General features: G+C 39.4%; 1 protein-coding gene across 4 annotated transcripts; it reads left to right on the plus strand.

Annotated features, from left to right (window-relative positions):
* The first annotated feature begins 13,950 nt into the window (after nt 1–13,950).
* CHST1 (carbohydrate sulfotransferase 1) lies at nt 13,951–49,139 on the plus strand. 4 transcript variants are annotated; one of them, XM_034417428.3, is made up of 4 exons: nt 13,951–14,855; nt 38,889–38,991; nt 43,897–45,098; nt 47,372–49,139. In XM_034417428.3, the coding sequence occupies exons 3-4, from the start codon at nt 43,941–43,943 to the stop codon at nt 47,414–47,416; spliced, it is 1,203 nt and encodes a 400-aa protein (XP_034273319.1). In that variant the 5' UTR covers nt 13,951–14,855; nt 38,889–38,991; nt 43,897–43,940; the 3' UTR covers nt 47,417–49,139. The 4 variants fall into 4 exon arrangements, with proteins under 4 accessions (XP_034273319.1, XP_034273318.1, XP_034273316.1 ...); XM_034417425.3 differs by having other exon boundaries at nt 13,952–14,855; nt 43,897–49,139; XM_087876787.1 differs by lacking the exon at nt 13,951–14,855 and adding an exon at nt 15,075–15,532 and having other exon boundaries at nt 43,897–49,139.
* The last annotated feature ends 22,950 nt before the right edge of the window (nt 49,140–72,089 follow it).

The raw sequence follows: 72,089 nt of genomic DNA on the forward strand, positions 1-72,089 counted from the left end.
AGCGGTGGAAGGCTCCGCCCACCCGCCTGGATGCCATCAAACACTCTGCGTGTGCGCTTGCAAAGCGAGCACGCGCACCCGGGTGCTCCCAATAGCAAACCTATAGCGAAGAAAATTGAAACCCATTACTGGATATACAGTATGAGTAGATGTTCTGTCTTCTGTCCAGCCCTTCCTCAAACCCAAGAAATAGAGCATATTGCATTATTGTTAGCCTGGGTTAGCTTAAGCACGCCTGTGATCTAATATTATTATTTGATCACCTTGGGTTACTTATTTATTTTGTAATTCTTGTTGATTCACTGGATTTATTTTTCTTGAAGTTTCAAAAAAGCAAACAGCAGAAAAAATATTCCTAACACTGTTGCCTTTTGTTGATCAATAGAAAAGGCCCAACAATAACCAAAATAACAACAAGACATGTATATGGACAAGATTGATCGTTGATCAATTCACTTTGGTCCAGTGGTGAAATCCAATTTTTTTTTACTACCGGTTCTGTAAGCGTGGCTTGGTGGGTGTGGCAGAGGAAGGATATTGCAAAATCCCCATTCCCTCCCTACTCCTGGGGGAAGGATATTGCAAAATCTCCATTCCCACCCCACTCTGGGACCAGCTAGAGGTGGTATTTTCCAGTTCTCCGAACTACTCAAAATTTCTGCTACTGGTTCTCCAGAACCTGTCAGAACCTGCTGGATTTTCCCCTGCTTTGGTCAACAATCAAATTAGGATGAATAATATATGAAAGTATCTCATGATAAAACAGAATGGAATCAAAGGGAAGAAAAGTGTTCTGCATTCATGCATTGGGATATAGTGGTATTACTTGCTTGGTTGTGCAATATGACACCCCATAAATCTGCCGTAAATAGTCACACCATAATGAGACAAAGTAGATCCTGAAAAATGGCTGTTCATGTACAGTAGTTGTTCCCAGTGAAGATATTCTTAAGAAGGCATTTTAGAAGGCACTTGGACATCACCATCTTAGAAATGAACTTTTGAAACCTAATTCTAGGCTTACCCAATTAACTGGCTGCAGCAACTAACCTTCAATCTTGAAAAGAAAATCAGTTTGGGACTGATTTGTATGGAAAACTACTAGGAAATTCCAGAACTACAAGTTAGACCAGGAAGGTTAAAAAAAAAAAAATCTGGAAGAAAGGAGTGGCATACAACTTCCATAATTTTAACTAAAAAACTACTGTCCTATCCATGAAGTCATCAGGAGTTGTGTTTGACATAGAGTTTAATTTTAGGCCTAAATATTACAGAACAAGGAACATCACTGCTGCTGTCAGAGTCAATGCTTATCTGCTATGTTAACAAGAGAGATATATCTGCTTGTCTCAGTGGTGGGTTTCAAAATTTTTTACTACCGGTTCTGTGGTGTGGCTTGGTGGGCATGGCTTGGTGGGCATGGCAGGAGAAGGATACTGCAAAATCTCTATTCCCACCCCAATCCAGGGGAAGATTACTGCAAAATCCCCATTTCCTCCCTATCAACTGGGACTTGGAAGGCAGAGAATAGATGGGGGTGGGGCCAGTCAGAATTTTTACTACCGGTTCTCCGAACCACTCAAAATATCCACTACTGGTTCTCCAGAACTGGTCAGGAGCTGCTGAAACCCACCTCTGGCTTGTCTGCTTCCTTAGTCAGAAGTTGTATAACCAACAGCACTGTTGTTTTTATTTAATATACTACAAGACACAGATAAAATTCCAGGATAGATATTACTTGCTGTGGGTTTTTATCATATATATCAACTTGGGATGGGATAAAAAAAAATCAGGAAAATCAAATGAATCCTTGCCTCTTTTCAAGATTAGCAAAAATGTATCCAAATTTAAGTCCACTCTGTTGGAAGTGTAACCAGGCACAGGGCACCTTCTTCCACATCTGATGGCTCTGCCCAAAAATTAGTAAATATTGGGAAAAAATAAGAATTTGGTTAATAGAAATAACATCGGAAAAAATAGAACTCAAACCAGAGATTTTCCTACTAGGGATGATTAAAGAAAACTATAGGAAAGAAATAAAGTACTTAATATTACATGTAGTCACTGCAGCCAGATTGGCGCTCACCCAATATTGGAAAACTGATCAACTGCCAACAGACCAACTGATAATCCAAAAGATCTATAATTGTGCGGAAATGGACAAACTAACATTTGAAATGAAGGACAAGGTAAACTCAAAAGGTTATATAGTGTGGAATAGGTGGTATAATTGGATAATTTGTAGAAATGAGAGTAAATGTAAAATTCTGTATGATAATAATAATTAACAAATATGCACCGTTAATAAGATAATGGACATAAGACCAAAGTCACTTTTTCTTTTTATGCATTGTTGTTTATATTAATATATGTGTCTTTTATATATATGGCACAACATTTTACTTTTTATATGTTTAATAAAGTTTTGTTTTTAAAATTAAAAAAAAAAAGAATCCTTGCCTCTTATGATGTCAATTTTCCACACTGGTATACCCACAATCCTTTTTCAAAAAATCGATTTCTACAAAATTTGAATGAGAAAACGGCGTTGTCTATTTCTTGAGGTCAGGCTTGAAAAATGATTTCTCTATCAAGATAAGATTAATTTATTAAAAAGTGGAACCATGTACATCAGATTTCTAGTCTAATTTAAGCTTTCAATTTTGGAGGAGAAGAGTGTTCCAAGACGAGTTTTCACTCAATTTGTAGTATGTGACTTCTATGTAGTACTTGTTGGAGCTATGAGCAATATTTTTCTTCTGCTGATCTTTCTTTTCTTTTTTGTTTTCAGGTTCTATGTATCATAGTACCTGAAATATCCTAGCCATCTTTAATTTGAGAAAATTATTATGGAAGCTTCATATCCATCAACACAAGTCTGCAAAGTTGAGGGGGAAAAAACCAGCATGGAGAGAGAATAAGATCAGGCAGATTTCTTGGATCCTACTGAGATCCATTAACTTGCTTACTAATTACTAGGTAGGTCAGAGAAGAAGCATGCTTTCCTTGCGCTTAAGCCTTCCCAGAACTTTAAAGATGAAATTTAAAATTACCTCTTTGGAAGAATCATTGTCTAGCTTCACTTGATACAGCAAGTAGTTAAGCAACAATTCTTCAAAATACCAGAATATGAAGAATGGCCAGCTGATATATGTTGTTGTTGTTGTTGTTGTTGTTGTTGTTGTTGTTGTTGTTGTTCTTCTTCTTCTTCTTCTTCTTCTTCTTCTTCTTCTTCTTCTTCTTCTTCTTCTTCTTCTTCTTCTTCTTCTTCTTCTTCTTCTTCTTCTTCTTCTTCTTCTCCTCCTCCTTCTCCTTCTCCTTCTCCTTCTCCTCCTTCTCCTTCTCCTTCTTCTTCTTCTTCTTTTCCTCCTTCTTCTTCTCCTTCTCCTTCTTCTTCTTCTTCTTTTCCTCCTTCTTCTTCTCCTTCTCCTTCTTTTTCTTCCATCTTTAAAATATTTGAATTTGTGTTGCCATGATTCTGTCTCTACATCGTAGAGCATTGTATGTTTGTTTATGTTATTGGCTTTGAATGATTTAATTCACCTGTAAATTATACTTGTTTATGTTTGAACCAATAAACCTACCAATTTGGAGCTACTTATTTTCAAAATATTAGTGACCTAATCCTTACAAATTGGCAATAGCTTTGTACAACTTCATACTCACTTTTCCTTTTTCTCCAAATATGCATGCATTTATTTCATTGGGATTAAATAGGTTAGAAAATTACAGCATGTTTTTACATGCTATGATTGTTAAAAAAAATTAAAATTCAATCTATTTGAAGCCAACTTCCAGAATTCTCAGTGCCTTGTAATATGGGAATTCTAAAAGTTCAGTTTAGCTGTTCTGGAAGATATATCTTGAGAGGATTTTGATTTACAGGATTAAAAACAATTTACTGGAAAGGGATGATCACATTTGACCATGGTTTGTGTATGTTCACTTGACTAAGAAATTTAAATCAAATAAGAATTTTGCTGAGGGGGAAGATTTGTTCTCCAAGCTTGTGGCTTGGTTTACGAACGTTTCGTTACCAGGCTAGGTAACATCTTCAGCGGAGTTTAGGGGATGTCAGTGTCAGTGTTCGTTAGGGGACACTGACATCCCCTAAACTCCACTGAAGATGTTACCTAGCCTGGTAAAGAAATGTTCGGAAACCAACCCACAAGCTCGGAGAACAAACCTTCACCCTCATCCTACACCCGAGCTACAGATATTCGCCACTGTTGCAAAGAATTTTGCTTTTATGAATTAAAAAAAACCTGAAGTGAATTGATAGGTAGTGTTCAACTTATGACTGGTCACTTAGAAACTGATCAAAATTCCAACATGCCCCGAATGGTTCTTACAACCTAGTTCCAGAATTCCAATGGCTGCCCCCTTTTGGTCACCTACCTGCATTTTGGGCACTCAGCAACCAGTTTACATTTATGGCTATTTGCAGTTCCCATGGTCACATGACCAAGATTTATTATTTATTTAAAATTAACGTGCTGTCCATCTCTCTGCAGAGTGATTTATGTTACTTTTGCTGAAAACTGATGTTTACTTCTGGGTTTTGGCAAAAATGCCCCATAGTGGACAATGGGTTCATTTAATGACCATAGCATTCACTTAATGGCCACAGATTCACTTAATGACAATGTTGATTTGCTTAATGATTGCCATATAAAAGGTTGTAAAATTGGATTGGTCACACGATGACACGCTATACAACCATCATGACTTACAACCATAATGGGCAGACTCGATTATAGTTGTAAGTCAAGGACTACCTGTAGGTAATGATGAGCATGTTATTGTTAAGATGTATAAACTATTATTGAAAATGAATATGGAAGATGAATATGACAAAGATTAAATGGGCAAAACATTCTGAATTTATTTATTAAATTTATATGTTGTTTATCTTGCAGTCCAAGGAGACTCTGGGAAGCTTACAATGTAGTAATGAATACAATGTGATGCTTGACCAATAGAAGACTATGTGGAATAAAAGGATTGAAGTTTAAATTGAATCGTAACTTGAAAGAGAACTTTCACAAGATGATGTATCATTGATATTGAATATCTGATAAATTGTCAATGATATACAATATAAAGATATGTCAAACATTCATTGGAAATGTGATCAGTCTGAGGGTACTTTTTATTATCTTTGGTGGACATACAAAAAAACTAAGAAATTTTGGGATCAAATGTGGATTTTAATTCATAGAATTCTCAAACTAAATGAACAACTGAAACCAGAGATTTTTGTTTAAGTTTGATGGATAAACAGATTGGAAAAAAACCCCAAGAATTTTGTTCTTATACATGATAACATCAGCAAAACTCACAAATTCCTATAATGGAAGAATGGATGGTGAAATTAGTTGAGTTGGCAGAGATTGCAAAAATGAGCTTTTGAATACACAAATAGCATCTGAAAAAACATCCCCATTGAAAAAATATTATCTAAGGCACTCCACCATCAAACATATACAGAGAAAGTAAGCATTTGAAATTAAAAAAAACCCCAACACATTGAAAATATAATATTTCCTTAGCTCAGTGCTAACTAGACTTTTTCCTGTAACAATTCCGTAGACCCAGAAATTCCTTCTGATTGAGTTTTACCTGTTTTGCTTTTTCTGGATATTCCAAGGTTTATCTCTGATTAAGAGGACAGTTATCCCAGTCTTCATCCACTAATTTCATCAAAGACCAAATGTTTTTATCTTCAAAAGGAAGGAAGGGGTTTGAGGATATGCTTGTAGCATACCTGCCAAAACTCTTATGTTTCTTTTTAGGAAGAAGTGTACTTGAATACGTTTGAGTTTGTGGGAGGAAGTGATCATGGAGATGAGTCTTCTCTGTCTGTTCACTACAGAGCCCTGAAGTCTATTGAAGAAAATATAATAAACAGTGTTTAAAATAAATAATAAATAAGCCAGGCTGCACTCACAAATCTGATCTTTTAAATCATGCACAACCATGTTATTCTGCCCCTCCTTGTACAAGGAACAAATCAGTTTTGGAAAAAAACCTGTCCCTATCTCAAAATCAACCAAAGTGGACTTGTTTCAGCATTTGTGTAAAGTTGTAGCAGAAGCAGTTTTCAAATTTCATATCATAAAAACAAACATCATTTCTGTGGTGGAAGGATGGTGGTGCAAAGTAATTTGATAATATCCTTAACCAGTGGTACTATTCAGCTGATTCTATCCAGTTTGGGCGAACTGGTAGCAGCGGCTGCAGGAGGCTCCGCCCACCTGCCCAGACATCATCACATCTAGTTTTTGACGCTCTGTGCATGAACGGAGGTGGCACGTGCACTCCGATTTGTGAACCAGTAGCGAAGGTAAGTGAATACCACCTCTTAACCATGGATTGGAGGAATTCTGGAATTCTGCACACTGGGACACATTATCCTGGGATGCTAAACCAGATTATATGTGAGCTACCAGACAAACGATTATCCAATCTCGTCTTAAAAACTTCAAGTATTGGAGCATTTACAACTTCTGGAGACAAATTGTTCCACAGATTAATTGTTCTAACTGTCAGGAAATTTCTCCTTAGTTCTAGGTTGCTTCCCTCCTTGATTGGTTTCCACCCATTGCTTCTTGTCCTATCCTCAGATGCTTTGGAGAATAGCTTCACTCCCTCTTGTTTGTGGCAGCCCCTGAGATATTGGAACTGCTAACATGTCACCCCAGTTCTTCTTTTCATAAGACTAGACATACACAGTTCCAGCAACCGTTCTTTGTATGTTTTAGCCTCCAGTCCCTAATCATCTTTCTAGACTCTAGAGTTTCAACATATTTTTTACATCGTGGTGACCAAAACTGGATGGAGTATTCCAAGTGTGGCCTTACCAAGGCAATATAAAGTGGTATTAACACTTCACGTGATCTTGATTTTATCCCTCTGTTTATGCAGCCTAGAACTGTGTTGGCTTTTTTGGCATCTGCAGCAAACTGCTGCTCATATTTAAGTGATTGTCCACTAGGACTCTCACTTTAAACACCCATTTACAAAAGCGGGTCCATAAAAATGTAGACATGTGCATTTGCAGAAATACAAATGGGTTACTGTGACCAAACCACAATAAGATGCAAAATGAACTTCCTAAACTCTTTTGTTCTTCCTAGATCTTCCTAAATCTAGAGTTAATTAAAATTTTGGGTGGTTGTAATCTGAAAGAACTGGTAAATTTCAAGCTGGGAAAACTACATTTGAGCACAGATTTTTGTATCCTGCCTTATCTGAAGTTATTGAAACATGCATTTTCAATATTTAAATAGCTTGGGTCATTTGAGATTCACTCCCAAATATATAAGTATATAATATTTAATTTTAAAAACAAATCATTTATTAAAAGTGTGAAATATAAAAGAAAAGAGTTTACATTAAGTAGTATTTATACAGTGAAGAAAAAAAGGGTGGGGGGGAAACCCCAAATATGTTACAGTAAATCAATGAAATGCTCTGCGACTTCAAAATTCAGACAAAAAAACACCTATGACATAACTTCTCAAGACTTAACAATTTTTTATAAGAAAGACAACCCCGCCCAAAACTGGATAGTGGACATTGCCGTTTCTGGACACAGCAGAACAGAAGAGAAAGAATTGGAGACAATCACAGGAGGCCTGCAAATAGAAAAAGAGTGATCATAGCAAAAGAAAGCAAAGATAATATCAATAGTAATAGGCACCACTAGAACATCATCGGCACTGACAAAATCACCATCAGCCAATTGCAATTATACTTTTAACACCAACAATCAACAGCCACTGCCCATCCCAGATCCTTGGGAAGGATACATGGATAAAAATGCCAGCCTAATATCTGGCTGACTGCAACTAACCAAAATAATGTCATTAATGTTTTGGATTAAGAATTAAAAGAAAAGTTTATTGAATTTATAGATTACACCAAATTGGTGGGATAATTAATACACTAAAGGACAAAAATAAAATTAAAAACAACATTGATGAGCAGCAAACTGGCCTCAACATAATTGGATGAAACTTAACAAAGAGAAAAGGAAAGGTATGCATTTAGAATTACTTGAGGTAAGATGGGCAGCCTATAAATGTTATAAATAATATATATATATATATATATATTCTGAGGTTTTCGTGGGTGTTTGTATGTAGGTGTTTGTATGTTCCTAGAAGCACGAAGGTGAAAACACCAGCCTGAAGATGAGGAATGAGACTTCGTCGAAACATCGTCAAGACTCTTCCAATTTTACACGGGAGAAACCCCGAATAACCAAAGACACACACACACACACACACACACACACACACACTTAGAATAGAGGAAGTAAATGCACAAGAATGGTCAGCTAACTTGAAAAAAGAATAGGATGGACATCTAGCTTGAAAAAAAGCTCTTGGAATAACAGTTGATTAGAAATGCATTGTTTTCAAATCATGGGAAATAATTTCACTTTATTAGTCATAATGCAGATCTTGCCTCAAGTATTGTAGCTTTTACCCTTTAAGAAGGACAGACTAGACTTGGTTCAGATGATCCAGGTTAGAAACAAAGTCCTATAGAAGCAGTGAGAAGATACTTCCAGGGAAGACATGGCAAACTAGCTGTCCTTGAAGGACTGGGTCTGACATTATAGTGAAGATTGGTGGCTGGATGGAGTATTCTGGCCAGAGAAAAGACAGATTATGAGATCGCTGATATGTATTCTGGACAGCTACTCCTCATGAGTAGACCACAGGAACCAAGGGTTTTTTTTGCAGTCAGATTGAGGATTGAATGTCTGGGAGTCGAGGCATTCCAACTAAGCTCACAGTTGTAATGCATATTTAGTAAAGGATAGTAGTCCAGATAGATTTGAAGTAAGACTTTAAAATTAATTACAAGAATTCTTCCTGTGGGAAACAGCTGTTGTTCTAATTTCTTTAAAAAAATATATATGATGGAACTTTGAAGGTTGGATACCAGAGGGAACCAGAAGGAACTAAAGAATACAATTAAAAGATAAGAACATATAATTCGACTTGTTAACATAGAATGGTGCAAAATACTTTAACTTAGATGTATTGAAAGATATTTGTGAACAATGAATTTACAAGTTATTTTTAAGAATATTTGCTATTATAGATTGTGCCTAAATGAAGTTCTATAAAAGGAGTAACTTCTGTCAGACAAGACTGAAATTGATTTAAATCTGGATCTAAAATGACAGGCTATACGACTTATATGGAAGAAGATATATACTGGATATACATATGAAACCAGTTAATATCTTAGTAATTAAAAGGTTTATACAAGTAAAAGATCAGAAGAATTACTTGGATAAATTGCTATACTGGATTTACAATACAATACAGTAAATTACTGGCTTGCTAAAATGTGGAAGAATTTTGTGAGAAGGAATGAAGGAAAAAAAGATAAATCAAGTTATTTGAAAATATTAAAGACTAAGATTGATAAAAATGAAGTGAAGGAATATAAGGTTTGTTTATTTGATCATGGTTAAAATAGATTTGTTTTTATTTCTTGTAATCTTTAATGGCCTTTGGCTGATCAGGATTCTGGCTTTTAAGCAGTGGTGAAATGTAAAATTTGTTCTGTGGGCGTGGCTTGGTGGTGGTGGGGTAATATGACTGAATGGGCGTGGCCAACTTTTTTTTTTAAACTTTTAAAAGCATTTTTTCTACAACCTCTTTGGCTGAAGAAGTTGTAAAAAAATGCTTTTAAAAGCCTCTGACGATCCCAGCTGAGTTGCCTGATCGGCAGAGGCTTTCTTTTTTTTTAAAGCCTCTGAGGATCCCAGATGACTTGCCTGATTGGCAGAGGCTTTTTTTCCTTTTAAAAGCATTTTTTTCTATAACCTCTTCCGTCAAAGAGGTTGTAGAAAAAATGCTTTAAAAAAAGCCTCTGATGATTGCGCAGCTCAGCTGGGCATGTGGGGGGCAGGGATATTTGCTACTGGTTCGCCAAACCACCCGCCTCCATCGCTACCAGATCGAGAGATGTGGTCTGAACTGGGAGCATTTCACCCCTGTTTTTAAGTCTGTTTTTAGATAAGAATCTATTTGGCCGCGCTGATGGATGATCTCTGGTGAGCCCGTGATGGGGGTCATTCCTCTATCGTGATGCTATTTGACCTCCCAGGAGCTTTTGACACCATCGACCATGGTATCCTACTAGGCCAACTAAGGGAGTTGGGAATGGGAGGCACCGTGTTACAGTGGTTCTCTTCTTATCTCTCTGGTTGGTCTCAGTCGGTGTTGATAGGAGGACAGAAGTCGACCCCTTGGCCCCTCGTTTGTGGAGTGCCTCAGGGCTGGGTTCTCTCTTCCCTTTTATTCAACATCTATATGAAACTGCTGGGGGAGATTATCTGACAATACGGGGTGGGATATCAGCAGTATGCTGATGATACCCAGCTGTATATCTCCACCCTGCATCATTTCAGTGAAGCAGTGGATGTGATATGCCAGTGCCTGGAGGCTATGAGAGTCTGGATGGGAGTCAATAGGCTCAGACTTAACCCAGACAAGACTGAGTGGCTGTGGGTATTGCCTCCTAAGGACCATGTCCATCCTTAGCCCTGGGAGGGGGGGAGAAGCTGTCCCCCTCAGAATGGGTTCGCAATTTGGGTGTCCTCCTTGACCCACAGCTGAGATTAGAGCAACACCTGGCAGCTGTGACTAAGAGAACCTTTGTACAGGTTCGCCTTGTATACCAATTGCGACCCTACCTGGATTGGGAGGCTCTTCTCACAGTCACTCATGCCCTTGTCACCACACAGTTGGATTATTTCAATGTGCTCTACATGGGGCTACCCCTGAAAAGTGTTCGGAGACTACAGTTGGTCCAGAATGCAGCCACTCGAGCGGCCGTGGGTGCACCTAGGTACTCCCACATTACACCAATCCTCCATGAGCTGCACTGGCTTCCTATTGGTCTTTGGTCACAATTCAAGGTGTTGGTTATTACCTTTAAAGCCCTATATGGTTTAGGGCCAGGCTATCTTCGAGACCATCTTCTACCGCATAGTTCCCAGCAACTGGTAAGATCCCACAGGGTTGGCCTCCTCCGGGTCCTGTCAGCTAAACAATGTCGGCTGGCGGGTCCGCGGGGGAGGGCCTTCTCTGTGGCTGCCCCGGCTCTCTGGAATCAGCTACCTCCTGAGGTCCAGACCACTCCCACCCTACTGGCCTTCCGGAAAATGGTGAAAACTTGGCTTTTCTGGCAGGCTTGGGGCCATTGATCTCGCCGCTGCGATCTTGCAAGATCCGGCCATGAGTGGTGTGTATGGGTTTTTTAACGTCTTTTATTGTATATTGTTCATATTGTCTTTGTTGTAAGCCGCCCAGAGTCCTCAGAGAGTTGGGCGGCATAGAAATACGAATAATAAAAATAAATAAATAAAAATAAAAGACATGAGATTTGGAAGAAGAGATCATTTGTTGTATAGTATTTTTAGAGATGATAAGTTACTAAAATTGTTTAGGCTTGTGATGAAGGGAGGAGGCCTAAAATAATCTTTTTTTTTTCTTATCAAATTGCTTTAAATTTTCAGTGCAACCCCAAATGGGAAATTCTACCTCAAACAAACATAGCACAAATCAGACAGCCAATTTAGTGATCACATGAGTGAAAAACCAAAGGCAAATTCCAGTTAGGACAATTTTTATTATTTATTGATTAGAAGGTCACAAATTTCATAAATTGTCAAATTCTTTGGATCTCTCCACTAAGCAAGTTGTTCCAAAAAGCAAATCTGAATGTAAGGGTAAGGTGGCAGATCTGTAGTCATAAACAGATATAGTTATAAGTTAGAACTATAAGGTATATAAAGACTATAAAACACCCAGTGTCGCTTTGGATACTGAGATGGGCAGCATATAAATTAAATAATTAAATAGAATATCTTTCAAAAATGAGCATGGACACACACACTAGACTATGTCTATTATTGCAGTGATTAAGTTGCATCCAGGTCTGGGTAGAAGAAGCATTCAAATAATGATTGTGTATTTCATGACAGAGTAGAGTAAGTGGGGATATTATACAGGCACTTGCGTAATTCAACAAGAGAAGCAGTGGTGTGATAGAAAGAAAACAGGGGAATGAGGATAAAATTTGCATTGCAAGAGTGAGGAAATCCAGGCATACATAATATATCAATTTTTTTTTCAGTTGGAATAAATAATGCCTTCTTTGAAAAGCAATTTGCATTCTAGAAACTTTGGAGCTAGAAATTTCCAAATATCTCAGCTAGAAATAGGATGATGAAAAGATGCTGACCTGCAGTTATAACTGAGTTCTCCAAATCTCTTAGGGATATGGTTCACTTGACGTGAGGAGGAAGGAGTATTATATTCACCGTCTTGAGTTACTTATAAAGTAATAAAGACTGAATATATTTTTTTAAAAAATAAAAATAAAGAGCAAGCTCTTTCCTCCTCTCTTTCTTTGTTGTTGTGCACACTCAAGTCTGCCTCTTTCTCCCCCTTCAAGCAACATATATCAAATATATTTATGACTAAGAAGGCTAGACACTTTTTCTGGAACAAGTGCTTTTAACTGTCTGCAGCTGTGTCAGAAGTGTACACAAATATAATTGCAGAGGGGAGCACTTATTTGTAAACCATGGAACCTTTCTCCTAAAGTCAATTTCAGTCAATATTATAGTCAAGGCAACCTAGATGGTCTGGCATTACAAACTAAGGAGGAATGAAGGATGGAATATATAAACTTAGAACTTCAGTTGACCGCATAGAAGAGGAATATGATATTGCCAAACATGAGAGCATCATCTAGTCTTCACAAATAACCTTGTCCTTTTTATATGAATGCAGCTAAAAACCTGTAATACATTTATTTGGGAATAAATAAATAAATGGTCAGGAATTCTGAAACCGGAAGGGAGTTGATCTTCAAGGTCCCTACCATTCCATGATTCATTAGTTAAGAGGTAGCCATGAAAATCTTTGAAGAGTTTTGCTTTTCTTTTACTATGTGGGATACAGAAGAATGTTTTCAGCCCTAGACCTAGTTTTCTTTGCCTGAAATGGAATAAAATGGGGGGGGGGTTTACTAAGACTAGCAATACTGCAGGTTTTATGAAGATGTTGAGGAAAAATAAATCTGTTTCCAACATTGGCTGCAGAACACAGAAGGGTTCAGTTAAGGTCATAGAAAAAGGGATCTTCACATATTTGTTAAATTGTAGGAAGAAGGAAATGGGTTCTCTTCAATTTCAAAGTAAAAAAATTCTAAAGCTACATGGACCCGGAGATGAGAAACTGTCTGTTCAATAAGTATCAATTTAAAAAATAAATAATTTCTTAGATCCATAAAGAGGCATGGCTAGTATGCTAACATGTTTTTTGTGATTTTATTAATCCAAGCGTGGGGGGGGGGAGTGTTTTGAGTGCGACTCAGGACTCTTTCTATAGCTCATAGAGGCCTGTGGAAGAGTATATGCAGGAATTTCCATCTGGGAACTGGAAAATTACAGACTTTCGAAGCATCCGCGGGAACAGTAGCCGGCACACAAACCGGACCCCAATGCCGTCTCTCTTTTTTTAAAAAAAAAAATCTGGGAAATTGTTCAACGAGTAGGAGAGCGACCCCTGGCGGCCAGTCGCAACTCTCCGCGTACAGTACAGTAACCGAGCGGGCTTGTGACAGCCACTAAACCGCAAATCTTCCAGCGGCGTTTATAGCCCGTCGGCGCCTTTAAGTGGGAGAGAATCCCGTCACTTTGGCCATCTGGAAATAACAAAGTTACCCGCTGGTTGGATAGCGAGCGGCGATCGCAGCATCAACTCACCTTCGCTACCGAATGACCTGGGGTCGAAGCGATCCGCTGCGCGCCAAATTCCTTGTGCAGAAGAGAGAGAGAGAAGGGAAAAAAAAAAAAAGCTGCAGAGGAGAGGCCCGAAGGGAGTCCCCCCTTCCCCCACCTCCCGTTTTATCCAATTAAGGCAGAGCAAAAATGGGCTGTGCGCTGACCCTGGAGAAGGGGCGCGGGAGGGGCCGGCAACCGCTCCTGCTGCAGATCCGGCTCCCCTAAGAGGAGCTCCCTTCAGCTTCTGCCGCCTCAACCGCTTCTTTGCTGCCCGGCCGTTTGAGGGGAGCCCGAGCAGGCAGGGAAACAAAAAGCCAGACTTGTGCTCTGGTCAAAGCAAACCAAAGAGGCCAAAAACCGCCGGAGGGAGAGGAGGGGAGGAGATGTGTGTGTGTGTGTGGGGGGGGGGAAATGGTGGTGTTGGAAAACACGAAGGACTTCTCTAGGTAGCCACTTCTGCAGACAGACTCGGCTCTGCCAGAGAGGAGAAAAGTGAGGTCTTTTCTCCTCGCTCGCTTCTCTCCAGCCTTTCGGGACCGACGCGGCAACTGCGAAGCGCGCTTCCTTCTCTTCCGCCCCTCATCTCCACCCCCTCCCTCTCCATCCTTCCATCCTCCACATCCCCCCACCCGCCGCCGCACCATCTAAGCGGTTGGGGGGGGGGGAAAGCGGGGGCAGCCGGGACCGGCGCTGCAGAGAGAGAAGCCGAAAGCGCGCGGCCGGGGCAGGTCGAGCGAGAAGCACCGCTCGCCCTTCTCGCTCTGGCCGCGCGCGCGCGCGCGCGGGGAGAAAGAAAGAGAGAGAAAAAGAAGACTGGCGGGCGCGAGAGCTCAGACCCGCGCAGAGAGAGAGAGAGGAGGGGAGGGGGAGAGGATGGTTCGCTCGCCGCTGCCGCTCTCTGGGACAGAGGGAGCTTGAGGGGCGGACGGAAGGGAGATGCAGCCACGGTCTCCGGCTGGGAATCTCTGGAGATGAGGCGGGCACCCGCCGCCGCCGCTGCGTCTGAAGCAGCCCCGCGTTTTTGAAGGTAGTTTATGTGAATGGGAAAAGCAAGGCGTGACGGGGCGCAGCCTAAGTCCCCCTTGCCTAGGACGCCGGAGGGTGGGAGGCGGGGGGGGTGGAGGTTGGCGGGGGTGGTGGTAAAGAAGGAAAGCACCGGATCCCCTCTTCTTGGCTACCTGGAGTGTGTGCTGGGGTGGCTTTCTCCCCCCCACCCCCCCCACCCCAAGCCGGCTTTGAAACTGAATTGCTAGAGAAGCAAGAGGAGGGAGCGCTGTGATTTCCACACGTGCATTCCCACACCTTGGATCGGTGACTGGACAATAAGTAGCACCGCGGGAATGTACTTTTCCGCTGTGAAAACGCCGTTTCGGGATAGCCCAAAACGGGGGGGGGGCGAGTCTTAACAGTCATTTCTGTGGCTTCAGCTTTTCTAGTTCAGAGCCCCCCCTCCTCATCGGGATCCCGATTACCGAAGGTACAAAGGTATCGTGTGTTAACCTGAAGGGATGAAGTCCGATCTAACGGGCTAATATTGCAAAATCTTTGCAACTGAACACTGAACAGACTATTCGTCCCTGGAAAAATCTGAAACTGCTCCTTTGCGCCGGCATTCTACTAAAGAATAGAAAAGAAGAGAATCTCTTCCCATCCTTCCTTGAACCATGCTTTCGGCATGATGGTGGGGCATGCAGCGAACTATAGGTAACTGTGATTGTGGCTCAGGGAAACGTGGTGATCTGTGTGTTGTGCTGGAAGGATTCATTTACGGGTTTCAGAGTTGTAAGAAGTGGCTATAAGTATATCAGTGAACCGGGGGAGTCATAAGAGTTATTGTCTGTCATAGAACTCTGCCTTTGTTCACCCAGTGCTGTGGATTGGCTCTGATCCCCAGTAGAAGTTTTTGGTTGGCCTTGTAATATAGAAGAACAGAGTAGCACAGTGTTGGGTGGGAGAATATTGAAATATATGGATTTCTTCTCCAGCTTGCCAGGGTGATAAAAGTTCTAGTTTTGTTCTGAACTAGAAATGGGGTTGGCTGGAATGGAGGGTCTTGTGGATCCTGCTTTCTTTCACTGACATTCTATAATACTAATTCTGATTTCCAAAGATGATTAGAGCAACAACTGGAGTCCAGAATTCCAAACTCTAATTTCTTATTCTCTATTTAAAGTTCTTTCTCTGCTGACTTGGGATTTCCCCCATGTTAATTTCCAAATTGTGCTAACAGTTTCTCAGTTCAATTTGGAAGAATCAGAAGGAAGAAAAATCTATGCCTTTCAACAATCCATTGTTAGAAACAAGCTTTTGTATGGATGAGATAAACCTTTATTTTTTTTGGATTTGGGAAAACATTAAAGATTTCACTGATTGAATAGCATCTCTGGGCTCCTAAGTGATACGAGGCACTCAAAGGAATGAGAATAGTATTTAATCCAGATGATTTAATTTATATGGTGCAACAAGTAAAGCTGTTGTTTCAGTTGAAATGAATAATAATAATTACTTTTTTTTAAAGAACCAGCATTGGATTAACCTAAACAATATTCTGCTATTTAGAGGAAAGCCTAACCCTTCCCCAGAGAGTGAGGCCATGTCACTGATTAAGATTGTGCCACCTGTAATCTCTCCCCATCTAAAAGCTGGGTTTCGGCTTGCAAAGAGAGGATTTAGAGAAGACCTGAAACTGAGCAGGCTTCAAGTGAATGAAAATGTTCTTATTCATTCCCTCCCACTCTAACACAGCATGTTTTCAGACTTTGCAGGATAGTTCTAGCTTTCAGATAGAAAAAAAAAATCTTTTGTAGGTGGGATATTTTCCTGGAAATGTCCATTCATGATAGCAGTTCTCTTGTAGTAGCAAAACTACTTTAATTTATTAGGTGCAGATCAGCTGTTCATGCTGGTCTTGTAAAGTAATTCTATAAAGTAAGGACCAAAATGTAATATAGACATATGTTGATTGTTGACAATGACTCCTAAAAAGATTTTTAGGGCAAAGATTGATTTTAAAAACTCTAGGGTTTTTAATGGACTGGGGTTTTTTAATAAACTTTGGAGTAGTGTAAGTATATCTTATTCACAGTTGAAGTAAAACAAATTCCACAGTTCTGTTTATTTTTCAAGATTTTGTTCCATCAACACAAATGCCAAGATGTCCCGTGGAGGAGGTTAAATAAATATGACTTCTTATTGATATTTTATTTTGGATTTTAAAGGTTGCTAGATTAACAAAGCTCTTAAGCAAGAAATGAAAAGTAAAATCCAGAAGTATTGCTTTAGAAGTAGCAGATAGTAAAATCACTTTAAAGGTGAAAGAGCAAAAACATTGGAAAAATAGAGGCTTTTACTTGAAATCATACTAACCCAGATAGATGCCAAGTACATATTTCTGGGAAGAACATTCCACAACCTGAAGAGGAGCTTTTCTTCTCAAGAACTGCTGTACTATGTTCAGCAGGGACATTCAGAAAAATGTCTCCTCTGAATATCTCAAAATCCAGGTAGGAAGGTATGATAACGCACAGTCTGTTCATCTTTCCAAGCTAGGACCAAATTAAAAGAGCTCCTTGAACTGAGCTCCCAAATATGATGGAGCCATTGATAAGTACTGATGTGATAAATTCGTTTCTCCCCGTCCAGTTGGTAAATCTGCCATCATGTTTTGAAATTTCTGCCTGTTTTGGTTTTCCCCTGTATAAGAAGCCCCATGTTCAGTGTGTTGCTGTAGTTTATGTGTAAATGAAAGCATATTTGTTAGGTAGGAAACTACATCTGACAGCTAAAAAGATTAGAAAGTGTATTCATCTTTAATACTCGCTAGGCTATGAAACAATCTTTTTCTCAATACTTTAGAAAGAAGATTCTTAATTCAAAGCAGTGTATTGACAACAATTGAAAATAATTGTGGGACCTTTTGAATAAGCACTTAACTGAATATTCTGTTGTGTTGTCAAGGGTAAATTGAGGAAAAATCAGAAGCTGTATAAGACAGACTGAGAATGAGAGACAGGTTGATGGTTAAATTAATAGATTATTTATATTCTTAAGGCCTGTAGAACTGTGAGTAAAATTCTATCCCATGGAGCAATTGCTAGCTTTTAGTACAGTAGTGATTTCATTACTATAAATCAAAGATGGTCCCTATGGCCCTTAGGATGTTGCTGAAATGCAGTTTCAAGCAGCCTCAAATAGCATGGCCAATGATGAGGGATGCTTGGGGCTATAAATGCTTGTTTCAAATGCAGACTGCCTGTTACACAAGATTTAGTATTGGATACATTCCGAGTGTTGCACATCTTGAACAAAATTTCCTATGTTAGTGGTCTACTAATCTTAATAACAGAATAACAGAGTTGGAAGAACCTTAGAGTTCTTTTAGTCCAACCCTTGCTCAAGCAGGAAGTCCTACACCATTTCAGACAAATGGCTATCCAATCTCTTCTTAAAAACTTCCGGTGTTAGAGCACCCAAACTTCTGAAGGCAAGCTGTTCCACTGATTAATTGTTCTAACTGTCAGAAAATTTCTCCTTAGTTCTAGATTGATTTCTCTCCTTGATTAGTTTCCCTCCGTTGCTTCTTGTCCTGCCTTCAGGTGTGTTGGAGAATAGGTTGAGCCCATCTTTTTTGTGGCAGCCCCTTAGATATTGGAACACTGCTATCATGTCACTCCTAGTCCTTCTTTTCATTAAACCAGACATGCTAGATGTTACAAAGAATACAAAAGTTCTCCCTCATAATAAAATGAGTTATTCTTACAGAAGGTAGTTGGGGAAGTGAGAGTTAATATGTTCCTCACCTGTAATATTCTGTATATATACCTTAACTTTTTCTCCCAGCCAATCTGGCTTCTGTCTCTAGAACTCAGCTCAGGAAGAAAAAAAAAAAAAACAGGCAAGGAAAGATTGGGATGAATAAAAGGGGAGAAGCTGCTGCCCTTGCAGATTTGTCTGTAACTTCTGTACATTTACTTATGTAGGATGCACACTTACCAACAATGATTTTTTTAAACAAATTATTTTAGTTTGGGACATAATTTTTGAAGAAAATCAGCAACTAAATTAAGAGAATCATCTGTACTAATTAGTAAAATGCAAAACTGAGATCTAACTTGGTAAAATATTGAAGAATATTTATTCTATTCACTGACTGCAAACTTGCATGGCCATCTGATGAAATTTGAAATGACACTTTTCAAAGATGTACACTTTGGTTATCTTTCACTTCTGTATGTTTGTTTTTAGAATCTAAATTTTAGACAATGAAGATGCATGTGTTTTAAATTGAGCTAGCTCATTTGTTTCATATTTCAAACTAAGATAGTTCCTTTCTTTGATTCACCATCCCTAACTTTCTTCTACTAGAAATTTCCATGAAATATAATAATTAAATTATTCTGAGCTTGGAACAGTACCAACCATTTAGAATAGAATAGAATAGAATAGAAATTGGAAGGGACCTTGGAGGTCTTCTAATCCAACCCCCTGCTTAGGCAGGAAACCCTACACCCCTTCAGACAAATGGTTATCCAATGTCTTCTTAAAAACTTCTAGTGTTGGAGCATTCACAACCTCTGGAGGCAAGTTGTTCCACTGATTAATTGTTTTAATTGTCAGGAAATTTCTCCTTAGTACAATGTTGGTTCTTTCCTTGATTAATTTCCATCACGAGTTCAACAAATAAAAATGCACAATTGCTTTTAGTCTTCAAATTGTACTTAGTTGGCTCTTTCCCATATCCTATGTATCCTGAACTCAATTAGCTCCAGCCAATGCCAGAAGAATTGGAATCCATACATGCTGTGTTACTAGATACTGATCATAGATGATTGGAACTCTTAAAAAATTGTCCCTAAGATCAGGGATGAGAATGAATTGTGTGGTTTCAAGTTTAAGACAGAACTTTGAAATACATGTGCATTGTTTCATGCTGAGAATATTCACAACAGTTCCTTGGTCATGACTACCAAGGGTCAGATCGAAAAAGTGGAATTGTTTATAATCATATGCATATTGATGCAAGGGTTAAGTCATATGAAATAGCTTGGCTCATAAGCTGAAATATTTTGAAACAATTCCAATAATAGTAATAATGATATACTAACTGTTGCGGATTGTACAGAATGTTAATGTGAATTATATTGTGATATTTCATAACAATTACCCCCTCTCTGATCCTACCAACTTTAAAGTATAAAAGATCAAAAGGGGGTTTTCATAATAGATTCTGAGGATACAAGTGTACTTATAGTACTTTCCTATAAGAAAGTACGAAGTATAAATATTCAACTGTTGGGAATATTCTCAGCATGGAACAATGCACATATATTTCAAAATTTTGTCTTGAACCGAAATCAGACACTCTATGTTCATATCTGAATCTATGTGGTATGAATAGCGATAGAAATTTAAATCATCTTCATCATCTACCAGGCAGATAGAAATGTTATTTTAAGGAGACATGTTGGGAATAAGAAAGTTAATGAATTACCTTAAAATAGACTTTTTATAAGCTGGATTTTGACTTGAAAAATAATATGTAATGCAATTGACCTTTATGTTGCTTGTTCTATGAGTGAGGGCTTAAGTGATTCTGCTGAGAGTTGAACATTTTACTAAAGACGATTTAAGTGATCTGTATGATATATCAAAAAATTATTAGGAGGATTGAAATTGGCTTTACTATTTTTATGACATGTTTTATCTGAGCTTTAAGTATGTATACTCTGAATATTTATTCTCAGACTCTTTCTCTTTTTAGGACACACTCTGTTGTACTGAAAAAGTTTGCTAATTCTTGGATTTGTTTTCAGCTGCTCAGAAAAGCGATTTTGATATCGCTGATGTACAAATCTTTCATTTTGGATGCAATCTGGTAAACCCAGAGATGTTTGAGTTATCTTTAACCAAAGGATTTCTCCATAATCTCCAGTCTTTATTCTCTTGTATGGCAATAGTGCTTCCAGCCATTCAGTATTATTCTGTCCTCCCATTCTTATAGATATGAGAAAAATAAAACCATGTCAGAGCCTAACTCCTGCCATTATGGCTTGCTCTATTCCATGCCTGCAGGGCAGCAGCATTTCATTTCAAGAAACAAAGTTATTCAGTCAAATAGTTAAGGCAGCCAGCAAAGCTATAGTTTGTTCACTTCTAGCTGAATTTGTGTTTTACAAACCAACAGTCTCATGTCTGTGGCTGTAAAAGAAGCACTTATTAAGAAGGAAATGTTTTTCTATGAAGTAATTCATAAAGAAGCATAACTTTTTGTCTCACTATACCCAGTAGCGTTACCATTCAACACTCCTCTAATTTTAAGGCCACTTACATAGATGCACAAAATCATGCTATCATGCCTTCCTCAGGCTATGTGCATGCATATGAAAACCAAGTGAGTGTAGAATGAATGCAGAGGTGGGCTGCTGCCAGTTCGGACCGGTTCACGCGAACCAGTAGTTCCGACCAGTGGCTGGTCCCGCCCACCCACCGTAGCGCTATTCCGTCCTATATAATTGCCGTTTTTCTATGAAGTAATTCATAAAGAAGCATAACTTTTTGTCTCACTATACCCAGTAGCGTTACCATTCAACACTCCTCTAATTTTAAGGCCACTTACATAGATGCACAAAATCATGCTATCATGCCTTCCTCAGGCTATGTGCATGCATATGAAAACCAAGTGAGTGTAGAATGAATGCAGAGGTGGGCTGCTGCCAGTTCGGACCGGTTCACGCGAACCGGTAGTTCCGACCAGTGGCTGGTCCCGCCCACCCACCGTAGCGCTATTCCGTCCTATATAATTGCCGTTTTTTTGATGCCGCATACATGCACTCACATTTTCAGTTCTGAGCAAATTGGTTGTTACAGTATGTGACACCCACCTCTGGATGAATAAGATCAAATAGAACTCTCTTAAAACTAGTTAACTATTCTAGCCAATGCATGTTAGTACAAAGAATAAATGTCGGAGGCCAGGTCTTGCCATTATGGCTTGCTATACTCTATGCCTGTAAGGCAGCAGGATTTCAAATAAAAAAACAAACAAACAAAGTTATTCAATCAGGTAAGTAGTAAAAGCAGTTTGTTCACTACTAGCAGGATTTGTGTTTTGACAATCAACAGTCTTATGTTTGTAGGTATAATAAAACCATCCATTAGGAGGGGGAAAGCTTTGGGGTGGGGGGGAAAGTAAGAGAAATTAAAGAGGGAGGCCATTTCTTTGTTAGACAGAACATTTTTTCAGTGCCTCTGTCCTTACGACTTCTGGGGTGAGGTTCAAACATATCTGGAAACCATGGAGCCTAGCTTTGAAGGCAACAGCTTCTTAGCAATGAGAGAAAGATTATTTGAGTACGATTTTGGGGTAATCTTATTTATCATCAGTTAACAGTATCTCATAAATGCAGAGAGGAACAGTTTCAATCAACAGTTTATATAGATATGACTTAGGTTGCCACTACTTTCTGTTGCCATTCTGATAAGAGAAAATTTGGTACATCTTATTAATGAATAATGTAGGGCGGCATGATTTAGGTAAACCTTTTTGGGATTCTGGTGATATAATAATCTATGGCAGCACTAGCATCTAGTACATATTTTCTGTTTAATAGTTTGCCATCTAAGGCTATGCAAACCTTTAGCAGATCACAGTACAACAAGAATTATACATTCTAGTTACATATGGTCAGGAGGTGGGCAACATCAGTAAGAGATGACTGGGCTCTTAGTTCAAATTCTAGCACTAGACAACTGCTTATGGAATTGATTCAGAATTGTCAAAACAAAGCCTCGACTGAAATACTGAAGTTGATTCCTCTGATTTAAGTTGAGCTGTGTCCAGTTGACATATGTTTCTCAAACAATAAAATCATTATTTATTTATTTATTTAATTTATTAGTTCGATTTATATGCCGTCCTTCTCCGGAGACTCAGGGCGGCTTACAATGCATTAAGCAATAGCCTTCATACTTTTGTATATACCTGCTTAGTAGGGCTTTCGGCCCCCCCAAGCGGTGTTCTTTTTAATACAAAGTCAGCTTATTGCCCCCACAATCCGGGTCCTCATTTTACCTACCTCGGAAGGATGGAAGGCTGAGTGAACCTTGAGCCTGTTGAGATTTGAACTTGCAGTAATTGCAGGCAGCTGGCAACTAAATGCTACTTTAACAGCACTTAGTCCACTGCGCCACCAGGCTCATCCTATTTAGATTCATGTATCTTTGCAGAGTAATCCCCATCCTCCCCCCTCCATCATTTATATTGCTTTGAAAAGATGCTCCTAAAGTTATCTTTCATAAAGTTTTATATGATTTCATTTTAAGCTCAACCCAACACAAATAATAGAACTAGACATATTTAAATATATTCAAGTATGATGGCTCATTATCTACATATTCTCTTTCAAGAGGAACTTGCTTCTGTCCAGATATTGGACAAGGGCTGTATTGGTCACTCCAATTTCATGACTTTTAGATAAATTGAGGCTGGGAACTCTGGCAAGTGCAATCCCAGTATCTCTTGGGGATGGCTGAAGTTCAACTCATGTGATTTTGCTATCTTAATAAATGCTAGAGCAAACATAATGAGATCTTACATATTATAGATGTGTATGAATGGGGATTGTTTGAAACTAGGTGTTGCATTATAATCTAAATGTTCTGAGACTGATTGTTATTTCATCTTAAGATCTGTCAGTCGCTCAGTGCTACAAACAGGCAATATTGTAGGTAACAGCAGGGAATAGTATTAATAGTAGGGAAAATGCTGGATGTTGGTAATTCTGAAAACCAGAGCCTCATATATGTAAATTATTAGAGTTATTTTGGAAATCATTGGCTAAAAGAATATAATAATTGACTGGCTTCTCCAATATGTGGCAAAGTTGAATTAGATAAAAAAAGAGAGACATACTTATTTATCAGGCTTAGCTAGCTAGTAAATTTAAAATAGTAGACTGTACCCTTGTGAAAGAGTAATGGTTCTCATTGAGAAACTGCTGAGATTTAGTAAATTGTTCTTTTTTGGTGACTTGGTACTGGAATAAGACTTCGTACAATGTAGAAGTATGCTAAAATCTTTTCCTCCATTACAAATACTCTGATTTAAATTCACAACTAAAAGGATGTGACATAAGTCTGAAAACATATGCTATACTCCAGCGATCTTGTAACTGAAAATGCAGTATACAGAGAGATAATGGTACGGCTACATTATATCTGTGTGAAGTGTAAAGTTAACTTTTAAGTATGCTTATATTCGGATATGTTGAGTGTATCAAAGAATGACTGGCAGCTTGGCTGAATGAAGCTCATCTCTCAGCCTGGTAGGGAATTATTTGGTACGCTGCCATGTAATTCCCAAATGTTGCAGTAGCTCCAATGTCATCTGAAGGAATTTGAATTGGACTGTGGGGAAAAAGTTGAGCCATGTGCCTTTATTTTACTCTCTGTATTAGATATGTATCCCATATCATATGGGATATCCATGTCTGCTTGAGGAGAGAGAGAGAGAGACAGACACACACACACACACACACACACACACACACACACACACAGAGAGAGAGAGAGAGAGAGAGAGAGAGAGAGAGAGAGATCCATAAACACAAACCATAAACGTAAACCATAAACACAAAGCTTTCGCTGTGTCCCAGAATAACAGATACAGTGTCCTTGCTGATAGGGACACTAAAGTGACAGGTCAAGGTAGTTGTGATAATGTTAACTCAAATAAGCAGGAGATCGTGGTCCAAGATGAAGAACTTACTTTGGAAATGGGAAGATGTGAATCAGGTATTACACGTCAGTCACACAAGAAGAGCAAGGTATCCAAAAAGAGAAGCCACCTTCTGGTTGGTGATTCAATTTTAAGGGTTGCAAATTTAGGAAAAGATATGGAGGTTATGAAAGAGGTCAGGCATCTGCCAGGTGCTACTGCCAGCAGAGACAAGAAGCGTATTTTTAAGATAGTCAAGAATGCCAGTAAGGACTGTGATGTTGATACTATTATACATCTTGGCACAAATGATCTGTCCCCAAAAGATGTACTTTCTGTGCAGAATGATTTCCAGAGTTTGGGGTATGAACTTATTAGTATAGGTTGTAGGCTTATCTTTTCAGAGGTTTTACCGGTATATAAGGAACAAAAAGGGAAAGGCCAGCACGTAGTGGAGTTTAATGTGTGGCTAGGAGTGGTGTAAAAGGGAAGGCTTTGGTTTTATTAGTCATGATGTCTGCAGCTGGTCCAGTGAAAAACTGTACAAAAGAGATGGTTTGCATCCATCAAAGAAAGGGACTGAGTTACTTGGCATTAAATTCACAGATTTTCTGGATAAACATTTAAACTGAACAACAGGGACAGAGAATTAATTGAAATAGAACATTTCTGTCCCCAGCAATCTAAAATAAATACGGTTATCAGTGCATTTAACATAGATGTTTGTGTGGGTAAGATTATCAACCTTGCTGTCAAGCAAAACCAAGCATTTAATAGTAAGTGCCATACCATGTGCACTAATCAAACAGGTGTCAAGAAAGTAGGGACAGTCAGGCACAACACAGGTTATGTAGACAGTAAACACAGGATCAATCAAAATGGACTCAAATGTCTATACACCAATCCACAGAGTATGAGGAATAAACAGGGTGAATTAGAAATTCAAGTAAATGAGGGCAGATATGATATTGTTGCCATTACGGAAACTTGGTGGGATGAAACCCACAAATGGAACATACAGCTAGAGGGATTTAGATTATTTTTTAAAAATAGACCAAATAAAAGAGGAGGTGGAGTTGCACTATATATAAGAAATAATTACATCTCTACAAAAATGGAGCACAACAATGATGAAAACTATCTTGAATGCAGTTGGGTCAATATTAAAGGGGAAAAAATGACATTACCATAGGTGTATACTATAGACACCCAACCAAACAGAGGAAATAGATGAACTTTTGCTAGTCAGCTAACTAAGGTATGTAGGAAGCACATCACAATAGTAATGGGGGATTTTAACTACCCTGACATCAACTGGGAGACAAACTCTACACCAAGTGGAAGATCCAACAGGTTCCTAACAAACCTAGCAGACAACTTTGTTTCCCAGAAAGTAGAGAAGGGAACAAGGGGATCAGCCATATTGGACTTAATTCTCACTAACAGAGATGAAATGATAGAAGGTGTTGAAGCTACAGGAACCTTGGAGGCAAGTGATCATGCAATATTGGAATTCAACATTATGTAAGCACAGGTAGTAGAACAAAGTCAAACTAGAGTCTTGGATTTCAAGAGAGCTAATTTCAATAAATTTAGAGCTTGGGAAGGATTCCATGGATGAGAATCCTCAAGGAGAAAACAACTCAAGAAGCTTGGGAAATTTTGAAAAGTGAAATTATAAAAGCCCAGTCTAGCACAATACCAATGAAGAAGAAAAATAACAGTTCTCAAAAGAAACCAGCATGGCTGCATAAAGAACTCTCTGACAAATTGAAAGACAAAAAGGGCAAGTATAAAAAGTGGAAGGAGGGCCACATAACTAAGGCCCCTCTAACTTAGCCCCTCTAATTAAGGTTTGGGCTATCAGCAAATAGCCCGGAACTGCATAGATGAAGTGAGGCTAAGGCTCACAATGAACAAAGTCTTGGGACAAAAGTAAAAAAAATAACAAAAAAAGCTTCTTCCAACATGTTAAAAACAAGAAAAAAGTCAAGGAAACAATTGGTCCATTGCTGGGAGAAAGTGGCAAGAAGGTGACCAGCAACAGGGAGAAAGCAGAACTACTTAACTCATTTTTTGCATCTGTCTTTACACAAAGGGAAAAAAAGTCCAATTTATCAAAAACAGCACCACAAAAAATAGATTAGGAATACAAATTAAAATAGGGAAGAAAATGGTAAGTGAGCACCTGTCTATCCTAGACAAATTCAAATCACCAGGACCAGATGGACTATACCCCAAGGTTATGAAGGAACTGGCAGACGAGATCTCAGAACCACTTAACTATATCTTTCAAAGATCCTGGAACACCGGGGAACTGCCAGCATGGGTTTGTCAAAAACAGATCATGTCAGACAAATCTTACTGCATTCTTTGACAAAATGACAAAATTAGTGGACCAGAGGAATACTATCGATATAATTTATTTGGACTTCAGTAAGGCACTTGATAAAGTAGACCATAACCTACTACTTGATAAAGTAGAAAAATGTGGGTTAGACAGCATCACCACCAGATGGATTCGTAACTGGCTGACCAACTGTACTCAATGTGTAGTCCTCAATGGAACTGCATCTACATGGAGGGAAGTAAGAAGTGGGGTACCCCAAGGCTCTGTTTTAGGCCCAGTACTCTTCAACATCTTAATCAATGATTTGGACGAGAGGATAGATGGGGAACTTATCAAATATGCAGATGACACCAAGCTAGCAGGAATACCAACACTCCGGAAAATAGGCTTAAGGTACAGAAGGATCTTGACAGGCTTGAACATTGGGCGCTATTTAACAAAATAAAATTCAATAGTGAAAAAAATAAGGTTGTACATTTAGGCAAGAAAAACAAAATGCACAGGTACAGTATATGTGGTACCTCGCTCAATAGTAGTAATTGTGGGAGGGATCTTGGAGCCTAGTGGACAACCATTTAAATATGAGCCAGCAGTGTGCAGCAGCTGCCAAAAAAGCCAACACATTTCTAGGCTGCATAAACAGAGGGACAGAATCAAGATCATGTGAAGTGTTAATACCACTTTATAATGCCTTGGTAAGGCATATTTGGAATACTGCATCAAGATTTGGTCGCCATGATGTAAAAAAAAGATGTTGAGACTCTATAAAGAAGAGAAGAGCAATGAAGATGATTAGGGGACTGGAGGCTAAAACATGAAGAACGGTTGCAGGAACTGGGTATATCTATTTTAATGAAAAGAAGGACCACGGGTGACATGATAGCAGTATTCTGATATCTATTGCTACAAAGAAGAGGGAGTCAAGCTATTCTCCAAAGCACCTGAGGGCAGGACAAGAAGCAATGGGTGGAAACTAATAAATGAGAGAAGCAACCTAGAACTAAGGAGAAATTTCCTGACAGTTAGAACAATTAATCAGTAGAACAACTTGCCTCCAGAAGTTGTGAATGCTCCAACACTGGAAGTTTTTAAGAAGATATTGGATAACCAATTGTCTGAAGTGGTGTAGAGTTTCCTGCCTAAGCAGGGGGTTGGACCTCCAAGGTCCCTTCCAACTCTGTTATTCTGTTATTCTTTCAGTCTCATTTCTTGAGTATCCTAAATCTCCTAGAGCATTTGCTGTTGACAATCATGTTTAGAGCCGGCCCCCAAATCCTGAGTCACAGTATTGTTTCCATGGAAACAGACTTGTTCGTTATAATGCATTTTAGGGATAGTGAAAATATAGTACAGATGCTGCTAGGGATTGGACCTCTGCCAGAATCATATTGGCAAGAGAGATGCAAGATTTCATAATGCTGGGCGAGGGGCTCATACTTCATCCTCTACCACTGTATAAAGCAGTCTTGTGTAAAAACATGCCTGTTGATTTTAAGGGTAATATACCTGTATTTGTATGACAGCTAAACCATGAAATTTACAGGCACATTTCCTAATCATACAACATTCTTACCTGTTGCTGTGATAGCTGAACTTTCTATTCTTAAGCATTGTTGCCAGTAAACCAAAAACCAAACAAAACGTTGAGATATACCATTGCATATTCAAGACTGAAATGGACAAGAAGAATAGTGAAGCTACTGACTTGGCATTATGAATATCAGCTTATTATCTGGGTTATTACTATATTAAATCCATCAAGCTAATCTCATGGTCATAAATGAAATCTAAACTCTGAATACCAAAACTTAGGTCACTGAGTAACAGTGTTCAAATGAATAAACATAAAGGGAAATTGAAGAGAAGAGAGAGCCAAAATCAAAAGCCAGGAATTTCTTCATAGCTAGCAGCCCAATTTAAAGAGCTGAACCTAGATAGCAATACACAGCATCAGCGGTCTTTGTTTCTTTGTTTCTGCTTGGTGTAACAATCTATTTACACAGCTGAGCAATCTTTCAGTTCTCCATCTCTGTTCTAGGACTTTAGGTAACAATATTTCCAAATATGGTGTGGTGGTGTGGAGGGAACATTCTGTTGGGTACAGACAATATGGTGGGGATATTGTTGCTGACTCATCATAACTGCTCAGCTTTTGGGTCTCCTCCTCCTGTTTTCCCTTCTCCCCTGAGACAAAAGTGTGATTGCGAGTCAGCAGATGTCAAATCTTTGCTAACGTAATCCCAAGGAGGGACCCTCTGTGGGCATCAAGAAATAAAATTGGAAGTCAATACTAAACTTCAAGTGAAAAGCCATGTGTTAATAATTATGCTCACATCTATTTTCTGATTCTTTCCCACTGTGTTCCATACATAGAAACTTGAAATATCTTTCCCAGTAGGGATGCAGCCAGCATAGGCAGGAAAAAAGAAATCAATTCAGATCTATCCAGAAAGCAAGGTTAAGTCAAAAAATAAAGATGGAAAATGATGAAGTTAATCTGAAATAGGGACGGGGTGGATTAAACCTGCAGATTAAAATAAATAGGTAAAACCGTCAGAAACATGTTGCTTTCATGTGGGTTGCATCTCAGGCCTTTGTGTGAAAAAGCTTGTGTTGTTTCCTGATGTTAAGTGAATAGTTATGAAAGTTTGAGGGCAGAACACTTCACTGCCCACCCTTGAATTTAGCCACTCATGTCATTCTCTCAGGAAGCTTGCTGGGATATTTTCCTTCCCTTTTCCATTCAGTTAGAGTGGAGAGAGTCCAGCTTTCAAGGTGGCAGAGAATATTATAACAGCCTTGTTTCATCTTTACCAAATGGGAAACCCTGCTGGTGTTTCCCATGTTTTTCACTTTGTTGCTTTTCCACACCTTGAAAACGTCTCTGTGGTACACGCAAAGTGCACGATGGAAGCAATGGAGACATAGGTATTGCTTTTACCTGCTTACTTTTTACTGCTTACTTTTTTCCCTCCAAGCTAGCAAAAGATTCTAGAAGTGTATTTCACTTATTTATTAAATGTATACACTGCCCATCTCACTGTCAAGTGACTGGGTGGGTTTATGTGAAGTTCTAGGAATAACTTTCCCTAGTTTTGATAATTTTTCTTCTATTAATCCTGATCAGAGATAAAAGAAATAATAGCATTGTATCATAGGTCCCAGGAAGAGTTTTATTCTCCGACAACTCCTGTTTTGTATGCCTTTGAGTCATTATTAATTACTGGTGACTGCCTAGACAAGTCCCTGCAGGGTTTTTTTGGCAAAGTTTTCCAGAGTGGCACAAGATCACCCAGTTGGCTTTGTGCCTAAGGCAGCACAAGAATTCACAATTTCCCAGTTTCTAGCTCAGTGTCTTAACTATTACACCGAACCTTTCAGTTTGGTACACATGATTACTTACAATATGAAATGTTACTTTCATGCACCAACTTTGAAACATGAGATATATTGTGGTTTACAGATAATTCAGGAAGTCTGTGGTGATTATTTACACCAGCGTTATCCAAACTGTGAAACATAGCTCCCTTGGGAAGGTGCAGACAAAATCCAGGAGAGATATGAAGAACCTTTTACTTCAACCTTTTATGTTTTTATTAAAATATACTGGTAGTTTCATTGTATTGTTTTTAATGGTTCATTGGTGTTCATTTTGCTGTTTGGATCTTTAGGGGAGATGTGTTTAAGATTACACTGAAGGAAGTGTGATGGCAAAAATGATTAACAACCCCTAATTTAGGCTAAGTGTGAGGTAAATTAGGTTCAACCTGGTATCCTTTGTATGAGCTGGAATTGCAATTTTCAGAGGACATATTGGTTAGAAATTTTGGAACTGCACTCACAACACTTTGGGATGGTGCTAGATTGGGAAAGTTGATATAGATGCATAAAGATGAAGAATATGTTTGGTTAGGCTACCCTGGCAATCTTCTCTTGCTCTTCATATAGAAGTTTAGTGTTGGGCTCTGATTGCCAAGGGCAGTGCAGCTGCTTGCAGAAATGTTGGCACAAAAAGACAGGAGGGCTTAACACAGAAAACAAGGGTAAAGGAGTACACTGCCATGCTCTGGAATGTGGTAATTTTCTTTGCTATGTTGTCTGGAAGAATATGTTATTAGGAGGTCATGACCCATAAATACTGAGTCTCATAATGGTGTGGAAAAAGGGCAAAACATTTGGCTGCAGCTGTGTTTTTTTTTTTTAAATATATTGTTTCTTAATATCCTGACAATCACTTACTTCGTGGAACCATTGTATGCTACCATTGTTAGCCTAAGCAAGACTAGTTTGAATTTCCTTGGCATTTCCAAACAGTTTCTTGTGCCAAGCAGTCTTCAAAAGCATGGCTATCCTTGGCCTAGCATGGGTGGAAGATAAGCCAAGTGCTTTTGCTGTTTATCTGAACAATTTCAGAAGTAAAAGTGCTTGCATTTTCCTCTGAGAAGCACAGTTGGTGAAGCAAACAAAAGTGATACTGAAGTGAATATACGGATAAAGGGGTGGGGAGAAGAGATGTGTAAGTCTTCCCTATTTTTATGCTGTCAAAGTGTGGGGGACTGTACAGTAGAGCCCATCTTTGCCTTGACAAAAATAGAAGTGATGGAGGCTGTAGTCTAGCACCTTCACAAAGCATCAAGTGGGAGAAGGTTGTGATAGAAGAAAACTGACATGTTAAGATGCTTTGTAAAGGATTTTTAAAAAATATATAATTTTGTATTGTAGGAAGAAATATCCTTCTGGGTTCTGCTCCAAGTGGGGAAAAAGACACTGGAAACATGGAGACTGCTTGGAAAGATGGTTTAATGGTGGACAGGATCACATGGCTTGAGTTCCTGAACAGAAAAGGGGCGAGACCGAGCAAGTCCCCGGGTTTTATGCTCTCTCTGGCTTTGAACTTCCTGGGGCCCAGAAAGAGTATCCTGATTGGTTGTCAGACTTCCAGGGGGTGGGGGTCTTAGCTAGCCTTGCTGGCTGATGTAATCTTCCCAGGTGCTATGTGGTGAGTTTCGTCCTAGATGGGTCCCATTGTCTTGCAGATGAGGTCCATTGACAAAGATTAAGTTTCTGCCTCTGGCCCATTAACAAAAGGATGGGGGCAGGAAGGTGGGAGCTGCTTTGTCTTTAAAACATGTTTCTCCATTTCTCAACCAGGGAAACATAATATTCTGCCTTTTTAATATTTCCTAAAATATTTCATTCTTCTAGGAAAGGGGTGGGTGCTAACTTCCTACAGTATATTAGCCATGAATACATTTGTATAACTAAAATAAAAATAGAGTCTTGGAAGTTGGGGGGGGGCAGAGTTTTTTTTCCTCTGCTCATTCCCCTCATATCATTTCCCCTAATTAAAACAGCCTGCCCTAAGGCTATTTGCTTCACACAACAAAACCTCCTGATACCATTATAAGCAGGATACTTTAGAGCAGTTCGGTGAGGCAATAAATTCAGGCTTCTTTCAATATGCTTGATCATAATCCCACTCCTCCCTGTGAGATATTATCACCCTTCCCCCAGAAAAAAGGAACAAAACAGCCAAATTAGCCATATCCTTTTCTCTCTTTCTCTTGTATTTTGCTCTGATTGAAATGTTGCAAATGTTGTCTATTTCAGTAATTAGTATGAGTCTTGATCACTAAACTGTTAAGAGACAGAAAATTACTTTCTAGAAAATTGCTTACTTTTTTCCTGATTTTCTATTGAATTCAGGTCATCCATGCTAGTGAGCCGAAAAGAAAAGAAAGGAATAGAACGGTAGTTTTATAAAATTGTAATTTGAAACATGCGAATGCCCTAATTTCCAATGGGGATACAGCACTATTTTCACTGATAGCGGCCGGGAATTTTCTGTAGGCATTAGATTTGCCTATATTTTTCATGGGAATCCTTTAGAGTCAGATAGGGCAAATAGTAAGCATTAGACAGTTTCTGACTTTATTCAAATGAAAGTGGGTTCCTTAATCATTTTGTACAAATATGGTCAAACTCTATGCATTGAAATAGGAGATTTCAAGAATTATAGACATCACAGACATTAGAAAATGCAGGGTGGAGAAGCGGAAATAAGAAGTGTGAAATAAAACTGGGTTGTAAACTGACAGTGAAGCTTGTTGGTAAAAGAAGGATTTAGAAAACATACTTGACATCTGTCTTGACTTCTAGAGGACGAGGATTCATTTTTCATTGCCATTACATTCTTGCCACTATCAATCCAGAGGAAAATTCCAAATATTTTAGAAGACAGGGAAAACAAGTACCACAAGGGGGCAAAAGAGAGTGCTCTGTTGAAAAGCTGGAGTACACATGAAAAACTAGATTGTCCACAAATTATTCATTTTTGGCCAGCCTTTATTCTTCTCACTTCAATTTCCACATGGCCAAGAGTAAGGCTATTATAGTTAGAATTTCCCAGCTATTCTTTTGTTTAGCATCTGTATATTATTAGTATTGTAAAACTGAAAGAGATTTTAGCTAGTTAATGAGATATTATGGTGGACATAGCAGATCGCTTATACCTTTTATTCAGTGGCTGCCTGTTGCAAATGAACTTTGCCTGTTCATTCTCCAAAATGGGGACTACTTATTTCCCAATTAGAAACTAGTTGATTGTGTGTGTTTTTGTAATACGGCTACAAGAACCTGCTCCTGAGAGCATCAGGGTGCCACATCCTGTCAAAAACTAAGAGTGCTTCACTTCAACCAAAACTTGTTACCCTCATGTTTCAGTGATACAGAGAGATTTTTAAATCTGTTGCTGTGACCCTTCTTTAGAAGGAGATACTTGTTGCCTTGATTTGTAGGTTCTTTGCAGTGTTGCAGAATGATCTTTAAATCTCCAAAGTGTGGATATCTGATTTACCTCCTTGTCTCTTACTGATATGAACTGTGGAGACCTTCAGATCTGTTCCAAGACAATGTTAGTTGACAGAAGAGGACAGCTGTCTCTGCTGCTGCAGTTAGATTTGGTACTTTTTCCCCAAACAGATTCACTTTGATGTTCTGCTGCAACGTTAAGGCTTTCCTACTTAGGAAGACATTTGGATTTTACAGGCTGATTTTGCTGAAGTAATATGTCAGAGCTTTCTACATTTTAAGCTTCTGGGTTTACGTATTCTGTTCCTGCTGTTCAAGTTGTTTATTGTTGTGGGACTGCTGAATTTAAATATGTTGCAGTAGACCACAATGAACCCAATAGCAAAGGCTAAGTATAAATTTAAATAGTTATGAATACAGGAATCGGGGAATCTGGCTCATTGACAGATCATGTGTTTACATGCAAAAAGTTGTAGGTCCAATTCTTGGCATCTCTTAAGAAATAATGATGAAAAAGTCCTTTCTGCATATGATTCTGGAAATATACTACCTGTCTGGTGCTTTTCAGATGCTTTAGAGTGAATATGGATTATTACATTATTAGAATTGATATCTGATGCATCTAAAACAAAGGTGTCAAACTCATTGCGTCATGGGCCAGATTGTGATGTTTTTTGCCTTTGCGGAGCCGGAGTGGATGTGGCCTGCACATGTCGTATCGGGTCCACGGGCCACCAGATTGACAGGCCTGATCTAAAGGACATCTAAGTCCAGAAGACTAGGTTACATAGATAATGTGATGATGTATTTGGCAGCTTCCCAGACTGATACAGGGGCTCTTTCAGGGATTCCAATTTTGTGAAGGAAGAACTGGTGGAATTTGGTCTGGTTTGATGAAGACTGTTAAAAAAAAATGGAGTTAAAACATTTATGATCATTCCTGATAAATGAAAACATTGCTGTTTTGAATCAGCCTCTGATTCAGTCCTGCTTTGCCTTCTATAACTGACATGGAGATGACCTAGCCTTTCCCCCCCACTTCTTGCTTCCTCTCTAGGCAAGGAATCAGTCTACAACACAGTCTCCTCTTGGGAGAAATCATCAAGAACTTTGGCCTTTCCTAAATTAGGCATTTTAATATGCTAAAGCCACAAGAAGCTTTGAGATGGAATAGTTGAACACTATTTGTAGCTACCGTATTCCTGAAACTGCATTGTATGTGTAGTTATGTTGTTGGCTGCAGAAATCTCTTCATTTTGTTGCCTGCCAGCTGCTGCTCTTGTTCTCCCATTGAGCTTTAATGGGCAATAAGGAGACATGAGATTTGTGTGTGCGTCAATACACCAATGAAGCAAACTGTTTTGGGTGTTTAAGCAATGCTCAGAGCAACTATTAAAGATGAAAGGTTGTGCATGTGCCTTTTAAGGGTGGAGGGAGGAAAACTTCACAATAAATGGGAGAGAAAATAGCAATCTACTGGTCAAGCAGAATATCTTCAGATTCTTGTTTGCAACAGGGGCAGATTAAAAAAATATTTGGGTAAATTAATCTGGGATTTACACGGCATTTGTTGTCAGCTTTTTATGCTCGGTCTCTAAAACTGAACATCCCATCTCTCTAAGCTTTACCTGCTGCTACATAAATAGCCTTTTCTCATTGTAACTGCAAAAACAGAACATCCTCTGTTTTAAAAGTAATGTGTCTCATTCCTTACCACATATTAAAAAATGTCTATTAAGACCATTTCATGTGTTTATGTGATTGATAATCTGTGGCTATCAGTCATTAAGTGAGTGGGAATACTCCATCTAATCCCAAATACCAGGCCTGGATATTTGGTACGATATCTGAGTTTGCAAACATGTATTTTATTGTGTCTGTTTATTTTCAGAAGTTTTTTTAAAAAATATCCTGCGGTCCCAGGGCTAAGGAAGAGAGTTGCTAGATCAATGAATGAAAACATAGTTTCACATTGTGGGCTGCTGCTGGAATTTCTCACTTTGTTTACGGTGTGAAGAAGAATTTTGTCAGGAGAAAGGAGGAAGTTTATATTCCTTGTGATGCAGAGAAATTGTATGATTATGTTTATGTGTAAAGTGGGAAATATGGAAATTGTTTTACTAATCTAAAGAGCAAAGGCAAACCCAGATTCATTATATGCAAGAAGAAAAAAGGTAAAAAAATTCCTTTCTGGATTTTAACTCTAGTCTATTGTTTTCCTTCCCCAAGTGTAAATAAATAGCAAGTAGCAGCTTTGGATTTGTTTTCACTCATATATAGTTTGGTCCTGAGGGAATACAAGGCAGAGAGTCCTGATAAAATATCTGATACTGTTTCATATTAGGGCCAGATTTCATTTCTGATTGAAAGATCCATCAGTATGATGTCATGAACTGAATATAGGACTTGATCAAACTGACTGTAAAGTCAGTCATTTCACTCTTAGCTTTACCTATCTTGCATATATTGCTAAATATGGGGTATATCGAAGAGGTTACCCTAATATTTTTGGTAAACTAATAGGATAAAATTATGATAACGAAGAATGTCAGGTTGCCTCATATGTGTTGTAAGAGTATATGTCCAGTTATGTACTTCTTCAATATAGTTTACCCTGGAACTTTACAAAACATGTCTAAAATATTATAAGTGTTTATATCAGCTGGAAGAGATTCTGGGTTTATATAGTATTTTCCTTGTGCCAAGAAGATACTTCTCCCTGAGTGCAGCTTATATGGCTCATTCTGGGACAGAGTAAAAGTGCCAGCATAGTCTGTTCAGCCAAATCCCATAGCCAAAATGCAGCAACATCTGTTTTCAGCTTCTGTCTTTCATTTGCATGTACAGTCCAAAGGTATTGAATGAGACTATTATCAAAATGCTCTGTACTCCTGTTGATATCACCTTGGTCTGAGGTGGAAGGAACTTCTTGTAGGAATTAATTTAAACATATTTTCTTACTTTACTTACTTACAAGTATGTTTTTGGCCACAACCTCCAGTGTAGAAAATATTTATGAGTGCTGTGTTGATTTATAGAATCATGGAGAAGATACCTTGGGGATTATCTAGTCCAACCCCCTGCCAAGTTCAAGAATCCTCACACCATTTCCAAGAAAGGGCAATCCAATCTTTGCTTGAAAACCTCCAGTGATCCATAACACCAGGAGACAGGTTGTTCCATTGCTTCATAGAGTCAGGGTTCCGAGTAACACATCCATCAAAGCAGAACTCCAAGGCAGGTAGATTCCTCAAAGAACATGTTTATTGGATACATCATATCAGCACAGCTAGTGAAAACCAACTCTAAAAGTTCCTGTGGTTTTCCCCCTAATTAAAAGAGCAGATATTTCCCTCCCCAGATGTCACTGGTCACATTGTCCAATAGAAAGTAGCTGGGAAGCTGCTTGGTCACTTCTCTTCTCCTTCCCTTGACACTTGTTGGGATAAGCTTGGTTCCCACAAGAAAACTTTTTTGTTGTAGCCAGTCTATCAACTTACCCCCTCCCTTCCCCCTTTCAAAGTTTGTGGCAAGTATGAGGCAGGGAAAGATGGCTTCAGCCAGGTTCGCTACAGAGTTGACACATAGCTCTCACTATCAGGAATTACTCCTCATTCAAGTACTGGTACTTAACTTAAAAAGACCCTCACCAACACAAACAGTGAAGTTCACTTTACTAACCAAATGCTGATTAACAACCTAGCAAATATATATGCAAAGATCTTACACTGCATGCAGGATGATCTTTTCACTCCCTCATTTCCAGCAGTTAAAAATCAAAAGACATAGCAATAAGGTACAATTGGGAAGAAAGTCACAGCCATCAGATTAAAACAGACAAACCCTGACTGTGTTTATACACCCAATGATAGTCTATTCCAACAGCCTTTATCCTAAAAACATGAACTGAGAGGAGAATAGTTGTGTTTCAGCCCCTTCTTTTCTATTGCAGACGATCAGGGCTTGGCAGTGTTCAGCATAAATGTAAGCATAATAATAGAAATGATTAAGCTTAAAAACAGAAAAAATGATTCATCTTTCTGATTAATAGAACGGTTGACCAAAGAGGATACTTGAAAATTCTGTTTTCCATTAAGGGAATTGGTAATATTGTGCAAGAGGAAATACTGAAGCACAAGTATATAATAAAGGTGAACGTGGATATAAAGAGTTTTATAGATAATTCAACAGATATTAAATGAAAGCAAAGTATTATCTTTGGCTGGATAGAATGTAGCCCAAGATGAACATTTGATAACATCCATGTAGGACTAAAAAACTGAAAATTGACAGTCTATTTATTTATTTTATTCAATTTGGATGCCACCCACCTCCAACCAACCAACGAAAGAAGATCAGAAGGAATGCTATATCAAAGTTGGTTCCCAGACACAACCAAGATATACTCTGGATATGAATTTTCACTGCAAGAACATATGATCCTTGAACATGAAGCCTCTCATACTTTACTTGTCAGGCTTGTGGATACATAGCATCCAACTCACAGAGATATCTAAATATAAACGTTTGCAGACGAAGCTGCATTAATCTGACTTGCAATAGGTTCACCCGGAAATTAGGCCAATGTAGTTTCATAAAGAGATCAAAATTAAGGTGGTCAGATGTAGTTATGCTCATCAGGGAGTAATAATAAATTGAGCTCTTAAAGCCATGGAATGCTGTGATTATCTAAATGTTGCTGCATTACAAATCCCAGCATCTTTAGTCATTAACTGTGCCACCTAAATTGCAATTGAATATCAACAACATTAGTTAAGTATAAGTTCCTCTCCCTGTGGATAAGTGATCAGTTAGTTAAATATAGTTGACATGATCTTAAGTATGCAAAAGGGAGTAAAGATCAGAATATACTGATTCAAGCAATGACCTCAGGGAGGCTTGGTACATAGCTTCAAACATTGAGCACCAAATACATCTGCTGACAGGATTTTGCTATTCAAGAGTCCATAGGGAACTCTTGGATGCAGAGTTCCTCTGCAGGTAGCTATTCAAGGAAACACTGATATTATTCATTTGTGCTATGAGACAAAATCTGTGGAAATATCCATTGCACATTTATGAGGACAGGAAATCTTGACCAGTCAATTTTTTTCGATATTCTGTGCTGTTTAAAGAACATGTATTTGCTGCAGAGAACATTAATATAATATTTCTGTTTCCTGTAGAAATCTTCCTCTGTAGCCAGGAAGCTCACAATAGTGATGTAGAGGACAGCAGGACATGCTATTATCCTACAAACAGCTGCACAACATGTTACCCATTGAAACAGTTAAGTATTGCATGATTAACTCCTTGTTCTTACATGCCCAGGCAGCACATTCTGGATGGTATCGTGCTGCTTGAATTGTTGATTTATCCCACAAGCTTGATGTGAAGGTGATTGCAATTCTTTTTGGTTAGGATTACAAAAATCTAAATATTTGAGATAAAACTTCTGATTCAATCTGAACAATAATATACTTGAATGACTTGCTATTTCTTTTTGCCCTGCTGGGTGCGGCACCTAGACAGCCTTGGTTTCCTTGAAAAGCTAAGAAGGATCCGTCAGAATTTGTACTTATATGGGAAACCATCCAGAAATTCTGTAGGCATTTGTAGGCAGAAATGTAGGCCCATAGACATTGGCATTAATAGGGGTAGGGGATAGTCAAACCAATCAGTCTGGTAAGAGTAACCAGAGCCTGCAAATGCCTGTGGGTAGAGTGAGAAGTGGGGCAGGAAATTTTAGGATAAGGCAGTGGTAAACATTTCTCACATGGTTGCCAAGAAAACTACATGAACATATTGATTAGTCTGCCAGAATGAAGAGCAGATTGAAGGTTGTTACTTTCATTTCCCTCGAAGTACAAAATATTTGGGAGGGGAATGTCTAAGGTCAATATTTAAAAGGGGAATAAACTGCCCCTTTTAAATATTGGCCTTAGACATAATTCCTTGACTTTAAACAACTGCTTATGTGGATATAAGGGTTAATGTATTGGACTAGGATTGGAGAGATCTGAGTTTTAGGTCTGGTTCAACCATGAACCTCATTGGTTGGTGCTAAGCCAGTTGCTTATATGTTCACATAACAAGCTCAGCCCAAATGTTCTGTCAATCTGCACATTCCACCATTTTTTCTACCTGTTGTGTGTGATTCATTAAGCAAGCTTTGTGAGTTGCTTCACCAAAATCAGAAAAAAGTTGCACTGGGCTTTTGGAAACCAGAATTTCTAGTTTGATTGGGTAAGCTACAAATTTTGAACAGCTAAATGAACTGTTGGAGGGCAATTTTCAAAGATAGTGCACATAATAACTTACAATTTTATTTAGTGTCATGTGAAACAGGCCATTATCACTCAGCCCGATCCACTTTGTAAGGTTGTTAGGATACAGTAGACTATGGAAAGGCTGACTTACGCTGACCTGAGATTCTAGTAAATAATAAGGGTCTCCTCCCTTAATTGTTGCCATCTGAGATACGCTTTTTACCTCTTGAAAGTTCATGAAGCTCTGACTGTTCCCCCAAGGGCCAAGATGAGGATTGAATCAAGAGGTATTTGGTTTGGCACCTGGTGGGAAGAATGCTTTCACTGATAAAAGTTTTTCAAATAATAACTAAGTTTCATTTTGAAAGCAGATTCTAGCAGAATGCCCTATTTTATAGCATCCTCCTGTGTTCCATCATGAGAAGCATTAGTTCTTTACTACCTTCTTAGCCATGTCTCCCATTTGTTAGAAGGTCTGTGCTTGCATGAACAAACAATTAACATGTTTCTCCTTTCTTTGAGTCACATTTTACAAGCTCCCCTCCCCCCCCTTTTTTACATTTGCAAATCATGCATTTCAATGATTAATTTTTTTGGTATAATACTTGAAGGTTAGTTCAATAGACAGAGAGCTTATCTGCATCACTTAGTTGACTCAACATTAGAATGGTACAGTGACTATTTTTTTTGGACAATAGAAATAGATAATTTCATCCTCTAATCATCTCCTTCCCATTGTTAATTCAACCCCCAGTGCATTTTCTGGCTGCAGTTTCAAAGTACAGGTAGTTCTTAGCTTATGGCAATGATCTTTTAAAATAACAAGGACCAATAACAAGGACCAAGAATAAGTGCTTTATGGCATGTAAAGCACTTCTGGCTGTTGTAAAATGTTGTACCGTTCCTTCTCATTTTACTTGCTCACAGCATCAACATCACATGGTCACATGACTGGGATTTGCCAGCTTTCTTGCTAGCTTCCAGCAAAAAAAAAAAAAAAAAAAGCCCATTAAAAAAAAGGCTTTGCATTTCTGACCATGAGATTCGCTTAACAAATGTAGATTCACTTAATTACCACCACAAAAATGCAGCAAAATCAGATCTGGTCATGTGGGTGCCTTGACTTAGAACCATACTGATTCACAACTGGAAACCCTGTCTCAATTCCATTCATAAGTTGACAACTATCTATACTCTTGTTATATTCCTACATGCTCTTGTGCATTTTTGTCTGGAACATTTTCATTTTTTCAAGGCTAAGTCTGGCGCTTCCTTGGTGACTTCATAGAGGAAGGAATCATCCCTCAAGGGAGATGATAGTTGCCGTAATCTTTAGGAATTTCTAAGACCCCTTCAATTTTGATATTAAAATAATGTAATGGCTGACGGCCTTTTCTGGTATGTAAGAGATCTTCCCTTTCTTATCACTGCCCATATAACTAAGCACTGTGGTGATTGAAAAACTAAAATAGTTATTTTAATTACTTTTGTTAAGCTAGCTAGCTTTCTCTAACTTACTAGCTAGCTAAAGAAAAAAGAAAGAAAATAGTAACTTGGTTGCATTATTTCTTGTCAAAACAATTGTTGAATCACAAATCTTGTAGTGACTACAATATATATATGTGTGTGTGTGTGTGTGTGTGTGTGTATGTAGGTCTTTGATTATATATATATAACCAAATTTGGTTATATATATATATTTGAATTAAGCTTTTTCCACAGGAAAGAAAGCAATTGGAAGCTCTCCCCCCCCCCCGAACAGATTTTGTGGTCTTCAGTCTGGATGAAATATTTTGCAAACTGTTGACAAATGCCTCAGTCTGGTCATATTTGTCATAAACCAGATTAAATGTAAATTGCCAGAAGTGCAGGGACAAAAGCATCTTAAACAATAATTGTATGGATATGTCCAGAGATAGCAGTTGCATTATCCAAAATGATTTTTATTGCAAGAAATCTGCAATATTTCAAGAAATCTGTTAGGCATATTTCCAGAGGCTGTCAGCCTTCCATTAGTGGAATCTCAAAAAAGGATTATGATCTATTCATCTTTGCTTCAAATCCTAAACTATAAACAATTGTTTCAAGTTCTTTCCTGTGAAATGGAAATAGCTCCACAACATCTGGAGATGTTGGATCACAGCAAGGGTTCATCCAGTGAATTAAATTTTCAATATTGAGAATAAAGGAGTGGTACAGCCAGGGCCGGATTTAGATGAAAAGAGGCCCTAGGCTATTCCACTTATGAGGCCCTTTCACCTATAGTGAAAGTGTAATTTTAATTTTGCTAACAATTTGAATGTAGGCCCCTCTTGATCTTGAGGCCCCCTCTTAATCTTGAGGCCCTAGGCTGAAGCCTAGTTAGCCTATAGGAAAATCCGGCCCTGGGTACAGCACTGGATAAGATAACCCTTAGAGTCAGGTAATGCCTCTAAGCAAATGATGGAAGAAAACAGGTGTTACTCTTTGATTCCTTCTATATATTCTTCCAAAGTGTTTTGAACGGTCAACCAATCTTCTGAAATTTATTTTTAGGAATATTCTTGAGGGGGAAAGGGGAATTGAGAAAAAGTATACAGTTTCATCCTCCATTAATAAAAGTATCCATAGACCTAAATATTCTGAACAACACTGTTGAACTCTTCCCAGTAGCATCATCTTAATTTTACAGATTGTTGCTGTGAAGATCAGCATTTGACTTCATAAAAAAGTTTGTCCATCCGTTCGCATTGCACAGGAAGAAATTGGTTATTTTTTAACACTTTGCAAGAGATGTCTTCATAATTAGGCACCACAAGGCTGACATTTTGTCTTTTGGTATTTTTATGTTGATAATTTAGAAAATAAAAAAAATACATTTTTGGATTGATTTTACTCAATTACTTTTTCCTCTTCAATAATTTTCTGAATCATATGTAGAAAACAGTTGCCTTTGGCAATCAGTTAATCAATAAGTCTGCAGAAGAGTCTGTCCCACCCACCTCTATTTGATTTGGCTTATATAGTCAGTTTGTTTAATAAGAAATGAGTATTCTGTGCAAGTAAATAAGCAGAATACCAGTGAGAACATAACCCTAGTGAAATGAGGAACTGGGTGAAACAACCTATAAAAGGTCAGGAAGCAGATGAGATGACAGAGTTAATTTTTCAGTAATCACACTTTGTATATCCATGGTTGTGTTCCCCCTTGTGTGGGTATGTGCTTAATCCATGAAACAAATGAAATCAGGATTGTATATAAGGGAAAGGAAAGGCTAATTTACTGTCATTCTTCTGCAGGCGATTAGGCTGTGGGATGGTAAATTACACTTCTCAGTATGCTTTATAGGTAAAGATTTGAATTTGGCACTCCAACCTCTGAATCCTCTGGCAAGGCAGGCTGTACATTGTTTGTGAAAGCCATTTTCCCCTTCCATTAACCATCCCAGGTATTGCTTTTAAAAAAAAAAAAGAGGAGGGAGAAAATGTGTCTTTTGAATTTTACCTTTTGTAATTGAAGTTCATATTTTCAATTTGTGCCTGAATTATATACATTATTCCCAGCATTAACAAACCTGGGGTCATACATTTCCTACACTCCTCAGCTATTAATACAGGCTGCCACAGCTGATCAGACTGCAGGGAACTGCCTTTCATTGGCAATGAAAATGTACAATTTTCACCTTTTTTTACTAGGAGAGAAAGGGAAGCCCTTAGGCGTCTTTTTTCTTCTCAGCAGGGGCTGAAAATGTAGATGTGTACATAAACCATTGTACTTATAAAGTCTTGAGATTACAGAACACAATGTTTGCACATACACAGACACACATATCTTTTGTAATGACTTCTTGAGATTCCTGAAAGGAGGCTATTGTGCAGTGTGAGTGTGATTTCTGGGGGAGTATAAATATTCACATTCAATCAGATTGATTCTATTGTGTTGCAGATACTAAAGTGAACTGTGACGAATCTCCATGAAGGTGATCAGCCATGCAATGTTCTTGGAAGGCTGTCCTCTTACTTGCTTTGGCCTCCATTGCTATCCAGTACACAGCCATCCGCACTTTCACAACCAAATCCTTCCAAAGTTGTCCTGTACCCAATCCCATGAATTGTAGCCTGAATCAGGAGGCTGAATCTGCTGACAGACTGTGTGATGAAAGCCCAACCTTTTCTTACAACCTTTCTAAGAAGACTCATGTCCTGATCTTGGCCACCACCAGAAGTGGTTCTTCTTTTGTTGGTCAGCTCTTTAATCAGCACTTTGATGTTTTCTATTTATTTGAGCCCCTTTACCATGTCCAGTACACCTTGATTCCAAAGTTAACACAGATGAAGGGCTCCATGGACCGACGGATCATGTTGGGAGCTGGCAGAGATTTGCTGAGGAGTCTTTATGACTGCGATCTTTACTTTTTGGAAAATTACATCAAACCCCAGCCGGTGAACCACACCACAGACAGACTCTTCAGGAGAGGGGCCAGCAAAGCTCTGTGCTCTGCACCAGTTTGTGAGACACTGGCACCGATTGATACCACTCTGGAAGAAGGAGACTGCGTAAAAAAATGTGGCACTTTGAACTTGACTCTAGCTACCGAATCATGCAAAGATCATGGGCATGTTGCTATCAAAACAGTGCGAGTGCCAGAGGTCAATGACCTTCGGGCTTTGGTGGATGATCCAAGACTCAACCTGAAAATTATACAATTAGTGAGAGATCCCAGAGGCATCCTTGCTTCCAGGAGCGAAACATTTAGAGACACTTACAGACTTTGGCGAATCTGGGATGGCACAGGTAGGAAACCCTACAACTTGGATGTGACACAACTCACCACTGTTTGTGAGGACTTTTTGAACTCCGTATCCACTGGCTTAAATAGACCCTCATGGCTGAAAGGCAAATACATGTTGGTGCGATATGAAGACCTAGCTAGGAATCCTCTAAAAAAGACTGAGGAAATATATGAATTCCTTGGTATCCCAATGGATAGCAATGTGGAACGATGGATACAGAATAATACAAGAGGAGACAGGTCTGCAGCCAAGCACAAATACGGGACTGTCCGAAATTCAGCAGCAACAGCGGAGAAGTGGCGGTTCCGACTCTCCTATGAAATTGTAGCATTCACACAGAATGCATGCCAGCAGGTATTAATACAACTGGGTTACAAACTGGTATCCTCTGAGAGGGAACTAAAGAACCTCTCCATAAGTCTGGTGGAAGAAAGGGATTTCTTGCCCTTTTGGTAATGCAGATGTTAGGGCTCCTATTGTAAGTTTGAGATGAGCCATTTGTAACTGTTGCCTTACTTTCCCTCTTCCCGCCTACTCTCTAAAAAATTTGCACTAACTGTTGAATGGGATTCTCAAAAAGAAAGTTCCCCTTCTCAAACCATTGTATAAATGGATGACTATTGGGTCTCTTAAGAGCAAAAACTAAAATAAACAAACTGGACAGGTAGCAATGTTTACAAATCACACACACTTAACAATATATAAAAGGGAAAAAAAGTAACCCTCGGCTTTCCACATTGATGGGAATCTGAAGGCTTATACTTTTGCACTTTTTACTTTTACAATGTAAGAGGTAATTATAAATATATATATATATATATATATATATATATATATATATATATATATATATATATAATTATAAATATAAATATAAATATGTCTAATTTATGAATAGTGTTGTTACCTCCCTCCCAACTCTTATGAGCAGGTTTTACTGTTAGCTGATGGTGGAATAGTCTCCTTGTTTTTAATCTTGTTTTGATATATCTGAGTCATGCTATCAGGCTGGTTGCTGATCCACAGTTTGTTTAGTAACACTTATGACATTTCTTTGTGCCAAAAAAGTAGAAAGAACGAAAGAAATTGAAATTTGCTAAACGGGAACACAATGCTTTATTTCTGTGTTTTCTTCAAATAAAGAATTCAATAAAATCAATTGTTCCTGGAGGGTAAAAGTCACCAAGCCAGGCTCAATGAATCATGAGACTGTTGAACTCTGTTCAGGACAGCTGTGGATACTATTTAATGTTATGGTGAGGGAGAAGGAGAAGGAGGTAGCAACTGCATTTTTAGAGTCAAGGATGGGCAGTGGGAAGAATGATAATAAAATAAGTTGACAATCTGATATAAGTGACAGAGTGCAGAAGTGATGGCAATCCTATGATCTGTATAGCTTTTAAACACTTGCCCTTTTCATTTGTAGTCAATTGTAGCAGGTTGTCTGAGAATCCACAGGTAGGAGGGAGGGGGCACCTGTTTGATGCCCATTACATAAATTGCATTTTTAAGACAATGTCATGACACATGTGATACCATCTTAGCTTGTACTAAACACTTATGACTGGTAAACCCAGTGTAACAAAAATAGAATTCAGGAGTTTCAACCTAAAAAAATCTTGCCTGTCTGCCTGGTAAAATCATCATATATTCCGGGAAGGTAGCTTAATGAGACAGCTGGAATTCCTGAATTAAATGGCAAAGTTAAAGAAGAAGGAAATGGCCAATACTGCCACCCCAAATAAAAAAGAACTACTGGAGTTAGCAGTAGGCCCCTTCCCTCACTTTCAGCACCTTATTGTTTAAACCATTCTTGACACTGTTTCCCTGAAAATAAGACCGATCCCAAATAAGCCCTACGTAAGAGCCTGTGTAGCCACCCGCCTGCCCATTCTGTCTGGTTGTTTGCAGTGCCACAGCCACAAGGCAAGTCGGGGTCGGGGTGGATCTGCCCCATGTGCTGGCTTACTTCAGGATCCCCCACAGCCAGGCCATCCATGCCACGACACCTGCCTCACGGTGGCAGCACCGTCAGCCATGTGCCGCAGGAGTCCACATGGCCTCCAGCCTACTTCTGCTTGCTCACAGCTGCAACCAAGCTAGAGGCCGACCAATGAGATGGTGCCACGCCACGAGGTGAGGCAGGTGGGGCATGGGTGGCCTGGCTGTGGGGGCCCTGAGGTAAGCCAGTGCGGGGGACATGGGGCAACTCCATCCCACATGCCTTGCGGTGGCAGTGGCGTACTGCGCTGCCTCCTGCCCTGTCATGAGCAAGCAGAAGAAGTGGGCCTCCCGTACATGGAAAATAAGACAACCCCTCCCCCCCAAAATAACAGTGCTTATTTTGGGGGCCAAAAGAAAATAAGGCTGGGTCTTATTTTCAGGGAAACATAGGGTAGTCTTTACTACTCAACTTCTTTTTCCTAATCTAAACATGCTTAGCTTTCAAGTTGAATGTTCAGACTCAATCAGAATTAATACTGGAAATGTAAAGCAGATCCTAGTGCCCTTACCTGCCTTAGATCTCAACAAAGGAATGGCTAGAGCTGGACTTAGCTGGACCATTGCTAGAGGATTATATGCAGGTGGTTGTGTCATTAACATGTTGATTTTTTTTTTTAAAAAAGAATCCCTCTGGACAGGCTCTTTTTCTCCATGCAGCCCTTATTTGAGAAACACACAGAAGGCGTCAAAGGGAAGCAGGAATCTGTTCCACAGATGGATGGTTAGCATTGAACAAATCCTAAGGATTCTGTGTTAGTGATCCAAATGCAGTCACACTCCCTATGGAAAAGGAACAGCTGCTAAGCCAACTAAAATATTTAGTGCATTCCTCATTACGGCAGGATTGAAATGGGGGAATTAGTTAGGAAGGGTAAAGTCTGCCTTTCCTGCCTTCTATGACCTGCCAGAATCTGGTACTGGAGCCTACACAAAGCTTTTGGTTTCCTCTGGGGAGAGGGGGGGATGGGAGGGGCAGAATCTAATTGCTACTCAAGGAGAGGCTTTCTATATGAGCAAGGGAGCATGTGTGTGTGAGTGAGATATGAACGGTGTGCATATGTGCCTTTCCCCACCTGGCTATTACCTGCTCATTTTGGTGTTCAATCCTTGGGAAAAATATAATAAAGGAAATGCACACATAAAATTAGCAAGAACTACACTATAAATTATGATTATTATTTTTTTAAAAAGTATACAGTGAGGAACAAGTTCATTCTTTCGTTACGATCTTCATGCTGAAGAGTCCTATCCTGAGCCTGTTTGTCACTGATAATGATAGTGTATAAAAACTGCATGTTTATATGTCTCAGTGTTTCCAATGTTGTGACCATATTTTTGGTATGGGAAATTATACAAGATTGCTGTTTCCTGATCTGCAGTTCAGAAATAATCATGATAGTGTTGATCAGCTTAGCACCTTAGAAATGTATCTGGCTACAACATCTGTCATACCAGACAACAAGCCATGATGGTAGTTATGGTCCAATACATCTGGAGAAAATCAGGAGGGAAGATATTCATCAAAACATTGAATAATTTTTGATCTATTAAAAACTGAATATTTTATTGGACTGCATCTTTTAAAATATTGGGATTTTTATATAAGCAATCCACGGGAGATAGATACCTCCTTAGATAAGATCTATTACTTTTTATCACACAGGAAATGCAACTTCTGAGAGAATTCTGTGAAATATGCATGCATTATCTAATGTTTGTGCAGTCCTATACTTGCCTACTCAGAAGTACTGTCCCATCGAATTCAGTGAAATTTGCTTCAAGGTATAGGACTACAGCCTAAAATGCCTTTTCTTCTGAATGTTTATTCAAATACAATTTGTTCATACAAATTTGATTCAATTAAAATTCATATAAATAATTAACCATGATTTCTTTGTTCAAATGACAGCCCTAATTTTATTGTTAAAAGGCCTTGGCATATAAAAATACCAATTGTTACTACTGCTTTTGTAGTAATGGAATCTTGCCTGAAGCCATTTTCTGTTCCAATAGCGGAAAAAGAGACAAGAAGGTGAAAAGCAGCCATAAAGCTTTGGCTCATACAAGCCCCTCTTCTAAAAGTTCAGCTGCTGTCTGATACAACTGACCCCAAGTTTAAATGGTTGACCTGGAATTTCCATAGGAGCTTATTATTGTTATTTAAGTAATTGCCCAACGGATGCAATCTCTTTCCCAAATATACTGGTGGGTATTTGCTCATCTGCCAGTTTTGAAAATGATCATATTTTATTTTCATTTTTAGAAGAACTGATATCGCCTTACTCATGCATAATTCAAGTAGAAATTGTTTCTGAAGATAATTGGGATGGAAGTGATTTTTTTTGCCAATTTAAAAGGAAATAACATTAAAAATGTTAATGGCACCTCAAATCAACTTCAGTTTCTAGTGATTTCATGGACACAAGCATGCAGTTTTCTTGGCAAAAATTTAGAAGTGGTTTGCCATTGGCTTTTTCCAGGATATTTTCCTGAACTATCCTACAGCCCTGATAGACCTTGAGTTTTCCATCCAAGAATGAGCCAGTTTAGAATTGCAACCCAGATAGGACTGGCAGGTCCTGGCCAGGTCCTGTGACAAGTGACAGATTTTCTACCACAAAAACCAAATATGACCACATTTGTACAGCTACCCACATTTACGGAGCAACCTTGAAAGAATAGAACTCTCCACCTCTGAGTTTATTTTCTCCACAGTGGACAGCAGCCATGTGGGGAGGAGATACAAGTAGTTTTCAACCTGATCTGTCCCCGTCCCCGTCCACACACACACACAAACACAGCCAGCCGAGGGTTAAGGAAACACTTTGGCACACACCCAGGTCTTATCTCCAACTTGGCAGCGATATACACACCGTCTGCCAAGTGCTTTTATTTCCACAAAACAGAAAGATAAGATACTTAGCGTACAAAAAGTCCAATCAGAATAATATTTCTCTCAGCAGTTCCGGACGAGGCTTTAGTGACTATCCAAGGTTTACTTTTTGTTCGTCACAAGGATCACTGGCCACCACCCTCTATTATATAGTCTCTGGGGTGTGGTCCAGTGACTCAGTTCTAATCCCTAGCACGCCTCCTGAGCTGCTGCAATCGTTTATCACGCCTTCGGAGGCGTGCGTCCAGGAATGATGTTTCTCCCTCGCTCTCATCCGAGCCACCTGTCTCCCTGTTAATCTCCTCTCCCTCGGCCGGCACCCGAGACAGTGCCAGAGGGGAGGGACCTGGAGAGGGAGGCCTGGCTGACTCCTCTTCCTCATGCTCGGAGCTTTCTTCCTCCGATGGGACAGGCTCAGAGGGCGGGGCCACAACACAACCTACAGCCACAATTGAGCCCAAAATTTCTGTTGCTAAGTGAGATGATGTTAAGTGAGTTTTGTGCTGTTTTATGACCTTTCTTAAGAGGGATGCGGTGGCTCAGTGGCTAAGATGCTGAGCTTGTTGATCAAAAGGTCAGCAGTTTAGGGGTTTGAATCCCTAGTGCTGCGTAACAGGGTGAACTCCCGTTACTTGTCCCAGCTTCTGCCAACCTAGCAATTCGAAAGCACATCAAAAATGCAAGTAGAAAAATAGGGAGCACATTTAATTTAATTTAATTTAATTTAATTTAATTTAATTTAATTTAATCATATTTCTATGCCGCCCAACTCCCAAGGGACTCTTTGTTGAGAAGGTAACAGTGTTCCATGTGCCTTTGGCGTTTAGTCATGCTGGCCACATGACCACGGAGACATCTTCGGACAGCACTGGCTCTTTGGCTTTGAAATGGAGATGAGCACCACCCCCTAGAGGCAGGAACAACTAGCACGTATGTGCAAGGGGAACCTTTACCTTTACCTATGACCTTTCTTGCCACGGCTGTTAAATGAATCACTGCAGTTGTTAAGTTAGTAATATGGCGGTGGCTTCCCCATTGACTGCTTGTCAGAAAGTTGCAAAAGGTGATCACCTCACCCTGGCACACTGCAATTATCATAAACATCAGTCAGTCTGAATGTTGTTCATGTGACCATGGGGAAGCTGCAATGGTTGTAAATGTGAAAAGCAGTCATAAGTCACTTTTTTCAGTGCCGTTGTAACTTTGGAAGGTCACTAAAATAATTTTTGTAAGTCAAGGACTACCTGTAGTGAGAAAGAGGAGGTGAACTGAACAAGTTCTTTTGCACTGCCGATGAGGGCACTGAACCCAGTCAGGCCTTGTGGATTTCTCAACAGTTTTCCTGTTCTGGAAGCGGAGTGGGCAGGCGGAAGAAGGCAATTACAGCCTGTCACCCTTCTCTGTGGGCTGGGAACTTTGAAAATCACCTTGGATCATGAGATGGGCAGCAAATAAATGTGATGAATCAATAAATAAAATGGCCCCTTTGCCATTTCACCAAGGACAGACTATCATGGGATTCCTTTCCCCAGAGGTAAGTTGGCTTCCCAGTCTTCACAATTGGTAGTCAAATTCTAAATGGTTCAGTCATGCAAACATGAGAAATTAAGAGATGACTACTGAATAGGGTAAGGAGGATTATTCAAACATTGAACTTCATATGAAAGTTGGAAAAGAAAAAAAAGACTTCCTTTGTGCTAATGTGGATTTTTCCCCATTTGTGCCTAAATGCAAGGTAAACATACTCCCCCCCCCCACAATTTTTTTTTTTTTGCCTTGTCCCTTGACATTGCCTCCATCTCTTCTATTTGAAGTGGCCTTCAATTGTCCTTATTTGTTCTGGTGTTTCATGGTGGAGCTTTACTCAAACTTCAGCATTTTTTGCTGTTGGTGGTTAGTCATGTGAGGTGGTGAGATCAGCCCAGCCCTTCCTCATCGCTTCAGATTGCTGGGAATTTGGTTGCCCTCTGAATCTAGCTATCCTCCTCTGTTTTGGAATACTTAAAAATCTGGCTTTTTCAAATTGGTCTTTTCACTGGTATCTGCTGATTCCTGGAGTCCATAGAACTTGGTGCTGGTGGGAACTGCAAGAGAAAAAGTGCTAAAACTGCACTGAAAACGAGTCTAATAGATGGAAGAAAGCCTTCCGCCTTACATACGCCAGTCTTGTAAGCTAGTCCTGACAAAAAGCACACCCACAAGTAACTTTACTGTAAGGTTACATCAACAGAATCTTGCAAGTCTGAAAGTACATCTTTCCTCATTTCTCACCTTTACAATTCAATAAACTAGGGAAGGTCCCTGTTGGGCCCTATACTACACCCACATTGTTTCTGTGATGGCTGTTACTATCGTCTAGGCCAGGAGTTTGCAACCTTAAACACTCAAAGAGCCATTTGGACTCGTTTCCCACAGAAAACACCAGGAGCCACAAAACCTGGGTGAGTGTGGCCAACTCGATGTCACTCACTCCCACCCGGTCACATGATACATCCCAGCCGCTCCTACCCAGGTTTTGTGGCTCCCAGTGTTTTCTGTGTGAAATGAGTATCTCTCATCTCTCATCTGCCAGGGTAGGGGCCAGAAAGTGGTTGGTTCAGCTGATAGGGAGCCACAGCAGGGGGACGAAAGAGCCTCATGCAGTTCCGGAGCCGCAGGTTGCAGACACCCAGTCTAGGCAAGTCTTCTTCCTGTCTCCCAAGGTTATTTCCACCTACCATTACATTCTTGCACTCCCTGCACCCTGTATCTTTTGGTCCTGCCATCTACCACAGCAATGGTTTTGCTTTACATATCCTGCATAACCCAACATCCGGTATGGATGCTCCCATACTTCAGCAAGCCAGAACAAAGGATAGTGATGGTAGCATAATTTATGCAACATAGTTTTCTAGCCCTCTGAAAAGTGAAGGCATAGTTCTTAAACTGAGCCATGAGAAAAGGCTCAAACTTACAAACATTTCTCACATTAAAGTCCATGAAGATTCTCAGCTATCCAGGTTGAATTGTCTGGAAGTCGAGTCATGGCAGCTGGACTTCTTTTCTTTTGGGTTTAAAATGTTTCACTGCTTATCCAAGTAGTTTCTTCAGTCTGAGCAACTGTCTGGCTTGCTCAGACTGGAGAAGCTACTTGGGATAAGCAGCAAAACATTTCAGACCAAATATTTCTGACATTATTTACGATACTTAGTTTCCTTTTTTTAATTTTTTTATTTTTGCTTCTGCTTCTCACAAACATTTTGGGAGATAGTCAGAAGCTTATGTCTGAGTGTATTGGTGTGGACTAAACAATCTGGTTTCTGATGCACTTCAAGGAGAAATCCAATACTTCCCAGATTTGTGAGCAATGCATATTCAGGCTGAAAAACATATACAAGCTCTTAACAGGAAAAGAAATGTGGGGGAAAGGCAGACTATGTTAAATTAACTGTTCTGTTAATGTTTCTTCTTTGAAAGAGCAAAAGCAGGAACTGCTGCCATACATTTCTTCCTGCTGGAGAGGCTTCACAAGGTATCCCCTCAGCTTGGAAGATGGAAACCCATTTTAACTGGGAATGGCTGTAAAAGGTCAGCAGAAAAATGAGCTGGGTGGCCTATCCTCCAGGCTTGTAAAGAAAAAAACTCCACCAGTGGAGTCTTATAAATCATGTCTGCTGTCAAGAGAGAGATCGAGTTGGATATGCGGTAGACACACAGGACTAGATGAAGAGAAAGAAAGTTTCCTGCAAAAAAACCCTTCATGTTCCATAGAGCGTATTTGAATTCATTCTGCACTGTCCCGGCACTGCCTGCTTTACACACTTTGTACTATTTTCCATCAGACCATGAACTAGAACACAGAGAACCTTTCATGACTCATGGCCTCTATAAACTACTGTGCAAATATCCATTGGCATACCATGAAATACTTGTCATGAATGGTTTTGTGCTAAATATGTTGTAATTGGACTCAAGCAAACATACAAATCCATGAGCTAGCCATAAAGTAAAAGAGCTGAAGAGCCTGGATAGCTCAACAAACAGAGCTCTGTAATTTAACACCAGCTGTCTGCAATTAAAGTAAGATCGAGGCTCAAGGTTGACTCAGCCTTCCATGCTTTCTAAGGTAGGTAAATTGAGGACCCAGTTTGTGGGGGCAATAAGCTGACTTTGTATAAATATACAATAGTATGAAGGCTATTGCTTAACGCATTGTAAGCCGCCCTGAGTCTCCGGAGAAGGGCGGCATATAAATCAAATTAAAAAAAAAACGTAAGGGGGGGTGGGGAAAGACACTAGTGGGAATTGAAATAAAATATAACATTGATTCAATCTTAATCTTTTTATTAAAATTATAGATTATATAGAAGCATACAACCTCATCTCTCCATTCTTAGAATGTAAAAACTTTACAAAAATTGAGAAAGGACCTACTCCTTTAACACCAGGAGTGTAGATTTATTTCCATCAAAGTAAAATGAAGGAAGAGCCATAGTGGCACAGTGGTTAGAATGTAGTACAACTGAGGGTTACTTCTGCTGATTGCTGGCTGCCAGCAGTTTGGCAATTTGATTCTGACCGGCTAAAGGTTGACTCAGCCTACCATCCTTCTGAGGTCAGTGAAATGAGGACCCAGATTGTTTGAGGCAATATGACAGCTGTAAAGCCATTAGAGAGGCCTATAAAGTGCTGTGAAGTGGTATATAAGTCTAAGTGCTATTGTTATTGCTAAATTCTAGGCTAGATAAAGCCAGAATACTTAATAAAATATCAAAGTCCATATAATAATAATAATAATAATAATAATAATAATAATAATAATAATAATAATAATAACAACCACCTGATCAGTGGGTGCAGCAAAATTTCACAAACTGACTACAACACCTTGACCGTGTTGCTAAGATCATTCACTGGAAATTGTGCCAGAAGTTTGGATTTGAATACAGCAAAAACCACTGGGAACATCAGGTTGAGAAAGTTTTAGAGAATGAGAAACTCAAGATCTTGTGGGACTTTAGGATTCAGACTGACAGGCACTTGGTCCACAACACACCTGACATAACAATAGTTGAAAAGAAAAGAATATGGTTCATTGACATTGCAATACCTGGTGATGCACGGATTGAAGATAAGCAGCAAGAAAAAATCACAAAGTACTGGAACTTGCAAATTGAAGTTGAGCGACTGTGGAAAAAGAAATTGTGTGTTGTCCCGATTGTAATTGGAGCTCTTGGAGCAATACCCAAAGGGCTACCCCGCTATTTAGAAATTCTAAATTTGCCGGATTTGAACATTTTGACTCTACAAAAAACCACCTTACTCGGAACAGCTTACATCCTCCGACGATACCTTAACAGTTCTTAGATCCTTGGTTAGGACTCGAGCTGCTGAGCTATTAACCAGCCTCAAAGGTTGTGAATCTCACTAAAGATTAAATAACAACAACAACAACAACAACAACAATAATAATAATACTCAACAACAAATTGAGGGAAAGGACAAGCAATTATTATAAGACTAAGACAAAAATCCACTGCAGGGGAGCAGCCCATATTCCACCTGAACTCAGGGTGTGTGGAAAAAGAGTCAGATTTTTAACCCTCATGAAAATATATGGGATTGGGACAGCACAGGATTCAGGAGGGATGCTATTCACATAGGACAGAGTAACCACAGAGAAGACCTGTCTCCAAGATCCTCTCCCCCATGCCATTGCTTTACTACATGAAACATAGCAATGTGGGATAGGTTTTCCAATAACCCAATCTTAGTTATGTCAAGTCATGTCGATGATATGAGATTTGCCCAAAGGAGATCACTCAAGAGAAAGTGATAAAGATAAGATCACTTTAACAAAAACAGCAGGTATCACCTGCTGAAAGAGTCTTGCAAGAATAAAGCTGAAGTGTGCAGGGGTGCCCATTCCTTTTGATCACAAGGACTGTTTTACCCTGAAGATGGAAGCTGAAGAAATGTAACCCTAGCTGAAATGAGAGTCATGAGATTCTGACATTTACATATGTATAAATATTATGGAACTAAATTAGCTGGGGTACCTGAGTTATGGTAACTGGAGATACATTCCTCCTCCTTGTAATTTTTTTTAAAAAAATGAAGTCAAAGAATATTTTTAGAGAGACCCTTCACTGCAGCTCATAAAGGTCTTTTATATGTATATCATGTTGAAATGAATGTTATCAAGTAAATGTTTGAAAGTCAAGGGTCCTCTTCTTCTGTAGCAGTGCAGTGTAACTATTCCTCCTTTATTTAATCCTTGCTGCCACACTAATGGTGAACTGTGCACTCTCTGTGTTTAATCATTTAAAAATGGCCATGGGCTACCCCACTGGATGAGGATGGAATGAAAAGTAATACATTCATCTCTATAACATTATTTTGAATAGGGATACTTTAATAAATGAAACAGGACAATGATCCTTGAAATGAGCTCGTTTATTACCTGTATTTACTTCTCCACGTAATTAAACACCTTAAAGGAGTTACTTCTTAAAGGTGCATTGGTTTTAAAATATAAATATTAATACATCCAATATACACTATAAAACACATCTGTGCCCCAAGTGCAAGATGGAGAGAGGGAGAAGCAGTCCAAATCCATAAATGAACTTCTCATGTTTTAATAGTAAAGGATTGCCACACCATTGTTCCTAACGCTAACACAGCAATTGCTGTGTTGTTTAAAGGAGAATGGGGCATGGAGTCCAGTTCAGTAGCCCCTAACTGATTTTTGGTCATATCAAAAATATCAGATCAAATATGTGGGACCTAAGGGATGGGAGATTGCCAAGATGCTAAATGGGTAAATTGAAAGAAAATTATAATAATCTCGGGTTTAGGTCAATTTTTCTCAAAGTGGGAAGTGAAGTAGGTATGTTTGGGGATTTGGTGAGATTTAAGGCACCCATTTTACTTCTAAAAACTTCCTCCCCTCCAAAGACTGCCCCACCTATTCTTTTAATATTATGATATCATCAATTGCACTTCCTGGCCACAAGAAAATTACCCATTCCTGCTCAAGGATCAAGACAAGACCAATCAACATATTTTGTTACCTAAAGTGAAATGCCGAATGCTTCTTTCCCATTCTAGGGCCATCACTTTGGCTGATTGTTACATTGAATAAGCTCTTAAATGATCTGATTTATTTCACTTTAGCATGTTGCTTGAACCCAGCTATTGTGGTTTACAAATTATTATTTATAGCTAAGTGTTATGTGTAAACTGCCAACTGTGATTTATTCAATAATCATTGGTTAGGCAAGTCATGGCTTACCATGAAATGTGAACAAAGTCTGTAAAAATACTTGCAATACTAGATCCCTGTTCTTGCCCTCTTCCATGTCCCTATGTTCTAAAAGTATAGAACTTCTCTTCAGCTAACTCTAATGGTAGAGCCATCTTTCTCAACATCAGCAACTTTAAGAGATGTGGACTTCGACTCCCAGAATTCTACAGCTAGCATGCCAAAAAAAAGCTAATACAATCTAGCAGTCTAGGCAGTCTAGGCAGTCACTTATCTAAAATAGTATAGGTTCTCCTGCTTAAGCAGGGTGCTGGACTAGAAGACCTCCAAGTTCCCTTCAAGCTAATTCCATTCCATTCCATTCCATTCCATTCCAAATTCTGGGAGTTGAAATCCAAACATCTTAATGTTGCCAGGTTGAGAAACACTGGGCTAGACTCTTTCAAATGTATTAATCTATTTCTAAAATTTATTGGTTGGCCATCTTACCACAGGTAACTCTGTAATGACTTAGAGCAGCATATTAGAGCTTCTCTTTGTACTACTCTCACCCAGCATCAATTTTGTGGGGCAAAATGTAGAAAGATATGAAAAGTGAATGTTCGTCAACCATTTAATTTTATTAAGGACTATCTGATTTAAGAGCAAACATTTTAAAGCCTCATTTCTGAAAGCATTTTCATTGAGCATCCTAAAAGATACAGAAATGGTTCCTTTGCAAGAGAGAACATATAAGTCAAACGACATCCTTCTTCCCTAGTCCACCCTTAAGGACAATGCCAGAGAAAATGGAGAAGTCCCTGTTACATAATATGAAGCTCTGGCTTAAATTTAATGATTTGGAACCCTTGGAATGAAGGCAAAAATGAAAACAGGAAAGATGGCAGTTACCGTTGCCTATTTTTCCCAGGCACAAAGTCCCATCTTGTTTATTGTTACTGCAACAGAAGCACATATGAAGTAAAGAACATTGAGTCTAGTGTTCCAGTTAACTGTGGAACATTGTTAGTGCAACACTAGAGGGAATTACACTATAAACATTCTGCCCCTACTTAGGGAAATATGTGCATATGTAAAAATCCTCATTGTATGTAGTGTCAAAGTCAGGAAGGATGGTACTGAACTAAACCCAGATCTTGCTGAAACTAATGCAGAGATGTTACAAGCACAAGAGAATATAACTTTAGTAAACAAAACCAGAATGGTAGAAAGAGAGCAGAAACTGTCTTTTATTCGTCAGAGAAAATGAATAAGATTGATAAGTCTATTTTAGTGAACAAGCAAAATGTACGAAGTATTAGGTACTGGCCACAGCTTTGGTGCCAACACATCATCATCAAGATGGCACTCTGGAGATTTGCAAAAAGCAAATGTAGAGAGTTCACTGCATCACTGGATTAAATAAAAGGCACAGTTATTAATTTGCTTATGTATGTGTGCTTGTGTGAGTGTGACAGGATGAAAGACAATGAGAAAAAAATCTTTAGCTAGTACATGAAGCATATGACTTTATTTACTTTCCTTTTTAATTAATAACAAAATAGCAATAGCAATAACACTTGGATGAAAGAAAAAAGAGCATAACACAAAAATAATAGTGATGGTGATAATATTTATTTATTTTATTAAATTTTTTTAAAAATCTAAAAATCTAATAAAATATATACACTGTCAGAGAGAACAGAAAAAAGAACATAAAAAAGTGCTTTAATTTAAAAAGTGAAAGAAATGTGGCAGATATACAGGTATTCAACTTACAACTATTCATTTAGGGACCATTCAAAGTTACATTGGCACTGAAAAAAGTGACTTATGACTGTTTTTCACATTTACAGCCATATTATCCCTGTGATCACATGATCAAAATTCAGATGCTTGGCAATTGGCATGCATTTATGACAGTTGCAGTGTCCTGGGATCATGTAATCCCTTTTTGCGACCTTCTGATAAGCAACGACAATGGGAAAGCTAGATTCACTTAATAATTGTGCTACTAACTTAACAACTACAGTGATTCATTTAACCACTGCGGCAAGAAAGGTAATAAAAAGGGGCAAAACTCACTTAACAACTATTTTACTAAGCAACAGATGTTTTCAGCTCAGTTGTGGATCACAAATCAAATCAGACCTTTATTGTCAATGCACAACATGTGTACAATGAGATTGAATGAGCCTCACTTGGTGCAGCCTCCCCAAAACACAGAGTACATTTCAATAACTCAAAATAAAGAAAAAGAAATCCCTAAACCCAAATAAGTAATAAACTAGCACACATTCCCATATACTGGTGATGGCTAACCCTTTTGCTGTTATGTGCCAAAAGCAGGAGTCGCGTGGGGGGTCGCGTGCATGTGTGCCCACACCCATAATTCAATGCGCCCCATCCTCCATGCAAGTGCATGCGACACCCCCCCCCCCGTGACCCCTGCTTTTGGCACATGATGGCACGGTGGGCCCAGGAGGCCCGTTTTTTGCCCTCTCCAGGCTCCAATGGACCTCCCGGGTGGTGGTGAGGAAGGCCGTTTTCACCCTCCCCAGGCTCCTAGAAAGCCTCTGGAGCCTGGGGAGAGTGAAAAACGCACCTTCCCCACCCCCCAGAGGCCCTCTGGAGGCTGGAAACAGCTTGTTTCCTGACTTCCAGTGGGCCCGGAAGGCTCGAAAATCAGCTGGCCAGCACACACATGCATGCCGGAGCTGAGCTAGGGCAACGCTTGTGTGCCCACCGATATGGCTCGTGCCATAGGTTCGCTATTATGGCCATATACATTTTATTATATTATATTACACCAGTATGAACATATTGCACATTGCGCTGGCCCTGCAAGCCTATCATATTAAACACCTAATTATGGTGTTATGTTGGGTTCAGAAGTCTGACGGTCCATGGATAAAAGCTGTTTTTCAGCCTATTTCAGCCTCGATGTAAGTCGAGGACTATCTTCGCATATTGTCATATTTTGTCATAGTTCTTTCATTTTCTGGTTGAAGCACTTTTTATCCGTTCTGTTCTGTTCTTTTTCTTTTCTTTTCTTTTTGACAATGTATATAGCACCTGAAGCATATGTTGAACTTCTCAAGTCAGTTTCAGGATTTTGGCAACATACTTGTCTCATGGGTTGTAATCTAAGCATGCTGAGTGGGAGAAACAAGGAACCAATTTAAATGAGCTTGATCCTCAGTTTTTAAAGATTCTATAACTCAAGCATATGTTGCTTGAAACATTTATTTCACATCGCTTGCCTCCTGGGGTGATCAATGAACCCAAATAAACTGTGCTGGATCTGTTAAGCACAATATGAATTCTTGATATGTTGAGACCTATACTGTCATGGTTCTAACATACTTGTTTATTAGCAACCTAATTAATATTCACCGTGCTTGTTCATCAAACACACAATGACTATTGCTGTTTCGCTCTGTACTTAAAATCCCACAACTCCTCTAAAAGGAAAACAACAAACAGACATGTAGATGCTGCTGCCACGTTCTGCTAAATGTCCACTGAGGAATCTATTGGTGTGAGGGAAAAAAACAATCTGTTGTGTGACAGCAGCAAGTGCTCTGTGGGATGGGCAGATTTCCTTTTGAATGAGGAGCTAAAACAAACGCAAAGCAAAGCAGGCTGGAACTTCATGAGAAGGAGTCTGTTGTATTGACCTAGATTGCCTAAATTTTCTGCGTAGGTTTGTGTGCCGATGGGCATCGGCAAAAAGGGAGCCCTTTCACCGGCACAACCAGCCACCCCATTTTGCAGCAATGTTAAAGAACAGCTTTTAAATTGTTAAGTCAATTGACAACTCTGTATGCCCTGCAGATATTAGCTGATTTTCTAACAGCACTCACACCTACAGACATGCATATACTCTTTTCCAAAACTAATTAAAGTGGTATTACAACTTTATGAAATGAAAGCACACTAAATTATAATGAAAGGAATAAAGGACTGGAACAAAAATTTCTCTAACAACACCTATGGAATGATACTCTTTACAATATTGCCGTTTCATAATATTTCCTCTACTGATTCTGTACAAATTCCATGTACTAAAAAGCAAAACAGAACAATCCTCTTCCACCCATCATTGGTCAAGCTGCTGGGAATGAGGGTTCAAAGCAAGTACAAGCAGTACGTTAGGAAATATTATTTTACGATTAGCATTGTACATAACACTTCTTATTACTACTTATTAGGACATTAGGTAAAGGTAAAGGAGTAAGTAAGCCTTTCAGCATTTTAGACATCAATTTTCCTAATAGCTCATGGCAAGGGGTTGTAGCCCCAAAAAATTGAATGGTGACAGATTGCAAACCAGGAACATCTGCAGAAAGTCAAAAAGTCAAAATGGCAGCTACAACCCTATGACATATACATATATACGCACATATATATACTACATTTGTGACAGATGCATATATAAAAAAGGGGTAGGGCTTGAATCCTGCACACAGGATTTGCAGAATTTGCACGTCTTGATTTTCTATCTTCCACACACAGAGACCACTGTTGCAGGGGTGAAATCCAATTTTTTCCCCTACCGGTTCTGTGGGCGTGACTTGGTGGGCGTGGCAGGGGAAGGATATTGCAAAATCTCCATTCCCATCCCACTCTGGGACCAGCCAGAAGTGGTATTTGCCAGTTCTCCAAACTACTCAAAATTTCTGCTACCGGTTCTCCAGAATCTGTTAGAACATGCTGGATTTCACCCCTGCACTGTTGCCAATTTAACCTTTGGAATACCAAATGCTCACCTCTATTGGCCAAAAAGAAAGGATGCAGTTTCAGACCAGACTCCAAAGCATTTACTTAGCCTCTCAGAAGGTGATTGCTCTTCTATAAAGGTAAGGAATAAAATTATACATTATCTCTGTGAGCTATGTCTAAGCAACTCATAACAGCCTATGGTTGGTGTCTGAGCTGATTATTTATTCTCTTCCTGGTAAGTCCAGAAGAATCTTGTGTGGGAAGCACTGGAATCAGGTGGAGAGGTGAAGCAAGGATCTAATGAATTTTATTGTGCAGTTTTTTTTCCTGTGATGAAATGGACATTGTTGTTAGAATAGAATAGAATAACAGAGTTGGAAGGGACCTTGGAGGTCTTCTAGCCCCTGCTTAGGCAGGAAACCCTACACCACTTCAGACAAATGGTTATCCAACATCTTCTTAAAAACTTCCAGTGTTGGAGCATTCACAACTTCTGCAGACAAGTTGTTCCACTGAGAAATTGTTCTAACTGTCAGGAAATAAGTTGCTTCTCTCCTTGATTAGTTTCCACCTGTTACTTCTTTTCCTGTCCTCAGGTGCTTTGGAGAATAGTTTGACTCCCTCTTCTTTATGGCAGTCCCTGACATATTGCAACACTGCTATCATATCTCCCCTAGTCCTTCTTTTCATTAAACTAGACATACCCAGTTCCTGTTACTGTACTGTTTGTTGCTCCTGCATCACATATCATTACTGAAGCTGTCCTTTACTAGTTCAGCACAGCTACGGTGATGCCGGTCATGTTTATTTTGGTGGATTTGAAACGTTTGCTCTCAACCCAAAGTATTCCTCATATTGTTCCTATAGCAAAGTACAGTCCTTCACTAGATCATGCCTGACTATTGCTGTTGTGGTGTTTTTGAAGTCTACTGAGATGAAAATGAAACAAGCAACATTTAGTTGAAGGTTTCCCTCTTAGTAGTTAATTTACCAACTTAAACAACTGCAACACTGCCAGAACCTGGGTACCCCAGTTTCTTATCAGATAGCAACAATCCCAAAATGCTGACAGTTCCTTTAGAATGTGTCAGAATATAAAAGGAATAAAGGAATAATTAATATGCTTTAAGGCATCTTCTTTCTCTTTCACCAAATTTCTGCCCGGAGGTTTGCTAGTATATTAATCAACATTCGGACTCTTGTTCAGAAAGAATAGAATGGGTTCATTCTTCCTTCCATGTAGATCAAACAGTCTACCTTTGATTAGATATTTGCAGTTTGTATACACTACAAAGAGAATGTGACACTCCCCTACAAACTATTTTGTAGTTTCTCATAATAGAAAACATGTAAGGAAATGTCTATGGAGATTCTCAGTCATCCAGGCCATGGCTGTCCCAAAGGTGGTCCTTCAAGAGGCAGCTGGACCAGGGATGGGTTTGTACTTACCTTTACTACCGGTTTGCAACAGGGCTGCATGCGCCTGATGACATTGGGGTCGGTGGGTGGAGCCTCCCACTGGTTTTACTACCGGTTCTTGTGAACCGGTCTGAACCGGGGGCAACCCACTACTGAACTGGACCCTACGGTTCCTCCCCGAAGATGTTTCGCCTCTCATCCAGAGCTGAAGAAGCTTCTTGGATGAGAGGCAAAACGTCTTCAGGGAGGAACTGGAGGGTCCAGTTGCCTCTTGAAGGACCACCTTTGGGACATGTAAGGAAATGCATTTTAGTGATTTACTTGGATCTTCTATTATACTCTCTTTGCATCATATTTAGCCTTTACAAGGCTGAGAAAACACCTGCTGTTTTGTGTTTTGTGTGTGTGTTTTTTCGAATGACCTAATCATTCCATGAGAAATGTAACCAAATTCTTCTGAACAATTCCACGTTATTTAACCCTTAAGGTCACTAGCTATCTTCCACCACTCAAAGGATTGAGGTTTTTCTTCATAAAGAAGTACATAATTTTCACTGGTAAAACAAGGTATGGAAAATTTGCCAACCAGCTCGCCTGACAGTGTGTGCAAGATGCTTGCTTTGCTCCCTGAGAATCTAACTATGTCTCTTGAAATAGATTGGTACCTTTTTTGATCTATTGTTATGCTAAGTATTTTATCCTGACAAAGCATTTTCCATTTCAGATAAATCAGTGTTTTATTCTTTTAATATGCATATTTATTTTCTTACATGCCTGATTTCTTATTCTGTTCTGGTGTCTTTGAATAAATCTTTTAATGTGTATGTATTTAAGACTACTTTTTTCTTTTGCCCTGAGAGTATTTAAAGATTTTATAATCTTTTGCATTCATTACCCTGGGAAGATTGGAGTGCCTCATGCAAAGAGAAAAAGAAAATTTGAAATTTTGAAAAGAAAATTTCAAAGTTGCTTCCAAATAAGCCAGTAATATTAGCTAATATTAATAAGTCTGGGAAGTCAACCCACAAAATGTTCTATGTAAAACACTCCAAGGCAACTAACACAAGTACTCACAATGTGTAGTTTAAGGCTGATTTGTATACTCTGTATGGTGCTGCCCATGACTTTTTTCTCCAGAAATTTTAAGGTATGTTTTTTTAAAAAAGCACAAAGATCAGAGCTCTGCAAGTGACAGGCCATGGCAGTTTTTGGCTGCAATATAATAGTTATGAATTGTGCAGGGAAGGACTAAGGGATGGAGTGGGACTTCAGGTTTTCCCCAGAACTAAAAGCCTGCATGATCAGGTTTTGGTAATCACAATAATATTAATAGAGCCTTCTAAGCAGCGTTTGGGGATTGCAGAAGAAGACACAGTTTGCAGATTTTTCTTTTCTTGTGCTGAAGGTAGACACATTGTGTTCACCCAGCTATCAGGAGTGGCAACAGAATAAATCAGCTGTTTTAGGCTCTGCAACATGGTACAACAGAAGTTAGTGGTAGTTTTGGAACCAGGTGGCATTTCAGACCAGATGGAGGCAGCTGTTGTGTCATTCTTATGTTTGAGGGCATTGTTTAAAGTCACATCTTGGATATTTCCTGGGTGGACTACTCCAACATGCTCTACATGGGATTGCTTTTGAAGTTCACTTGTAAGCTGCAATTGGTTCAGAATGCAATGGCATAAGGGGAGCACCTTGTTACACAATCAACTAATCCATGAACTCTATTGCTCTCAATAACCTTTTGGGTGCAATTCAAGGTCTGGTTGTCACCTTCAAAGCCCCTTCATGACATTGGTAGATCTTTAGTCCCACTAGACCAGGAAATCAAGAACCATGAAGACTAGAATACTTTTGCTGAGATTGGCTACGACATAATCCTACAAGTTTGATTGTGCTGTATCTCCCAACCTTTCACCCTCCTAATACCCCATTGAATTAGGAAGTTATCTGCCTGAGCTATTTTGGAGTACTGTTTTGACTCTTGTTGAAGGAAGCATCCTGAAGTTACCTATAACAAAACATGTTAGAGATTAATCAAGGACAATGAAGTTACTCCTAGTCACTACTTTAGGCAGAGAAAAGACTCAGGCAAAACTGGCAGACTATGGGAAAACTGCTGAGTAAAATGGTCACATCCATCAGGCAGGAGATCTTCCTGACTATCTCTTCCTCAGAGGGAATTTACTATCCTCAATGAGGCACCTGGCTGACAGCCCACTGATGTAGTAAGGGAGGAAAAGTAATGATGCTTCACCTCCCTAACTTCCCTAACACTTGAATTCACATCCAAGCTTGACCAGATTCATTTCTGGGATTTCTCTATCAGTGCTCCAATGCTTCAGCTCCTTGGTGAGACATCTAAAGGGACAGGGCAAGTGGGGAATGGATAATACAAGCAGCGCCTTTTACATGCACATTGCATACATACATACAAATGAACAGAATACATATTGCTCCTTTCATCATTTCAATCCACTTAATTCAATCCACTTTTTTTACTGTGGACGTCTTAGTAAGCCAAGTTGTGTCCCCAGATCATCACACAGAAAGAGGCCACTTGGGAACAATTTCATTGATTGTTCAGGTTGCCACCTGTTGTCAGAAGCTAACTAGGCAATCAACAGAACCACCTGTTGGATGGTTGAGAAATTCCCCACGCATCCTCTGGAAATCCTGCTGTTCCATCCAGCTTAAGAAAATTAACCAATCTTAGTTTAACCAATCTGACCATGGCAACAAACTAAATGTGAGGCACTCCTCATTCAGATCACCACCATCCACTCACTGCACTTATATGAAGTTTTCTGAACAATAATAACCTGTATTGCCAGAGCTGTGATTGCTTAGGACATGCCTGTAGTTGCCATGGTCTCCAAACTTTCCTTAACTCAGCTCCTGAGACATAAATTGTAAAAAACACAATTTCAACAATGAATGTTTGCCTAATTCCAGTATATGGAGAGTTTGTTTTCCTGGTGCCTGGGGGAATAGATATAGACAACAAAGGCAGAAAACAAAAACATTGGCATGGATCAAATTCACAATTTTATTAGATCTTCACATGGGGGGATATGAGCTCAATAAACTAAGGGGAGTCAGGAAATTCTCTCATTGTCCCCAGGGCTTAATCTGAGCCATGGATTTAAGATATTTTGGCCATGCTAGCTGGATATTCTGGAAGTCACAGTCCCAGCACATCTGGAAGGGAAGGGGGTTGGTAAAAACTCTTTATCCATTTTCACAATTAGGAGTTATTGTCGTAAAGCTAAAGCCAAAAGAGAATGCTTTTTTTTTTGTGCACAGAATATAGGTCCCTCTGTGCTGAACGGTTACAATAAGTGAAATTCAATGAAATTCTCCCATACAGGCTGGAGTCCTGGCGCTTTTCTTCTTAAATGGAAGCAATCAAGCTCTGATCTCATCTGGAAAAATCAGAAAGTTCCTTCTTATCGCGCCTTGGCCTGAGAAAGATGCAATTACTCTGACCTAGCAAATGCAAGATAGTGGGGAGTGGGTGGTGGGGAGGGGGGGATGAGGAGGATTTTAGTACAAGTTTCCTCTGCTCTGGCAACAAGGAAGCTGCAGAGATGAGCTTCCTATATGAATTCCATAGCATAATATATTTCCATAAACCCAAGGCCTGAGACTCTTCTAGACCTAGTCAACTACTGCTATTGGCACTGCTATTCTTTGAAGAGACGCTCTCATCGTTGGTCCCCAAATACTGAGATTTAAAAACATTTCATACAAGCTTTTCCCAACCTCCCACCTCCTCATGGATGTGCTTCAACTGCCAAGATTTCAGCTGTTAGCCAGAAGGCACAAAGTAAAGTTGGGCTAGTTTATACATCACTGGAAAATGGAAAACCTTGTCACAAACAAAGGCCAGCTTGAGAAAGGCAGCTCATGATGAAGCCAGGGGGGAAGCATTTTATTCCTAGACATATCTGGAGAGAGAGAAATGAACAAGCCTTGGCTGTCAGTTGAGAAGCTGTTGGCACCTGATCTACCACGTAAATTAAGGTACACCTCTAATTATCACTTTTCTTTTCTTTTGTTTTTAAAGAGACAGTTTCAGAACTCCTGCCTGAGCTGAATCCTGTCCAAACATTTGTGGTTTAGAACCTAATTAATATGCCAGAAAACTAATGGTTCATCTCAGAAAAACAACTGTTGACATTTCTCCATCCCTATTACTTTCAGTGTAGACTGATCTGAATTTAGTATTGATCCAGTCAGTGGATTTCATGAACTATTTGACTGAAAGACTCAGAGACAGGTGCTGAGGCTGAATAAACAACAGGGCTTCAAAACTTTGGAATGTCTGAAATAGGGGTGAAATCCAGCAGGTTCTGATAGGTTCTGGAGAACCGGTAGCAGAAATTTTGAGTAGTTTGGAGAAATGGTAAATACCACCTCTGGATGGCCCCAGAGTGGGGTGGGAATGGAGATTTTGCAGTATCCTTCCCCTGCCATGCCCACCAAGCCACACCACACCCATCAAGCCACGCCCACAGAAAGGGTAGTAAAAAAATTTGAATTTCACCACTGGTCTGAAACAATATCTTTTTGCTACTTGGAGTGGCCCAAGACTGAACACATGGAGGATCCTTCCTAGGATTTCAGATCAGTACAGTTCTGCTAATTAATTGAGCAATTAATTAGGTGTATCCATGACTGTCATGTTTTAAGAATCTAAAACTGCTTTGCAGACAAAACTCCTGATAATACAATCACATTCTGTGGGTTTTAAGCGGTCAGCAAGTTCTAAGACTGAAACGGCAGAGCAACCAAAATGGCAGTGGATTGTTAATGAGCTAGGAAAACCTATCAATTATTACCAATGGTATTCTGAAAAGTATGTCTGCCTATTGTTATCAATCATCCCCAACCTTGTATTATATAAAGGGATGGTTTTGGTATGCACTTTCATATATTGATAGATGAATTTCATTTTGCACTGGCTGTAATAAAGACAGTGCCTTGCTTATCTCTGTGAACTACAGCTTGGTGGTGATTGTGATCCTCACGCTACATCTGGCTGTAGCAACACTGACTGTAAATGTGGATACATACAGTAGAAAAGTCTTCACCACAGGGGAAACATTATTTTTTGTAATTACTTTATGGATCCATAAATCACTTTTACTATGTTACAAAATTTGGGAATGGAACCAATTTCATTAGATTCTGGTTCAGGACAGCAATATATTTCCAGTCTTTAAGTCAAGATGCTATCAGACTTTTGCTATTGTTCTTGCTCCAATGAACTAACACAGATTCTTCTCTGGCAGTGTGTGTGTGTGAGACAGAGATGTGAATATGCACATGCACACAGAGAGGCACAAATACTCATGATCACCAACCCAAATGAAGGTGTTTTCATTGAAACTGATGAATCATAATCTACCATGCTGTTCCAGATATGTATTTTTATAATCTTTCCAGTCTAGGCCTCATAGAGAATGACTGGCCAGAGTTATTTAGCCCAGCGGTCACCAACTGGTGGTCCATGGACCACTGGTGGTCCGCAAGAAAATTTTGGTGGTCTGCAGAAAATTTTTATTTATTTATTTATTTATTTTTATATGCCGCCCTTCTCTGGAGACTCAGGGAGGCTTACAATGCGTTAAGCAATAGCCTTCATACTTTTGTATATTTTTATACAAAGTCAGCTTATTGCCCCCACAAACCGGGTCCTCATTTTACCCACCTTAGAAAGGATGGAAGGCTGAGTCAACCTTGAGCCTGGTGAGATTCGAACTCGCAGTAATTGCAGGCAGCTGGATGTTAAATGCTGCCTTAGTAGGAGGCATTAGCCTCCTACGCCACTCAGGCTCAGGTAAATAATGTAAATTATTTATATTTTTTATATTGCACTAAATCGGGTCCTCAAACTACGGCCCCTGGGCCGGATACATGCAATGAACTTTTGTGTTGCTGCAGAGAGTCTCCCCTTCCAGCGTCTTTTTGTGTGGGTCGGGCAGAAATTCCGACTTGAGCTCTGCTTCAGCCTCCTGGTGTGGGACTTTGGGCAAAGGTTGGAGGGAAGTGCCGCTGGTGGCAAAGAGCCAGAGGGCCTTGTTCCAGTGGGACTGCATCATGGCCTGGAACTGGCTGACCATCTCACTCTGCTGAGCCTCCAGGTGCTGGTACCTGGCCTTGCACTCCTGCAGGTCTTCCCTTTGCTTGGAAAGCCTATGCTCGTAGTCCTCAGTGAGGTGCTTCTGCTGAGCCTTCTTCTTGGTCAGATTCAATTTGAGCTGAGCCAGCTGTTTTGCCAACTCTTTCTCATGGTGGCTGCTTAGCTCCAGCAAAGAGCCCGGGTGGGCAGGTGAGGAGTAGCAAGTAGAGGCTGGCAAGGCACCCCTTGACGTGAGTGTCATCGAGTTGGTCATGCCCACCCAGTCACATGATCACCTTGCCACACCCACCCAGCCGGTCATTAAGCAAATCATATTAGTGGTCCACTGGATTTAAAATTATGAATGTAGTGGTCCCTGAGGTCTGAAAGGTTGGTGACCCCTGATCTAGCCAGTTTCCATGCCTAAAGGAGGATTAGAACTTAGTCTTCCTGTTCCTGGTCTGGCAGCTTAATCATTATACAACATTAACCTTATATTTCTCTCTCTCTTTCAGAAAACTAGCACAACAGGGCAACAACACGCAAAACCATTATATTCTACTCTGACATATCTATGTGGAGGAATTATTTTATTTTGATACAAAGGAATAACCATATAAGGCCCTAATTTTGATCAGAAGTGACATTGTCCATTCATAGTTGCATTACATTAGTGAAACAAATCCTTCAAAATACTTTGATTGACATCCATGTGAAAAGGCTTCACAATTCATCCTGACCTGCTCAACTATTGCTGAAGGTAATACACTTATCATTCTAGAAATATTGTTAGCCATGGTTAAAAGGTTAGGACTCTCTTAAGGTTTAATTATTTCTTAGAAGATATATTTTTCCTTTCCTCCAAGAGCTCAAGACAGCTTTACACGGGTTCACCCTTCATGTTACCTTCCCAACAGGAAGATTAGACTGAAAACAATGTCTGTCTCAGTTATTTTTTAAGCATTTTTAATATGGGGAAATATAACACTCAAAATGTAATAATAATGCAGTAGAAATAAAATACAATTTATACACAATAGTGATTAAAATGAAGTAAAGAAATAAAAAAGAATCACATAACATACTAAATCTAGGCCAAAAAGAAACACCTTACTTTGACTTCTCATTTTTACAATATAAAGATATTTCAAAAATTGCTAAAGAATCTAATCTTTAATATCAGAAGCATATTTTTTTCCACCTATACCAGTGTTGGCAAACCTTTTCGGAACTGAGTGCTGAAACGGGAGTGCATGGGAGTACGGGAGTGAGCACCAGAAACCAGAAGAGCAGTTCCCTGGTGTGCTAGTGCACACTGGGAAGCTGAGCTTCTGGTTTCCGATGTGTGCATGTGTGCCGGTCACCTGGTCTTTCGGTTTCTGGCTTGCATGCGTGTGCTAAGACCAGATGGCCGGCATGCATGCGCGGACCAGAAATCAGAAGCTCAGCTTCACGGTGTGCAAATGTGTGCCAGGGAGCTGCTCTTCTGGTTCCTGGCACTCCCACGCATGTAAAGAACCTGGAAGAGCAACGGGTGATGGCTGGCATGCCCGGAGACATGGCTCTGCATGTCACTTCTGGCACATGTGCCATAGGTTCACCATCAGGGACCTATATCAATAATACTCTTTGCTGAACCTATTTCTGGATTAAGTGTTTTTTCTCCAGTGGGACCAGTCTAGACTGGTCTATCAGGACAACCTGGTCTACCCAATTATGGGATGGAACATACTGCTTCTATTTTTGCCTTTCAGCCCCAATCCAGGGGCCTTTGCAGGCAATCACTTTCGCGACAAACTATTTTTATGTTAAATTTATGTTTTTTACCAACAATGAAATAAAAGGGGACTAGTTTAGATCTATTTCAAGCTCTCATCAGCTAGCCATACCCTTCTGTGATTTGAACCCGGGCTTGCTTGCATATTAGGTAGATGTATTAACCTCTAAGCCATGGGAAATGTGAAAATGGAAACACTATGTTCCATCCCATAATTGGGTAGACCAGGTTGCTCTGATAGACCAGTCCCACCGGAGAAAAAACACCTAATCTGTCTCCTGGTATAGCCGACAAAGCAAGGAGAATCCATGGCTTAGAGGTTAATACATCTACCTAATATGCAAGCATCCTGGGATCAAATCCCAGAAGGGTATGGCTAGCTGATGAGAGCTAAATAGCTTGAAATAGATCCATATTAGTCTCCCTTTATTTCTTTGTAGGTAAAAAACATAAATCTATTTCTAGATTCTAATTCAGCATCACATACACATCTTTAACTGCTATTATTTCCCCCCAGTTATGCAATGGCTCAATAGTACCCAGTGATTCTCCAAGCTAGGGATGGTGTTGAGCTTGGATAGTCTGTTCCTAGTCATTTCATAGTCACATATGTAACGTTAATCTGAGCTTTTTCACAAGACTCTGCTGCCCTCATCCATTTTCTTCTGCATAGGTTCTATAAATTTCAAAATGAAATTTAATGTGGAGAAAACCAAGGCTTTAGACTTAGGCAGCAAAAGGCAAAGGTACAAGTATGGATTAGGCAAAACCTGGCTCAAAAACAGTAACTGTGTGAGGGACCTTGGAGTCTTAGTGGGCCATTCCCTAAATATGAGCCAGTAGTGAGCAGCAGCACCAAAAATGCTAATGAAGTCCTAGCTTGCATTAACAGACGGATAGAATCAAGTTCACATGATGTATTAGTGCTGCTTTATACATCCTTAGTAAGACCACCCCTGGAATACTGTATCCATTTTTGGTCACCACATTACAAAAAAGATATGGCTGGTCTAAAGAAAAGAAGGACTTGGGTAACATGATAGCACTATTCCAGTATTTGAGGGGCTGACACAAAGAAAAGGGGGTCAAATTACTTTCCAAAGCACCAGAAGGCAAGACAAGAAACAATGGATGGAAACTAATCAAGGAGAGACACAATCTGGAATTAAGGAGAA

The sequence above is a fragment of the Pantherophis guttatus genome, chromosome 1 (assembly GCF_059756535.1).
Source record: "Pantherophis guttatus breed Tessera chromosome 1, ASM5975653v1, whole genome shotgun sequence".
NCBI classification, from domain to species: domain Eukaryota; kingdom Metazoa; phylum Chordata; class Lepidosauria; order Squamata; family Colubridae; genus Pantherophis; species Pantherophis guttatus.

Coding starts and splice junctions, on each gene's coding strand:
- CHST1 (XM_034417427.3), top strand. CDS start 43,941: ATGCAATGTTCTTGGAAGGCTGTCCTCTTACTTGCTTTGGCCTCCATT.